The sequence below is a fragment of the Lycium barbarum genome, chromosome 12 (assembly GCF_019175385.1).
Source record: "Lycium barbarum isolate Lr01 chromosome 12, ASM1917538v2, whole genome shotgun sequence".
NCBI lineage: Eukaryota > Viridiplantae > Streptophyta > Magnoliopsida > Solanales > Solanaceae > Lycium > Lycium barbarum.
In genome coordinates this window covers 44,269,686-44,341,379 of record NC_083348.1, presented here as the reverse complement: position 1 = coordinate 44,341,379, position 71,694 = coordinate 44,269,686, and the positions used below count along the sequence as shown (strand labels likewise).

General features: G+C 38.0%; 6 protein-coding genes across 9 annotated transcripts; 2 read left to right on the top strand and 4 right to left on the bottom strand.

The window, feature by feature from the left end:
- Positions 1-12,287: 12,287 nt before the first annotated feature.
- On the bottom strand, positions 12,288-16,983 carry LOC132624240 (uncharacterized). Its single transcript, XM_060339046.1, has 4 exons — positions 16,768-16,983; positions 13,456-13,687; positions 13,235-13,308; positions 12,288-13,142 (listed from the first exon to the last, which is right to left on the bottom strand). The coding sequence occupies exons 1-4, from the start codon at positions 16,981-16,983 to the stop codon at positions 12,288-12,290; spliced, it is 1,377 nt and encodes a 458-aa protein (XP_060195029.1).
- Positions 16,984-18,186: 1,203 nt separating this feature from the next.
- Positions 18,187-68,961, bottom strand: LOC132624928 (pterin-4-alpha-carbinolamine dehydratase 2, mitochondrial). 3 transcript variants are annotated; one of them, XM_060339695.1, is made up of 7 exons: positions 68,911-68,961; positions 43,113-43,168; positions 41,714-41,817; positions 21,241-21,326; positions 21,053-21,176; positions 18,957-19,025; positions 18,187-18,541 (listed from the first exon to the last, which is right to left on the bottom strand). In XM_060339695.1, exons 1-7 carry the CDS (start codon positions 68,938-68,940, stop codon positions 18,435-18,437), a joined length of 576 nt encoding a protein of 191 aa, XP_060195678.1. In that variant the 5' UTR covers positions 68,941-68,961; the 3' UTR covers positions 18,187-18,434. The 3 variants fall into 3 exon arrangements, with proteins under 3 accessions (XP_060195678.1, XP_060195679.1, XP_060195677.1); XM_060339696.1 differs by lacking the exon at positions 68,911-68,961 and adding an exon at positions 43,509-43,703 and having other exon boundaries at positions 43,113-43,273; XM_060339694.1 differs by lacking the exons at positions 18,187-18,541; positions 18,957-19,025; positions 41,714-41,817; positions 43,113-43,168; positions 68,911-68,961 and having other exon boundaries at positions 21,113-21,176; positions 21,241-26,115.
- Positions 44,590-46,959, top strand: LOC132624959 (uncharacterized). Its single transcript, XM_060339719.1, has 4 exons — positions 44,590-44,642; positions 44,733-44,797; positions 44,879-45,090; positions 46,002-46,959. The coding sequence occupies exons 2-4, from the start codon at positions 44,761-44,763 to the stop codon at positions 46,638-46,640; spliced, it is 888 nt and encodes a 295-aa protein (XP_060195702.1). The 5' UTR covers positions 44,590-44,642; positions 44,733-44,760; the 3' UTR covers positions 46,641-46,959.
- On the top strand, positions 49,404-51,401 carry LOC132621894 (uncharacterized). The gene is made up of 4 exons (XM_060336365.1): positions 49,404-50,234; positions 50,327-50,625; positions 50,760-50,990; positions 51,179-51,401. Exons 1-4 carry the CDS (start codon positions 50,064-50,066, stop codon positions 51,399-51,401), a joined length of 924 nt encoding a protein of 307 aa, XP_060192348.1. The 5' UTR covers positions 49,404-50,063.
- On the bottom strand, positions 52,102-54,359 carry LOC132623571 (uncharacterized). Its single transcript, XM_060338351.1, has 3 exons — positions 53,825-54,359; positions 53,112-53,722; positions 52,102-52,680 (listed from the first exon to the last, which is right to left on the bottom strand). The coding sequence occupies exons 1-3, from the start codon at positions 54,303-54,305 to the stop codon at positions 52,240-52,242; spliced, it is 1,533 nt and encodes a 510-aa protein (XP_060194334.1). The 5' UTR covers positions 54,306-54,359; the 3' UTR covers positions 52,102-52,239.
- LOC132623570 (uncharacterized) lies at positions 54,424-56,678 on the bottom strand. 2 transcript variants are annotated; one of them, XM_060338350.1, is made up of 2 exons: positions 56,271-56,678; positions 54,424-55,200 (listed from the first exon to the last, which is right to left on the bottom strand). In XM_060338350.1, exon 2 carries the CDS (start codon positions 55,161-55,163, stop codon positions 54,501-54,503), a length of 663 nt encoding a protein of 220 aa, XP_060194333.1. In that variant the 5' UTR covers positions 55,164-55,200; positions 56,271-56,678; the 3' UTR covers positions 54,424-54,500. The 2 variants fall into 2 exon arrangements, with proteins under 2 accessions (XP_060194333.1, XP_060194332.1); XM_060338349.1 differs by having other exon boundaries at positions 54,424-55,168.
- Positions 68,962-71,694: the final 2,733 nt, after the last annotated feature.

Genomic DNA, 71,694 nt, shown 5'->3' with positions numbered 1-71,694 from the left:
CATGAGGAAAAGTGAAGGTGACTAGGATGACTCAGAAGTATTTTGTTCAAGTAAAGAGATTTGCAGACAAAGCATATGAACAAAGTCTGCAAACATATTCCAACATAGAGCAAGAACATAATCAGAGTCACAGAGTGAGATAAGGCTGAAGACATGATTTATTCAAGCAAGGAATAAATCTGAATGAAGTGAAAGAAGACAGACACAGAGCAACACATGATCAATGAAACAGGTCTGCCAACATGATCCATATCCATACCATAAGTAGGCTCAAGATAGAGTCGCAGGAATGAACGAGACGGCGATGATGAAACAGTTTTATAAACATGTTCCATCTCAGACAGTGCAGAGATTCAGAGGCAGATGAACCAGGTGGATCAAATAGGTTCGTGAACATGTTCCAACTCAATTCCTATAGCAACTAGGATTTTTAGTTTTATGGCAAAAACTTGGCGGTCAAGTATGCAGATTTCCTTGGCATATATGTTGGGATTAGTATGACTTCTACACGGACAAGAAGCGAACCCAATAAGGCAAAATCTAAATAAAACACAAACACTATTACATCTCATGGGCCTACTCGAAGAGCGTTTTGTGTTTGCCGACCTGCTGTGCACTCAATGTTATAAATATCCAAGTCTTACTAAGAAGAAGGTTTGCACACCCACAAAGAGAGAATTCAAAATATTGAGCGATCAAAAGATATATCAAAAATATTCAAGAATCCAGTGTGTGTCCCTAGTACAAGAAGAAGATTAAAAAAGCTGTCAAATTGTCACGGCCCAGCTAGGGGCCGCGACGGGTACCCGAGGCTGACCACCGAGCACCCCTTATTTCCTCACTTGTCATAGTCATTTACGCTTCTTTATCATTCATAATTGTACGAAAATCATTTTTGGGTGGAAAACACAATTAGTCTATATATATATATATACAAATGCCTCATTAGGCCATCAAAATAATATATATATATATATAATATACACATGCATGCTGTAATAAACTTGTGAGACCACCTAACCCACACTACACATCTACGAGCCTCTACTGACATACTATACATGTAGACGGAACAAGACTCCATCATGCCCAAAATATACATGTGTACCAAAAGGATAATCATAAGCACCTCCGGACAATGGAGTGCTTTCAATCAGCTGACAGCTCCTAAGAATCCGGATCGAGCTCACCTCCCTGTCTACATGTAGGCATGAACACAGCGTCCAAAGAAAACGGACGTCAGTACGAATGTTGTACTGAGTATGAGAGGCATGAACAAAAACAACAAATCAAGAAAGTAAAGGAGGCATCAAGTATGGAGCAACTGTACCTGACTGGAAATCATATGAAAAGTAATGCATGCTGACTAACTTTTATGCTTATCATCATCTCATGTATGCATATCATATTTATATATATCTAAACTGCCCGACCATATAGGTGCGATGTGATAATCAGTAACATTAGCCCGCATCCAGGCCTCTCGCGTCCGGGGTACCATCTTATGCCGCCCACTAGTGGTGTCTGCCCATGCCAACTGGCCATGGTGTATCGTATAGCTGCCTGCTTTCGCGGTGACTGCCCGGCCAACTATGCTCGGTGTGATGCAATAATGACATGCTCATCATAAAATACTTATAATAATTATACTTATCAAAATATACTTGTCATCGTACATGCATAAAGACTCTAGAACAACTGCACTCTATCGAGGTGACGTAAGGTCGTGAACCCTCGATTTCATTATGAACATATATGAACGTTCTGCCTCACCTTGAAGGGATTAGTATATAAAGTGAGTGTATACAAGGAACAACATCATTTACTTTATAAGAACGTCATATCATATCTCTTGACTCATATAGCTATTCATGATCTTAGGCTCTTGGCTTTACGGGTTATAGGAGAATCATGGAAAGGAAGAAGAATCATATCATGGGATTCATGCCATATAAAGAAAAGGACTAGCCTCACATACCTTTGTCGCTTAGTTAAGCTATCGTTCACTTGTTCTCCTTCAATATCACGTTGTTACCTTCACGAGAGAATACGCATTATAGATAGTCAATCAACCATAAGAACGCATCGTTATTTCTAGAGAAAATTGGGCAGCGTTTCCTTTGTTTCTACTACTTTTCTCATGTTCTATTTCAACTCCCAAACATTTACAACAACACTCACAATATCGTATCAACATTCATCACTTATCTATATTTAGCAAAATCCACCATTTTCTCCAATTTCTCCACATTTAATGGTTTTAGCTCATCATCATAATTTTGCTTACTTCACACCTATTCCATGGTCTATACGCCACTTATAACGTATTCATCATCACAACCTATCAACGTTCATGATTCCATTCAACTATCATTCAATTGTGACACTATTCACTCAGTAATGGCCCATTTTCTATGTTCTTCTACATTTCAAGAATCTTAGCTTTCCAATAACTTAAATAACATGGTAAAGTCATGAAACATACCTTAGATGATGGTGGAACAAGCCTAGAGTGGAATCACTTCTTTAGCACCAAAACCCTTCTTCACCTCTTTTGGAATTTCTTGAAGGAGATGACTTCCAATTAGGTTTCATACACTTTTTTTCATAGATTTGGTGTTGATGATCATTGATTTCCTTGGTATTCTTGTGGTTGAAGTGTTTGGAGTGTTCTAGAGATTTCTAGGGAGGAATTTCGTGAAGATGAAATGAGAAAATGAACTTGGGTCCCTCCTTTTTAATGGCTAAAATCTGATTTTTATGAACAGTGGTCGAAATGCACAGTGGTCGTAAACCCCACTTTACGGGTCGTATACTGGTTTACAGTCCGTCCTTCGCGACCGTATTTAAGCATATCAGAAACAGAAAGGTTGGTTGAAGATCTGGCAGTTTAGACTCAATTTACGGGCCATATTTCAATTTACGGTCCGTATTCCAAGTCGTTTTTAACCATTTGAAGCATTTGACAGAAAGTTAAAAAAATTTGAAATGTTGAAGGACGATGGCACTTTACGGTCCGTAAATCACTTTACGGGTCGTATTCCATTTTACGACCACTAGCTGAAATGAAATTCTACAACTTTCTTAATTCCAAAGTTCATAAATCGTCATTCCCTACTTAATAAAACGTTGCACACTCATACCCTTCGTTGGTCTATTCATTGTACATGTACGGGGACTTTTCCGAGGTGTAACACAAATAGAGTTTCTGTTTTACAGTTCTTGATTCTAGAAAACTTGTATTAGGTTGGGCTTTAGGTTGGGCTATCGAGTTGTATCTTTATCTGCTTTATTAAAAGCATTATAGTTACATACAAACATTGTAAATTCAACTTCAAGTCGGGGATTGACTTGAAGGTTGCTTACTAGTCTAGGAAGATTAGTGAGATAGGAATTAGAGGTTAGCTCCTAGGTTACAGAGTTTGTAACTTGAATTTGCAGAGGCTTACCATTGAAGTGGAGTTTGGGAAAAACCCTACAGAGGTGTAGGTCGTGACTTTTATCACCCTTTTGAGCCGAGTGGTTTCCAAGTAAAAATCATTGTGTTCTTTACTTACCTGCAATTTATATTCTGTAAGATGCTAGCATAGTACAGATAGAGTAACGTGTTCCATCCTATAGGAGGAAATTGGAGACTGCGTAGGATAGGGAGTAGGTTGTGCAACCTAATAGTTTTTGCTGTCAATGTGATATAAAATAAGATATTGCACAATTTTCATGTTAATTAAAAGTTTGAAGTCGATTATTAGTCTATAAACTTGCTTGACAGAGTCTGCTACTTCTAATCTCTTTTTCCCTCTTCTGTCATCTTCTTGTCCTTTTTTGGAATTCCCAGATCATGTATGAAGTCTTATCCTTGTTTGGCATGTTGTACCAATGGTTGCTTGAATATTTATGGACTGTTGAAATCCAGAATCCTTGCTTAAGCGTGGAATTTGTTTCAATAAGTAGTTGTGCTTCATTAAGTGCATGAGGTTGTTAAGAATGAGAATGGGATTATAGAAATCACGCTATCTTCTTGTTTGAATTAATTGCTTCTTTGGAAAATATGTGTCTTTATGAGATGGTATATTGTGTATACCCTCAGCGTATTTAGTCTTTGAAACCAATGTGCAAGTCCTTCGAAGTTATGTTTTACTTATTACAAATCTGGTGGTATTTTAGGCATGTTACCAGTCCCCGTTTTAAGTGTCTACAAATGAATCCTCTTTTTTGTATATTCCTCGTATATTCAGCACTGATTTGAGTGTATACCTGTAGTTTCCTTTTGTATATCACTGTATGCCCAACACTATTTGAGAATATTGAGCCCATATGTAAATTTCTTAACTTGTTTGAGTACAATGCTGCTATTGACATATCCTAACTCCTCTCCTATTTTTCCGTGTGCAAAATTGCATTTGGAGTCCAAAATGGACTCATCCCCTTCTGTTTGCATTCTCGTTTGGCTGGAAGCACAAGTCACCATTATATCAAGTCATCCTAGCCCAAAGGGGCCCATTTCACGAGAACAAATGAACAAAGAAGAGAAATGGGCCAACGACATAGCATTGAAGACCAACTTCTCGTCAAACGAACGGAAAAAGGTAGTATGAGCAATTGGGTTTGCTTTTCGGGCTAAAAGCCTATCCCTTTTACAGTTTTATTATATTTTTGGTTTTATACTATATAAATTGTATGTAATTAATATATGAAACCTTATTAGAAACCTTGGATAAAACTCAATTAGGAAAACGATGATGTGTCGTTAGATATCACCTTTTTTCAAATTCAAAACTGGGTCGTGTTTATTTAAGTTCAAAAATGGATTTTTCTAAAACTGGCCAAGGTATTCCCACGCAAGGGACGTAAAAGCGTTTTTTTTTCCGATGTATAAAATGGATATTTTTGCAAAAGCTAGTTCTCGGATTAAGCTTCCCTTTGTGCTAAACTTTAAAATCCGATTTCAAGTTGAATTAAAGGGAACTCATGACTGCTTACCTTAGGTTTATAAAAGACCATGATTTTAGAACATAAGCTTAAAATGTGAATTTTATTTGATAAGGGAAAGTGACCTATGTTATCAAATTAGGTCGAACCCATGTTGGATTATATCAAGGGAAACTTTGGTGGTTTTGGGCTCAATAAGATAATGTTTCACAATCCCTTTAAAAATGATTTCTTTTCAAATGCAGTTTATCAAAATGCAATGTTTTGGCAAATCAAAATGGCAAGAAATAAATCTCTTTCCAAAACCCCTTTTGATCATTGTATACGGTAAAAATCGGATAAATTTGTATCTGAGGGAAACCGGAGTAAAGTCTAGAACCGAGGGGTCACGAACATGATCAACTCTGCTTCAACACCGAGGGTATTTCACCGGACACGGTAAATTCGAGCCTAAATAGCACGCTCTGCATGGGCTCGAAAAATCTATTATGGAGCAGGCCACGCGTCGCCCAACCGTTCCGCCACTTGCGCTGACAATAGTACGGGTGTCAAACCATACGAACCAGCCTTATCCATTTTAGGATTTTACTACAAAGGCTTATTAGTATTGTACTAAGGCTCATTTATTGTTACCTATAAATAGAGGGCAACCCCTTCCTTTTTTAGGTTAGCTTTTACTATTCAACAAATGGTAATCAGCAAAGGATCATATTTATTTCTTCAAGTATTTTGGACCGGAGATAAGAAGTATCCCCAAGCCGAACCAATCCGCTTCGTTGACTAACTCTCCCTTTTCGGTTTTGATCGTTACTGTTCAATAATATTTGCTATTACTCACTAGTATGCATTATATATATATAGGATCTCATATCATTGAAGATTAAGTTCATCCACATATTCTATTCACCACTTACAAATTTAATTGTTGCTCACAATCCGGGGTAAACAGTTTGACGCCCACCGTGGGGCATAGGATAATAGTGGTGGTTTAATCTTTGCTACTTCTTTTTTCACTTGCTGTTTGAAGAATTTGCAGATTTGCACAGAAAAACTATGAAATGGCAAGCAGCGGTCACTCCGGTCATGTGAACAACAACGAGATAGTTGCTAAAAATGAGAACAACAGCGGGTTACGAAACCCACCTGCCGATCCAACCAACCCAAATGCTGTCAACTCGAGAGAAGGCCTCAACCGGCAGAATGCTGTCAATCAGGAGAATGCCGCCCTTCTAGCTACAGATCCTTTGAATACTCATAACTCAATTACTTTGTATTGGGATCAAGGCCGGAAAACATCGGATATGCAGAATGAGATTAACTTACATTTAATATTTGAAATGTTGCAGGAACAAGGGACAGCCATAGCCGAACAAGGGGTTGCCATAGCTCAGCTTCAGAGCAAAGACGACAAAGTAGCTTCGGCAAAGCCAAAAGAGGTTACCGAACCAAGGCGGGAGGAAGCACGGATAGTCGAGAGCAATGGATCCGGAGCCGGTTCGTCTACCGAGGTTTTGAAGATGCTCGAGACTTTGGCAAAACAGGTTGATTCAATGGAGAAAAGAGTAGAAACATACAACTCTAAGGTAGATCAGATCCCGGGAGCACCCCCGATCTTGAAGGGACCGAATTCAAAGAGATATATTCAAAGGCCTTTCCCTCCGAGTGCGGCCCCAAAGTTGATCCCAAAGAGGTTTAAGATGTCGGATATTCCAAAGTATGATGGGACCACAGACCCGCAAGAGCACATGACCTCGTACACTTGTGCCATAAAAGGCAATGACGTCGAGGAGGATGAAATAGAGTCGGTATTGCTGAAAAGGTTTGGTGAAACGTTGTCCAAAGGGGCATTGACTTGGTATGACCAGATACCCGAGCATTCCATCACTTCCTTCGAAATGCTCACAGATGCATTTATCAAAGCCCATATCAGAGCCAAGAAGATCCAGGCCAGAAAGGCGGATATTTTTAGGATCTCCCAAAGAGATAATGAGCTACTACGTGAATTCGTGAATCGGTTCCAAAGGGAACAGATGGAACTTCCCCCGGTCCGGAAGAATGGGCAGCACAAGCTTTCACTAAGGGGCTCAATCCCCGAAGCTCAACTGCCTCATTCAAATTAAAGGAGAACTTGTTGGAATACGAGGCAGTAACTTGGGCAGCTGTCCAAAACAGGTACGAGTCCAAGATTTGGGTAGAGGATGATCAACTTGAACTCCCCCCGGGTCCAGTAAATGGAAGCAGGAACTCTGAAAGGTCGAGAAGAAATTATGAACCGGAGACACGACCATCGAGAGAAAGATATCGACCATATTCTCAACCAGAGAAATTCAACTTTAGATCGAATAAAATAAGAAACATCCCCATCCATCTCTCGGGTAAAGGCGATAAGCGAGCCGATCGTGGGTCAAACAGCCGATGGTTGTTATTTCGAAGTAATACCGGTAGTTCGGTCAACAACGGAGATATACCGAGGTTATCAGAGTACAACTTCAACATCAACACATCAAACCTTGTCTCGGCTATTGGTCGTATCATAAAAGCTAGGTGGCCAAGACCGTTGAGATCCGACCCAGGTCAAAGGGATCCGAACGTGATGTGTGAGTATCATGAGACTCATGGTCATAGGACCAAGGACTGTCGCCAACTAAGGGAAGAGGTGGCTCGGTTGCTGAAAAATGGTCATCTTCGAGAATTCCTGGGTGAGCAAGCCAAAAGCCACTATAAAAGAAGGGAAGATCATAAAAGGGCCGAGCCCGTGGAACCATAACATGTGATCAATATGATAATCAGAGGAACGGATGCACCACGAGGACCGGTGATGAAAAGAACAAAGGTCACGATTGTACAAGATAAATGGACCCGGGATTACACGCCCGAGGGTTCCATCTCCTTCAACGACGAGGATGCAGAAGGCATCATTCAGCCGCACAATGATGCATTGGTAATTTCTATTCTTGTTTTTAAATCTCAGGTTAAATGTATTTTGATTGACCCAGGTAGTTCGGCCAACATTATCCGATGGAGAGTAGTGGAACAACTGAAATTACTGGACCAGATCGTTCCGGTATCTTGGGTGCTCAATGGATTCAATATGGCAAGTGAAACTACGAAGGGAGAAATATCTTTGCTGGTCAACATTGACGGGACTATACAGCAGACCGTGTTCTACGTCATCGAGGGGGATATGAAATACAATGCTTTACTTGGCAGACCGTGGATTCATAGCATGAGGGCAGTACCATCGACATTACACCAGTTGTTGAAGTTTCCCACCCCGGAAGGGATAAAAACTGTCCGTGGCGAACAACCCGCAGCAAGGGAAATGTTCGCGGTTGAAAAGGCTCCTTTTGTTTCAAAGAAATTGGTTCAAAGGGATAGTGAGCCAATCAAAGATAAGAATGCCAAACAGCAATTAAAGAATGCGGGCTCGAATGGGGAGCAGAAGGAAATAGACCTGGATAGTGAAGAGGATGATTTCAGTGTGCCCAGGTCGTTCATATTATCGGATGACTCGGATGCAACCAAATCTACTGTGGAAGAGTTGGAGCAGATCATCTTATTTGTGCATTTGCCGGATAGAAAGGTATACCTGGGCACGGGGTTAACCTCGGAGGAACAAGTTAATTAAATTTCTTCAAGCTAATGCCAATTGTTTTGCGTGGTCCCATATAGACATGACAGGTGTACCACCAGAAGTAACAACACATAAGATCAGCCTCAATTGAAAATTTGTTTCAGTAAAGCATAAAAGAAGACCGATAGCCGAGGCCAAACATGCCTTCGTCAAAGATGAGGTAACGAAGCTTTTGAAAATTGGTTCTATCCGAGAGGTAAAATATTCGGACTGAATAGCTAACGTCGTTGTGGTGCCGAAGAAAGGTAACAAATTTAGAATGTGCGTTGATTATAAAGATCTAAACAAAGCATGCCCGAAGGATTCGTTCCCTATGCCTCACATCGATCAAATGATTGATGCGACGGCCGGGCATGAGATGTTAAGTTTCCTCGATGCTTACTCCGGGTACAACCAGATCCGGATGAACCCGGAGGATCAAAAGAAAACTTCTTTTATTACCCGATATGGGACTTATTGTTACAATGTCATGCCATTCGGGTTAAAAAATGTCAGAGCAACTTACCAATTCCTAGTTAACCGAATATTCAAAGAACAAATACGTAAAATAATGGATGTTTTCATTAATGACATGTTAGTCAAGTCCCTAGAAACAGAGGACCATTTAAAACATTTTCAGGATACCTTCGATGTACTTCGCAAATTCAACATGAAGCTGAACCCGAAGAAATGTGCCTTCGGAGTCTGATCTGGTAAATTTTTAGGCTTTATGGTATCAAACAGGGGGATTCAAATTAACCCAGACAAAATCAAAGCCATTGAGAACATCGAAATGGTAAACAATGTTAAGGCAGTACAAAGACTGACAAGAAGGATAGTAGCGCTGAACCGGTTCATCTCGAGATCATCAGATAAAAGTCCCCGTTTCTTCTCCCTGCTAAGAAAGAAGAATGAATTTGTTTGTACACCGGAATTCCAAAAGGCCTTGCAAGAACTGAAGCGGTACTTGTCCAGCCCGCCCTTGCTACACACACCGAAGGCAAATGAACAGCTATTTCTATACTTAGTAGTATCCGAGGTGGCGGGAAGAGGAGTTATGGTCCGAGAGGAAGCAGGTACGCAATTTCAAATCTATTATGTGAGTAGGACATTAGGAGATGTGGAGACCCGTTATCCGCACCTCGAAAAGTTAGCTTTGGCATTGGTAAGTGCTTCGAGAAAGCTAAAACTTACTTTCGGTGTCATCCCATATGTGTAGTAACTACTTATCGGTTAAAAAATGTCATGCATAAATCGGAGCTATCGGGTAGGTTAACCAAATGGGTCGTAGAGATTAGCTGTTATGATATTGAGGCGGATGCATTGGCCAACTTAGGCTCCTCAGTTGAAGCGGAAGAGTTCACTTCCGGCACAGCCGTCCAATTGATGAACTCGGCAGTGGAAAATGGTCATGCCAAGATAAATGCAATGGGTCTGACATGGGATTGGCGCAACAAATACACCGACTACTTGCGCGATGGAAAACTTCCAAACGACCCAAAAGAATCGAGGTCTCTTCGAACCAAAGCGGCCCGATTCTGTTTGGTAGATGATCAGCTATATCACCGATCTTTTTTTGGACCTCTAGCTAAATGCTTGGACCCGGAGAAACGGACTATGTGATGATAGAAGTCCATGAAGGAACCTGCAGTAACTACTCCGGTGTCAAAGCCTTGGTTCGGAAGATCATCATAGCAGGGTATTATTGGAAACAGATAGAGGAGGACGCGAAAATCTTTGTCCGTAAATGTGATGGGTGCCAAAAGCATGCGCTGATGATTCACTAGCCGAGGGAGTTACTGCACCCGGTCTTGTCCCCTTGGCCATTTATGAAGTGGGGAATGGATATCGTCGGTCCTCTACCATAGGCTCCAGGTAAGGCTCGTTTTATTTTGTTCATAACTGATTACTTTTCAAAATGGGTTGAAGCGCAGGCTTTTGAGAAAATTAGAGAGAAGGAGGTTATTAACTTCATATGGGATCATGTCATTTGTCGATTCGGCATCCCGACCGAGATAAGTTGTGATAACGGTCCTCAGTTCATTGAAAATAAAGTTAGTGACTTCCTCGAAGGGTTGAAGATCAAAAAGATTATGTCAACTCCATATCACCCGAGTGCAAACAGACAGGCGGAATCCACAAACAAAACCATAATTCAAAATCTAAGGAAACGGTTAGAGACATCAAAGCACAAATGGAAGGAAGTGCTACCGGAGGTGTTATGGGCCTATAGAACGACGTCAAAGTCAAGCACGGGAGAAATGCCATTTTCATTAGTCTACGAGGCCGAGGGTCTAATCCCTGTGGAAGTTGGTGAACCGAGTCTACGGTTCCGGTACATCACCAACGGGTCAAACGAAGAGGCTATGGTCGTAAAACTTGACTTAACGGACGAACTACGCGAAAATGCAATGGTCCGTTTAGCAGCTCAAAAGCAGCGAATGGAGAAGTACTACAACCAAAGGACAAACCTTCAACATTTCCAAGTTGGGGACTTAGTACTCCGAAAAATTACCCTGCACACCAAGAACCCCGATAATGGAAAATTAGGCCCTAACTGGGAAGGATCGTATAAGGTAACTGGAATAACGGGCAAAGGGTCGTATCAATTGGAAACCGTATACGGTCAACAGCTACACAACAACTGGAACGTGGCACATTTGAAGAAGTACTATTACTGAGGTATGGTTCGTTAACCCTTGTGATTATTTTAAAAATTCTCACCTATCCTTTTATTCAGAAGTCATATCGAGAGAAATTCCGAAGGTATTAGAACTAGGTCTGAAAACACGTGTTACACTCTTTTCCTTAGCTCGGTTTTATCCCGAAGTAGGTTTTTCGACAAGGTTTTTAATGAGGCAACAAGTACAGCGTGTTACCCTATAAAGACGAGGCTAAGAGCCCGTAAGCCCAAGGCCAGATAAACACCGGGGACTGGATAGTGTTTCCCCGTTCATACTTCTCGAACAAACACTAGGGGACTACTATACCCCCACTAAGACCGAAGGAAAGCTCACCGAAGCCAAACAAGAAAAGAAGTCAAGATCCGAACAATTTTATTTTTTGTTTTTTCTAAATACCCGAACCTTTTTATATTAGGTTTCAATGTAAGGGCCAAACGATCGAACGAATCGTGCCCGGGTAGTGCTGCTACGACAAAGAGCAGAAAGGATTGGGTGAAATCCGTTGTTTTGTATGAGATAAGCATTTGAAATATGAAGATAAATACTTCCAAAAAGTATGTCCTAAATTCGTTCTTTTGATTAAATATAACCCTCGACTGGGGACTGCCGTCATAAATTGACAAAGGCACATAGGTTATGGTACCCGAACCTAACCCACTAAAAACAAACAGTCAGAAGAAGGTCAAATAATTAAAGACCTCGACTTAAATGCCCGAGGTGATTCGGAGATGTCCGAATTCACAAAGCATAAAAAGGCCCCGCGGGCAAGCCATCTATAAGTCTTTGATCAAGAGGTAAACCGAACAAAATGAAGCCCATAACCGATGAGTTAAGATTGGCTCAGTTCGGATAAAAAGGTTAGGGCCAAGTCCCGATCACTCATTTTTGAAGCAAACGTACAAAGCAAATATCATAAATTATATTCGACTCAAAGATCGAAGAAAATAACGGCAAAAGGGAAATATGCATTTCATATATGGCATAGCAAACCGAAGCTTTACACTTAGGATTTTTTACATGATCCAAAACAAAAAACAAAAAATGCTCGTGCAGACCCTATTTTACTCGGTATGAGTTGAACCCGAGTTCTCAGAAACGGTCTCTTCGGAATCATCTTCAGAGCTATCCTCAAGAGCTTTCTTAGCCTTATCCTCGATCATCCTCGCATCGAGTATGCGAAGCGGGATATCTTCCATACCCCGTTCAACTTGCTCGAGTGTAACCCTCCGGTATTTCCACCGCTCATGTTCAACTAAAAGGGTAGAATGAGCCTCAGCGGCCTCTACATCTTTACAAGCTTCCACCATATCAGCTTGAGCTTTCTTCAGTCTCTCCTCTAGCTCGGACTTCATGTCAATTAGAGTGATCCGAACCTCGTTGACGGATGCCAGTTCGGTCTGAAGAATATTATTGGCTAGAATAGCCTCCTCGAGCCGACCCTTAAGCTCATCACTGATCCGGGCACGTGTCTCGACTTTTTCTTTGAATACCCTCAACTTCTCCTTCTCGCCGACTCTCTCAGCCTCGAGCTGCCGAATCTTCTCTTCTCTTTTTTCAGCATCAACCTTGATAGAATCAAGCCCTTCCCTTAGTTGGGCGATAGTAGCTTCAAACTCACCAAGTTTGGTGACAAAATCAGCATTCTCTCGGCTGAGGTTTTTGTTATCCCCATCCAGAAGCTTGTTCTTTTCGACTGCGTCGTCGAGCTCAGCCTTTAAATGAAGGTTCTCCCTTTTTGCTGCTTCAAGCTCAGATTGAAGATTCGGGGGAGCGGTGGCCCGGCTCAGCTCATCCTTTTTTTCTCGCAAGAGAAGTTTGAACTTCTCGGTTTCTCGGCTTTGAGCATCTAGCTGGGCCTTCAAGTCATCCACCAAGTGCTGGGCTCGGACAAAGCCTTCATTCACAAGCACGACACTCTGAAAAAGGAAAGTAAATGAAGATAAAAGATCAACGAACAAAAACAAAGAATTATACGTTGGATGCTTTAAAGATACATAGGAATATTTACCCGATTACCGACATGCATGCCCTTGTTTATAAGACACTGCCACGGGAGTCCTTCCATTTTCTCCTTGTCCGAATCTGAAACAAGAGGTCTTAGATTACTAGCAACCCCAACGGGGCGAGATAAAAAACTGCAGTCCTCGGGGACGGTGACTACGGCCGACCTCGTCCTTCTCGGTTTTACACTCGGGGCCGAGAAAATATCAACAAGTTTTGATCTCGAACCTGACTCAGTAGACCGGCTGACAACCCTCGTTGCTCGAGGAATACGGAGGTGACCAAACCCCGAAGCTTCCCCCGTAGCAGGAGGAGTATTGGCAAGCATATCATCGAGGTTCTCCTGTCCCGAAGAAGGAGCAGGAGGAGAAACCGGAGCTGTGTCAGCCGTTGTCCTTTCCTCAGCCGCAGTAGTTGGTTCCACACTTGGCAGCAGGTCGATAGCCGTTGCAATCTCCACCTCATGAGTCGTTTCAACCCTTTAGGCTGTCTTGGTCCTTAAAGTTGGGCGATCCTTCTAGGCTTTTTTACCAAGGGCGCTGCCTCGGGTGAGGCATCACTTGAAATATCAATAAATTCAACGGACCTTAGTGGAATCGGAGCTTGGATATACTCGATTACTAGAGAAAAAGGAACCTAATCCTCCGCACCTGTAATCAAAGTCGAAACCTCGACCGGAGTAGTTTCGAACCCGGTAGCAGCAGCAACGGAGGGTCCTGACTCGACTCTTTGAATCATTATGGCGGGTTCGGGTTCGTCCCTCAGACCCCGAACACCATCCCTCGACCTTTTCTTCTTCTTTTGGCCCTTGGTTGAGGGTCTCCTTTTTTTCTTTTCAGCCGCAGCAATAAGCCGAGCTGACCCTGCTGTGTCAAAATCTTCACCCGGTGTTACGGGCTCGTCCGCTGGCGCCGATCATGGTTCCATAGAACCTTTGCCCAAACCTGTGTATCGGAAGGTTAAGTGAAGAAAAGACAAGACAAAAAAAATATATGACAAGGGTCAAAGGAAAGAAAAGATTACCGTGGTTTTGCGCAATCCACCGGTCACGGGACAAATCTGCCCATGTCCGTTCTTCGTGCATATATTGGCCGATGATTGCTTCAATCCATTCGGCAAAACTCGGAATAGTGGGTGGAAGCCATGCCTCGGCTGTAATATTGGAAAAGTTTAAAAAAAAAAAAGGTGAAGAAGAAATGCTCAAAGGTACATGGAGAAGGAAAATCTAAGAAACTTATGTTTGTCGTTCCACTTCTCAGGAAAAGGCATGTAGTTGGCCGGTATAATGTCTGCGGTCCTAATCCGGACAAAACGCTCAAGCCAGCCTCTATCCCTGTCCTCGTCAACACTAGAAAGAGTTGGATTTTTGCCTCGTTTGGAGACCTTTATCACACCCCCGCGAAAGATTCTCGGGCGATATAACCGAATGAAGTGTGCCAACGTGAATTCTTGGTTGACATTATTCGCCAAAAGACGAAGAGAGGCCACGACCCTCCAGATATTCCGGCCAATCTGGGCAAGGCACACATTATGTGTTTGGCACATCTCGAGAATAACCGGATCAATCGGAGGGTTGAACTTGAGAGTAAACGGATACGTATAAACGTATAGAAACCCTTCTTTGAAATCGGTGACGGATTCATCATCACCAGGAACAAAAATTTGTACGGGGTGGTTGTCCCAGCCACACTCAGCCCGAACTCGGGGAAGATGCTCTTCTGTGATTAACGAGGGGTAACGTCTTACATCGAAACCCCGATCCGAAGTCTGCACCGCTTTTTCAACAATAAATTCATGGTTGAAATTGGGCTTCGACGGTATTATGTCTTTGGCTGTCGGTTGAAAAAGTACTTTACCCCCGGGTTCGGAAGTAGGCTCGGCATTCGGGGAAGAAATCGAGGGTATGTTTTAGGAAGCAGAGTCGGTTTTCGTTGACATTTTGATCAAATAAGAAGATATGAAGACCAAGTATGCAGATTCAAATGATTTAAAATGAAGATTGGAAGGCTTGAGTTGAAGGTATGAAGATTTCGAGATGTACAAAGTAGAGTTAGCAGAAATTCAAGAAGATTTGTTGGAAAAAGAAGAAGATTGTGGGACCCCGAAGGAATTTCCCTAACAACTTCTTCAAAATACGAAGATACCGAAGAAAATAAAGTAAAGAGCAAGAACTAACTGAATGGTGAAAGGTGAAAAATAGAGAAATGACCGTAGCTCGCCTTATATAGGCAAACCTCTGCGACGGGTACTGAATCCGACCAACCGGGAAAGGACACGTGTCCGAAAATTAATGAGACGTGACTTGAAGCGACGTGACCCTAAGGCGGTTACCGAGGCTGGCCAACCGAAAGGCGACACGTGACCGAAGTTAGAAGGATGTGACATGAAGGGGCGTTTCAGTTCCCGCTTATTTTCGAGGATTGAATAAACTTACTGAGGAAATCACCGGAGGAAGTTTTTTCTTTTTTCCACTTCCCGTTACTTAAGTATAACTTTGATCCGGAAAGTGTGGGGACTATTTGTATACGGTAAAAATCGGATAAACTTGTATCCGAGGGAAACCGGAGTAAAGTCTAGAACCGAGGGGTCACGTACATGATCAACTCTGCTTCAACATCGAGGGTATTTCACCGGACATGGTAAATCCAAGCCTAAATAGCACGCTCTGCATGGGCCCGAAAAATCTGTTATGAAGCAGGCCACGCGTCGCCCAACTGTTCCGCCACTTGCGCTAAAAATAGTACGGGTGTCAAACCATACGGACCAGCCTTATACATTTTAGGGTTTTACTACAAAGGCTTTTTAGCATTGTGTTTATTGTTACCTATAAATAGAGGGCAACCCCTTTCTTTTTTAGGTTAGCTTTTACTATTCAACAAATTGTAATCAGCAAAGGATCATATTTATTTCTTCAAGTATTTTGGACCGGAGATAAGAAGTATCCCCAAGCCAGACGAATCTGCTTCGTTGACTAACTCTCCCTTTTCGGTTTTGATCGTTACTGTTCAATAATATTTGCTATTACTCACTAGTATACATTATATATATATATATATATATATATATATATATATATATATATATATATATATATATATATATATATATATATATATATATATATTCTATAGGATCTCATATCATTAAAGATATAGCTCATCCACATATTCTATGCACCACTTACAAATTTAATTGTTGCTCACAATCCGGGGTAAACAATCATGTTCAAATAAACAATGGGAAAGATTTTATTTTAATTCTTTCTTTGTGTTTTAGTCAAAACCCCTGAAGTCCTCCTTTCAACCGCAATACATCGTTTTAGCCTCAAATATTCAAACTGTCGGTCAACCGCATTTAGCGGATTTTCCAAGGTGCCTAACACCTTCCTCGGGAGATCACTAGAATCCCTACCCGTTCATTGATACTTAAAAGGTTTTCAAAATTAACCTTAAAAATGATTTCCTAATTTTGAGATAAAAATTAGTTGGTAACTTTGTCATTCGATCAATAAAGAGCCAAGTTATGTGTGTAAAAGTAAACCGTAACATCAGGGAACCAACGACTCAGCATAAGCTGAAGCCATCTTATTTTGGCTGAAATGGTGTGCCAACGAGGGATTATCCTTGATTCTAGGGGAACTGATTCAATGTTATTCACTAGATGCATCAGAGGGGACTGGAAACCACCTTGGAGAAAAAAAGACCACATACAGAAGATCCAGAAGATAGTGAAGACCAGAGAATCAGCATCAATCATTGTCAGAGAGGCTATCAAGCCATTTAGCCACTTTTAGCCAGAGAGTTGATGGGATCAAAGTCTTCAACCTCTTCTCTGACCTTCCTAATCATCTTAGGGGACTGGTTAACATGGATAAAGGAGCCTATCCTCCTTTAGAACTAAACCTACCAAAGCTCACAACATCACATATGAACCCCCATGAACATGCTATTGTTATCCCCCATTTTTTGGTTAGGACAAGTTAGGAATCTCATCTCAATGACCATGATGCTAAACTCAAAATTATAACTTTTGCACTTCAATGATTTAAGGAGACTGTTTATACACACACACACATACTTCTTTTCGTTTATTTGCGATTACCTCGTAGGTTTACCATTGAGAAATAAACGCACATCCCATTGGTTTTGGGGTAATATTTGGTTTTTGTGAGAATAGAGTTGGAAGTAGAAGAAACTGAAAAGGAACTTAACAGATGTCTGAATTTTTGTTTCTCCATAAACAACGTGGCAATCAGGGGCGGAGCCAGCCCTTCGGGTGGGGATTCGGCCGAACCCAGTAGCTTTTGTCCAAACCATATATTTGTATTAAAATTTTTGTCAAATATGTACAAATTATTAATTAAGAACCCAGTAACTTTAAAGAATTAGAACCCCGAACCCACAAGCTTCGAATCCTGGCTCCGCCTCTGGTGGCAATGCAATTGATTAGGCAAGGATTCCTCAAAGTGTTTTATCAATTCACCACCAATTTTAAACTGAAGTATTCAGATAGGATGCAAAGTGGAGAAATTGCACCGTACCCCCTTGACTACACTTGCAATACACTGTTGATTCATTAATAACTATCATACTCCTTCCCCCTAAGCTACTTCTTTTTCTATAAGACTGGTGTGTTTGAACCAGCATGTCTACACCTTAACTCTTCTACCAAACGTCTAATATCTTGCTCCAGCACAAGTACAGGGTGGCTTTAGCATCGTCAAAGCTAAGAGCCTAAGATGAATAAAAAGAAGTCACCCGGTATTATCTTCCTCCAATACTAATGGTTATACAACTAATGGGTAACTCTATTTATCAAGGCTTAAATAGAGGAAATGAGATCACCTAACAATTATTTCAGTGGCATTTGAACGACCACTACGCCGCAACTTTGGGCTTGCACAACCTGAGAAACTGTAGGTCAATTTTTGTTCAATGGTCGTGAGAGGCGGAGAGAAGCTACTGAACAGCAAACATAAATTCATTCTTTCCTTTTCAAAAGACCAGAAGCACCGTATAAATATACCACCATGTCGACAAAGAAATGGGATAGCCTTAATTGGGTAGCTTATAGTATGAACAAAATGTCCCTTGGAAAGACGAGGTCTCTAGAATTTCAATTCTTTGATAACAAAGGTTTGGCTCAAACGTCCATGATACCTAGTATGAGCGAAACTAACATCAGAATAAAACCCTAAACTTGGAAGATTAATCGCTGCTTTGTGCTGGTCTGCTAATTTTCTTGCTGAGAAGGTGCTGCACATCAAGCCCATTAATTTTGGCAGCAAGTATGAAATCATTTTCTGTGAGACCACCTGCAAGAGAATTATTAAACATTTCAAGTTTCATTTAAGCTTTCCATGAAAGGCAACTTTTCTACATTTTCAAACAGCAAATTCTCCAAAAAAATCTATTTATTTTAATACACATTTAATCATCTAAGGCAAATTTACACTGCCCATGGAATCACGTAAAGCCTGTAACTCATATGAAGTATGCAGCCCGAAGCTAGTTCAAAGCTAAGTTATCCTCCTCTCTGCATGTGAGTTCTAAAGAGTTGGCGATACAAAACAGCAAAAGGCCTTCATGAATGCATGAGCAGTATATACTTAGTTCAGTAATATGCATATCCTAAAAGTTAACAAGCTAGGGACTGAACAATAACTTGAGCTTATACATACTGAGGAGGAAAATAAATAGAGTGAGAATTGATCAAATGACAATTCCTACCCACAGAATGCGTCCATATATCAATTTTCACATTATTCCACCCAACAAGATGAAGATCCGGATGATGACCTGCATAAACATAAACAAACTTATTACTGAAAAAATCGCCATCCAACTATGTAATGAGAATAATGCGTGTAAGAACATTGACAAAGCTAACTAAAAGGTGAAATGAAGCTGCAAGTTAAACTGGGATGACAGGCCAGAATTATTGCATTCTACATACAAGATACTTTGAACTCCCAAATATAAATCCAGACTCATTTCAATAGCCTTATTCCACAACTTAGCACTACAGTGAAAAGGAAAACAGCTTCGTGCTGACCTTTGTCTTAGTGGAAATATCTATGTAGAATTCATATATCTTATAGTTGCAAGTTATTTATGTGCTTAACTTTGCAATGGTTGTGGTGTGAGAAAAGAATATTGTCTTAATGCTTTCAAGAATACAGTGAGATGGCATTTAATCAAGTGTTTCAAATTCTAAATCATAAGTTTAGTAGCCCCAAATACAGTTTTAGCATGGATTTTCAGTTTTCGCATTGATAAAAGACCAACTACTTAAAACTTCACTGAAACAAATGCTATTTGTACATATTCAGCATTTGAAACAGAGACTGAAAAAAGATTTGGGACATTGCAAGATCAAGAAGATGCTAAAAATTAACAAAATGAGAAGAACATAAAGAAGAACGCCCATTAGAAATAGAAAGGAATGATCTGAATTTTGAGAATCAATACAAGTAAAAACATAAAAAGAGCTCACCATTATACTATAGTTTGGAAGAACCAAAAAAATATTGTAAATTTATATTTGAGTGCAACTTTTGTGAAAGATGAGAAAAATTAGCGAGGCGGGTGGACGCAGGTGAAAATGCTATGCGGGGCGGGGTGGGTTGAGACAAAACCAGCACCGCACTCGCCCCATTGCCATCCCTATTTGTCTATTCAACAGTATATCCATGATCTTCTTTTAGCTGCTATACCATTATCAGCACCTTTAATTTTCGGTAAACAATGTTAACTATTGAAACCAATATATTACAGGTAATATGTGCTTATGCACCAATCAACTATCTTAAACGAGATCATTGAGGCACAATAAGTTATTAACACTGCAAAGTTAAGCTACCAAGGTTCTTTCTAGCGATTGCCTGGCAGTGCTGCGGTATGTGGAGTTACATTGGGCTTTGAAAGATTACTAGGCTGCTGCTTTTTCACATATGGGAAGGATACTGCAGGGTAATTGCTCTTTCAAGTCATTAGATCTATTGAAGTAGTAGTAAGACCAGCTACTGCAAGGGTGGTTGATGCACTTGGTAACGAGAATCCTTTATGCCTTCGTCATTCGCAAGTGCTATTCTCAATAAACTGAAGATGACGAAAACCAAAGGGCTGGTGTTATGTCAACGTGGAAAGATGCCCATTTCTTATGTTGAAATGTTATGTGCTGGCAGATTTAGGCCCAAGAGGCATTTAATGCTTCATGATAACTGGATTATTAGAGGCTTAAATAGCAAACCCAAGTCTTGAGCCGGGAAGAAGCAGAATTTGTAAAAGTCTATTCCCTGGAGATCAAGCCAAAGATCTATGAATTAGCCCATTCTTGACCTCCCAAGCAGACAAACAACCCTGCATATGTTTTACTCTCCGGACTTTTATGTGTACCAAGTACTTCACATCTATGACGAATTTTATGAAAATTGACCCACCAGTTCTTATATCAGACAAAGAAATCCTGTCTAATTCACTAATTTGTAAGGAATATACTGAAGTTTCGTACTTGTAAAGATATCCAAAGATTCATGGAACTGGCAATGTGTGTCAGAAGATAAAAGCCAACTCTTTCCTTTTTTATCACTCAATTTGTTATGAGGCAGTAACTCTACTAATAAATGCTAAGATAGACTATGAAGACTCAGAATTCCAGAATTTTACAGGGAAGGCAAGTGGCTGTCAAAAATAAAAGAAAGACATGTACAAACAATAAATTGTGCACAAAAGAAAAATTTAAAACAAATTTAACAAAAGGTAAATCCAAAGGTCACGACATACATAAAATAACCCATAAGAAGGGTAAACACTTGTGCATATACCTTCAGCTTCTGCAACATTCGCTACCTCTTGAAAGAACTCCAATCCTCTGGTGAAAGTCTTGACTTTCCAGGACCTATGCAGCTTCAGTGTGCCACCATCATTCACCAGATCCCACCCCGAAACCTGCACAAAGCAGTGTTAGTAAATTTAACGGACTGTCTACATGAAAACACGTTAAATTGCAAACCTGTGGCATCAACTGATTGGCAACTTCTTCAGTCATAGGCCTCAAATCCTTTGTGTTGCATGGTACACACTTCTTAGTTGACAAATCTGAATTGAGTATTCAACTTATCCAAAATAATCTCAAATGGACAGGTAAAATAACAGTCACTGCCGCGATCATTTCTATTCTACAGACTCATTAAGCTGAGAAAACTCCTATTCCCCCTTCCACCACCCCCCCCCCCCCCCCCCCCAAAAAAAAAAAAAAAAAACAGTCCACACGCCTAGCACCTTAACCTTTATCGTCAATCTCTTGTTTTCCATGTTTTCTTCAATCAACTTAATTAACACATAGATAAGCTTAACAACAGCAGCCATAACATAATCAAATTATTTCTCATAAATTCCAGCCACAACAACCATATACATAGCCTCAACACAGCCCACAGAAAGATAACAATTCCTTTATGCCATGTCAATAACTATCTTGTACATTTTCACTCAAACAATTCAACCAACACATGATTAACCTTAAGCACAACCAATAACATGATTTACTACCTTAGGCAGTAGATACAACTTGAAATCCCAGCTGGTGCATCTCACAACAACCCTCAATCACACCACAACACTATAGGAGTGTTATTCTCTTCTTGAATCAACTTTTGGTGTTCAAGTTGGGTGCAAACCCTTGTATTTCGCCTTGAAACTCTTATGAACTGTTGAGAGAGCTTAGGAGAGTATTAGGATTGAGTTTGGTCGAGAAATGACCAAAGCAAAGCCCCCAAACGTCTTTTAAAAGAAGCTAAGTCGGTGGCCGACTCAAGTGGGTTCCAACGGGGCTGCCTGCGCAGTCTCGCGAAAACGCGAACATCTCTTTATTCCGTCGTCGTATCAACGAACAGTTTAATGTGTTGAAAACTAGACTCGTAGATCTTCAATTTGGTTGGTGGATCACCCTGCAACTCCAAGTACATTGGGAAAAGCTATGTGACATCAGACCCTAATTTCAATTATTATTTTTTTTTGAAACTGGTAACTGGATTGTATTCCATATGAACAAAACAGTACATAGGTTGTACTGAAACCATATCTACAAAAGTACTCCAAGACTCTACTATTCTAATCCTATATTGAATCTAATACATCAATAATGGAAATAGTATCATCTGAGTAGGCCTGATTACACCAAAAATAAAGCAATAAAATACAATTCAACTTGACCTTCTGCACTCCATTCTCTATACTCTCAAAACATCTGGAGTTTCTCTCCTTCCATATTACCCACCATATGCTGGCAGGGACCATTCTCCATCTATTTCTGTTCTTTGCCTGCAATCCTGCCTCTTCCCAACTCTTTAGAGCCTCTGAAACCTTGCTAGGCATAGTCCAGGCTATACCTTTGAGATTTAAAAATATTCTCCAAAGCTGTTGTGTAAACTTACAGTGTAGAAACAGATGGTTAACTGTCTCTGCTGTTTCTCCACATAGGAAACATCTAGAGCATAAAATTATCCCCCTTTTCATCAAATTATCCTGTGTAAGAACTGCTTCTTTAGCTAAAAGCCACACAAAGCAGCTAACTTTATGTGGGATTTTGGATCTCCAAATGTGTTTCCAGGGCCAGTTGGTAATCTGTTGAATTGATTGATTCATCATCCTGTAGGCTGAACTAACTTTGAACACTCCTTTTTTATTCCCCAACCACCAAAAAACATCCTCTCCTAGCTGAAGTCCCTTAAATTGTTGCAATATGTTAAGAAAATCAGCCACTCTTTGTATCTTCCAATCATTGATTTGCCTTCTGAAAGTGAAATTCCATCCTTGAGGTGTCCACAAATCAGCCACAGTCCTTTGATGATCTAAGACAATGTTGTATATATCTGGAAATAGTGTTTCCAGATGACCAGCCTCAAGCCAATTATCCTTCCAGAATCTGGTTTTGACCCCATTCACTACTTTAATCTTGGAGTTGCACTTAACTTCATTCCATAAGGCTCTTATGGATCTCCACAGACTAACCCCATATGGTGTGGTAACCTCCTTTGTCATCCAGCTATCTTCCTCTTCATATTTTGCATTGATAACTTTCCTCCATAAAAGTTGATTTTCATTGGCATACTTCCATAGCCACTTCATTCTGAGTGCTTTGCTCTGCATTTTCATATCTTTTATTCCCAGTCCCCCACTCTTCTTGCCGGTGATCACTACTTTCCACTTCACCAAGTGAAATCCTTTTTTTTCTTTATTTCCTTGCCACAGGAATTTCCTCCTGATGCTATCCAACCTCTTGATAATCCCTGTTGGAATTGGAAACAGGGACATCATATATGTTGGTAGGGCATCAAGGACTGAGTTGATGAGTGTCACTCTACCCCCCAAGGACAAATATTGGCTTTTCCATCTGGCTAGTTTCCTCTCACATTTTTCAATCACATTGTTCCAAATCTCTGTTGAATTAGATTTGGCTCCCAGAGGCATTCCCAGATAGATAGTTGGCAGAGTACCTACTTCACCACCTAGATTTGCAGCCAACAAGTTCATGTTTGGGACTTCATTGATAGGATACAAAAAACTCTTCCTCCAATTAATGTGCAGCCCAGAGATTCCTTCAAATAGGACTAGTATCATCCTTAAAAACCTTAGTTGCTCCTCTTCAGCATCACAAAAGATCAATGTGTCATCTGCATATTGGAGATGTGTCACCTCCAGACTTTCATTACCAGTTCTAGCCACCTCAAAACCATTTATCCACCCATTCACCTTTGCTGTCTTGATCATATTGTTTAGACCTTCCATTGCAATCAAAAATAGGAAAGGTGACAAGGGGTCACCTTGCCTGAGACCTCTTTGTGCTTTAAAAAAAACTGCTGGGGAACCATTAATCAGAACTGAGAAACTAGTAGTTGATATGCAGAATTTGATCCATTGGATCCATTTCTGTCCAAAACCCATCATCTCCAAAACCTGGAGTAAGTACCTCCAGTTTACATGATCATATGCTTTTTCAATATCTAACTTGCAAAGGATTCCAGGTTTCTTCTGCTTAAACCTGGAATCTACTGCTTCATTAGCTATTAGCACAGCATCCATAATTTGTCTGCCCTTAATGAAGGCCATCTGCTGGGAGTCCACTAGTTTTGCAATGACCTCTTTCATTCTTTCAGTCAACACTTTGGAAAAGATTTTATAAATACTACCTATCAAACTGATAGGCCTGAAGTCCCTTAGTTCCTTAGCACCTTTCTTCTTAGGAATGAGAGTAATGAAAGTTGCATTAAAACTTTCCTCAAAAACTCCTTGCTCATGAAAGTTGTGAAAAGTGTTCATTATGTCATGCTTCACTACTTCCCAACATTTGATGAAGAAACCCATGGTGAATCCATCAGGGCCTGGAGCTTTGTCAACTGCACACAATTTTAGACATCTCAATACTTCATTTTCTTCAAAACTGCCTTGTAAAGACTCCTTTTCCTCCTCTGATATAGTAAGGCAATTTGTGAAGTTACAGGCGCTCCATTGTGTAGTCTCAGAATACAGCTTTTGATAGTAATCAATTATCTCTTCTTCAATTCTAGCTGGCTCCACAATTGTTTCTCCCTGAATCACAAGCTGATCAATATTGTTATATCTTCTGTGAGCATTTGCCATTTTGTGAAAGAACTTAGTGTTCTTGTCCCCTTCTTTTAACCAGAGTGATCTTGATTTCTGTCTCCAAGATATTTCTTCATTCTTGACCAACTCCTCATACTCCATAAGCAAAGTTGCCTTCTTGATTGATTCCTCTTCTGTTAGGGCTCTTTCTTCCAGCACTACGTCCATTTCAGCCATCTGTCCTAGCAAACTTCTTCTTTTAGAGCCCAAGTTTCCATCCTCACTTCTGCTCCAAGTCTTGAGATTAGACTTTAGAGCTTTTAATTTACAAGCAAGTATGTAGTCTGGTTTGCCTGTGAAGTTGAAAGAATTCCACCAACCCCTAACTCTATCCACAAAACCCTCGGAGCCTAGCCACCAGTTTTCAAATTTAAAATAACTTTTACTCCTATTCCATGAACCACCTTGTAAAGCAACAGGAATATGGTCTGAAACCAGTCTTTGAAGAGGAATCTGTTTCAAATTGTTGAAACTATCATCAAACTCTTTTGAGATTAATACCCTGTCAATTCTAGAAGCTATCTCTAAATTGTCACCTTTGAACCGAGTATAAGTAGCATCCTCAAGCTGTAGGTCAATTAGGTTCATGTCTTCAATGAAATCAGAAAATTCCTTCATCCCCCTGGTTCTTTGAGTACAGTTTTTCTTCTCTGAGATAAACCTAGTGACATTATAATCTCCACAAACAGCCCATGGCCCTTCCATTAAGCCCCTCACAGAACCTAATTCTTCCCACACCAGTCTCCTTTCTTTATAAGAGTTTGGAGCATACACTCCTGTGATATGGCATGAGAAGTTTTGTAATTGTGCTTCAAACTTGCAGGTTAGAGTGTAAGCACCTATTTCAAGAACATCCCCCCTCCATACTCTTTTATCCCACATCAACAGAATCCCCCATCTTGTTCCACTAGCTTCCAAACAAGCAAAATTAATCCATCTTCCCCCCCAGATTTGTTTCACCAGTTCTGTAATGTCACCCTCAATTTTAGTTTCCTGAAAACAGATGATATCTGCTCTCCAGTCAAAAACTAAACTGCTCACCAGTCTCCTTTTGTCCCTATTGTTTAATCCCCTAACATTCCATGTTACTAGTTTGAACTGCATTAAGAAACAGGGATGATACTTCTCCCCTTGTACCTATTCCCATTGCTCTTGTATTTAACATCAAAAGAAACAAGACCTTTCAGCTCTTGTGCACCCTTAAACCTTGTTTTTCTGCATTCAGAATCCTGCACCATTCTTCTTGCTTGTCTACTGCTGTCAATTTGCAGTAATAGTTCCATAGCCTCTTCCTCGTGCCCCTGGAAATCTACCCCAAAAATTTTGTTGAATTTGCTCATATTTTGTTGTACCCATACCGAAGCTTCTTGCTCTTTATCCATGATTGTTTGCTGTTGCTGAATTTGGATAGGCTCTGCCTCCTCAACTTCCCAGTTTTCAATAGCATTGAAAGGATTCAGATCTGCTATCTCAGATAGGTCCTCTGCCACCCTCTTTCCACCACTTTCCCCAGCCACCATCTGCCAATCATCTTTTCCCACCCCTTTTGAAGTTTCCCCAATCACCTCCCTAGACAAGTTCATCACCACTTCTGCAAAAGTGTTCACATCCTTTGCAGTTTGTGTGCATGCATGCTTTTCTTTTTGTTTTGAGAGCTCAGCCATGGTCATGCAGTGCCAATTGTTGTTGTACAATGTTGAGGGCAAGTAATAATCACAAGTTAAGTCATTAAAGATAACTTGTCCAGCAAAATCAGGCCCATTTATCACTTTCAGAGGTTTCTGAGGTGTGGGCTCACATACCCGGCCCAATCCTGAAATTTCATTTAAACTGTTCACTTGCCCATCACATGATACCTCTGATGGGAAGTCAACTATTGTATCTGACAGTCCCATGTGATGCATATCTCTAGAATCCCTAGGAGGATGGGATTCTTGTACTTCTTTGCAGAGGTCATCTCCTTTTACCCAGCATGCAATAGCTTTACCTGGATCTTTCACAGCATCATCTACAGCAGCATCTCTGATGGTTCTTCCTTCCTTTTCCGGTGTGATTTCGAATCTCGTTTTACTTTCCACCCAGATTGGGAAGTAATACGTGATTCCATTACGATTGATCGACACCTCCCTTGGAATAAATCTACCATCATTGGACACCAAGATTCTTGCCCATTTCATATGGTTCTTGAGTTCTGTCTCCTCCTCTGTAGCCACCCATCCCCCACAGATTTCACCTATTTCTTGGAAAATTTTCTGTGACCACAAATGCAGTGGAATGCCCACTGCTCTGATCCAAGTCTCCTTTACTTCAATGGAGTTTGAGACACTTCCTGATAATGGGCTCCACCATTCGAGGTTAAAACAGATGTTCTTCCACCTCCATTGTCCTTGGAGAGTTTGTTCAGCCATATGTCTATTTGGGAATTCAAATAGGAACATATCATTGTAAAGCTCATAGATGTTTAACCCAATAGCCTTTTTCCAGTTGGATGAAGACCATCTCCTTATATCTGCTAGGGTAGGTTTTTCCTTTGACTTTTCTCCACAACATCCAACTAAACATCTCTTCAAGAGCCCATTTTCCTGATTTGCAGATGATTCTGATATTTCAATGCTTCCCTTCTTGCTTTTAACCTCTGCTGTACGGAGATTTCTCGACTGCCATTTACTCTCTTGTACTACCTTTGAGAAAGGGTAGTTGGTTTCATTAATTCTAGGAGGGGCTGCTTGTTCCTGCTTTGAGTGGCACTTAATGAATCTTTCAATCTTAAATGCTAAGTCAACCCATCCAGCATTCAATACAGGCTCCGGAATAATGAGGACTGATCTGCCACTACCATTTAAAGATAGGATGCTCATATATCTCCCATGCTCATTGTGTTTCCTGGTGCAAAAGTGCTCTGCTTCTTGTTCAGAAGTTTTCCATCTCCTCACCACCTTCTTCTGATCTGTTGAGGCTTCTTTCAAAGTGAAAATGATCCACTCCATGATTTTTCTACTTATGGATGTCCTCCTCATCATCTTTCTACTTCTTTCTACCCATTCATACCAGTCAGAGTTTCCAGAAGACCATCTAGTAATGTCAAAGGATTTAAACCCTGCATTGAAGTAAATTCTATTGTCACCCATGTTTGAGAAGAGAATCTAAGTTGTCGAACTGAAAGAGAAGGATAAGATATCACAGAAGGTAATAACTTGAGAATAGATGGGAGAGATAGAAAGAAATTCCGGTAGAAAGTCACCGGAAAAGGGTTAGTTCCCCTCCTAAGAAGTAGGAGAGAGAACTTTCTTGGGGAGAGTGCCTGGGAGCATTTCTATATTTTAAATATTTTTTTCAGTTTCTATCCCTAATTTCAGTTAATTTATGAACGTAACTTGCGACAACTTTTGCCGACTTTTGTTTTACAACTCGCTTGACTTCAAAACTTAACATATGACCATTAAACAATTCAAACACCTTAAAACACGAACTCCTTAGCCTATTAAGCACTCCTAATTTTACCCCGAAAATATGGGTTATAACATCTTCGATTCGTTTAACCTCCAACCCTCACAATACTTCCTTAACACTGTTTTAACACTTAAATACCTTCCATTAAGACCACGTCGTCAACTGCTCCACATCAACTTCTTAAGACATATTCTAATACGAAAATGTGGGTTGTAACATCCTCCCCCCTAAGAACATTCGTCCTCGAATGTAAAAGTCTCCGGGGAGACTAACTCATTAAGGATTTTTATAAGAATTTTGGTATAGTTTCCCTGCAAAATGGATACTATCCAAACTTGCAACAGTCCATAACAACCTACAAGCCTCACGAGGTTACACAAGCATCGTACCCATATATCGGATTTCACATAGTCGTTGTGTGAAGAATCCTCATCAGCCGTCGTTTTACTTTATAGGGCTAATTCTGCGGTCGTTATTTCTCGTGGTATCTTAGTTCGCTCGGTATCTTAGCTTCTTTTAAAAGACATTTGGGGACTTTTCTTTGGTCATTTCTCGACCAAACTCGATCCTCATACTCTCCTAAGCTCTCTCAACAGTTCATAAGAGTTTCAAGGCGAAATACAAGGGTTTACACCCAACTTGAACACCAAAAGTTGATTCAAGAAGAGAATAACACTCCTATAGTGTTGTGGTGTGACTAAGGGTTGTTGTGAGTTGCACCAGCTAGGATTTCAAGTTGTATCTACTGCTTAAGGTAAGTAAATCATGTTATTGGTTGTGCTTAAGGTTAATCATGTGTTGGTTGAATTGTATGAGTGAAAATCTACAGGATAGTAATTGACATGGCATAAGGAATTGTTTATCTTTTTGTGGGTTGTGTTGAGGCTATATATATGGTTTGTTGTGGCTGGAAATTATGAGAAATAATTTGATTATGTTATGGTTGTTGTTGTTATGCTTATCTATGTGTTAATTAAGTTGACTGAAGAAGAAAATATGGAAAACAAGAGATTGACGATAAAGGTTAAGGTGCTAGGCGTGTGTACTGTTTTTTAAGATTATTCTTATGATGTTTTGGGCTGAAAATAATATGGTAAGAATAAGTATGATGTTAGTAGGCAGATTCATGGAAAAGGAAATGGATTCAAATTATATTTTGCTAATCGTAAATCGAGTTTTCCACTTAAAATGGTTGTTAAAGTAATCGGAAAGCTTATTGTGAATTGTATTGTTGTCGTTTGAGCTGTTTGGTGACTTTCAGTAACTTATGGGATGTGGTATAAACAGGGAGGTGCTGTCCGTTTTCTTGTAGTATATTGTTGTCGAAATATGAGAGTTACGACGCTTATATGATGACGACAAAGTCGTTTTACTCATTGTAGATGTAAGAACATCATATTGAGCTTGGTTAACGATTGGAGAGAAGATTGCAAAGGTATTTAAGGCACCTGCTTTCATTCTTTTGGCATGATCCTAATGAACAAACGTAAACGAACGATATTCATATTGATGTTCTACTCTTAGTAGCTATAAAGGTTTATGCCTATCCTTCATGATGCAATTCTGATCCGCATGCTTCATGGCTCATGTTTGTCCCTTATCGGGAGTACTTTCGTGTCATACAAGCTATATCTCATGTTAGGAGTCTCTCAATCAACAACAAAAAAAAAAAAAAGGAAATAGACCAAGAATAGGGATGGCAATGCGTAAAGCCCCTGAATTCTTAAATATTCATTTGGACTAACTACGGCTGTAATGAATGGATTAAGGTGTCGGCAAATGCCACAAGATGGAGATGGTATGCTTGGAATCATGAAGATGTGTGTCTTGAAGAAGGAGTTATGTTAAGTTCATGCCATTACGTTACTCTAAAGACATAATTTAGAGTCGCATGCCAAGTTCATGCCTTAGCATGGAAGGTCCAGAACCTCATGCTAAGTTCATGCTCTAGCATGACCAACTTCAGAACCCTGCGCTAAGTTCATGCCATGGCATGACCGCCAGACCTATATATAAGTGCAAAAACGGGATTTTTTATCCTAAACAAGAACAATAAGGCTATGGTTCGGTTTTTTGGGGAGATTCCCAACCAAGAGAAATAATTTATCACACAAGGTAAGATCCTAACATACTTTACGTTAAATCATTACTTCTAATCGCTAGTAATAACCAGTGTTATCAGTAGCGAAAAGTGCAAAAAAAAAAAAGCTCTAAGGTCCTCTGAGGCTTTAAGCACAAAGCGCAATAAAGTGTGAGCTTTAATGAAAAAAGGAGCAAATGGAAAAAAAATATAAAGATGTATGTGTAGTCCAAGATTAATAATCACAAACATGAATAACAAATAAATGGACAAAGAAATTGAAAAATAAAATGATACAGTGAAGTATCAATTGTTTAGTGTCTCATCTTCAAAATTACACTCATTGGCAATAAAAAGTATGTCTTAGAGCTTTGATGATGACACTGAAGCGCCCATAAAGCGAGGTGAAGCGCTAAACATGTTTTGCGCCTCGCTTCAAGGCCTTAGCGCGCTTTAAGCGCGCCTTTGACGACACTAGTAATAACAAGAATTCGTCTCGAAATCATTAGATTTCCATCAAGGATTATGTTGATGTACGCGCAAGTTATGCAGATGAGAAGGCTACAGGCTAGATCATTCCTAATTCCCTCACGCCAGCCGTTATTTGGTGAGCTCCGCTTTTGGTTTGTGGAGTTTCATTAGTTTCAGTCACTCATTTAATTATTCTTTTATTTGTTTTGAGGATTAACCTAGGAACCCTTGGCCTAACTAATCCATCCCTTTATTCCTTTCTTTTATAAGGGTAAGATTAAATCCATCCCTTTATTCTGTTATTAGAGGCTTCATAGACATAGTAAAGTTGAGTATTGGATTTCACTTTGCTTTTCTAATTCTGCAGCTTTCAGATATTTTATCGAAGAATGATTTGATTTTAGAATATTATTTGAATAATGTTATCGACAATAGGTACCGTGCCTTTTTAACAAATGTCGATTTGCATAACATACTAGATTCATAATAGAACAGAATAATGAAGAAGGTTCTCTCGGTCAAGTTAAGGTACCCAAGTGCCGACCACGACTCCACCAAAAATCGGGCGTGACAATCGTATAGGAAGAAGTTGTCTTGAGATCTACAATCTCAGACCTAGCGGAAGATAGTACATAATGGAAGAAAAAGACCTATACATGCGATACTAATTACTTAGTATTAAGGTTTAGTCATGTTAATTCGTTTTTAGAGTCTGTTAGAATCTGTGAAGATTCTAGCATATATGTAATATAGTAGATAGAATATTATGTAATTAGAATAGAATATTATGTAATTAGGAATTGATTTGTATTGATTTCCTTTCCTTTTTAGGACATGTAAACTTAGCTATTTAAACCCAATAGCTTTAGGGAATAATCAAGCTGAGTTCCTCTCATTTTCTCTTCCATTTCACATGGTATCAGAGCCTGGTTAAGGCAAAAGACATAGGAAGAGAAAACTTCAAACTCAGAAAAATTTTCCGGCAACCTTTCTTGGCTGTCCGACAAGATTCTTCGTTTTCGTAGGTGTTGTGACCAAACCGACACCACCACGAAAAGCGGAAAAGTGGCGCGAGCCAACCCCAGCAAGCTCTGCCGCCGTCTGACGCACCACCACGCGGTAACCAGATCTGTTCACGCGCCGGCGCGTGAGTCATTTTCCAACCACTTTTCCGGTAGCTTTTTTTTCAGTAGGGTCGCCCCATCATTCCGACCCTACCCATATACTTTCTTCCGGTGTCCAAGCATTTTCCGGCGACTAGATCTACTTTTACGGCAAGGCAGTGTGTTTTCCGGCGAGACAGTCAATTTTCCAGTAATTTGCTTCTCTGGTAACTATAACTTAAAATTGATTCGAAGTTATCTCGACTATTATTTGAGAAAAATGTCACTCAGATCAGATATTTTTTCTAAATCTATGGTTTCCAGCAATCCGAACCATTCCATCACCACTGAACCCTTGATTGGTAGTGCAAACTACTTATCTTGGTCTTCCTCTGTTCAGTTATGGTGCAAGGGACAAGGTGTTATGGACCACTTGGTTAAACAAGCTAAGGATATTACTGAAAAAGATAGGGGTGAATGGGAAATGATTGATTCTCAGTTGTGTAGTCTTTTGTCAAAATCTATTGACTCAAAGTTGATGCCATTGTTCCAACCGTTCCAAACTTGCTTCTTAGTTTGGGAAAAAGCCCAACATCTCCCGTTTTTATAATGTGATTTCTCGATTGAGTAACCTTAAAAAGCAAGATTCGGATATGTCTACCTATCTTGGACAGGTTCAAGCGGTTATGGAAGAATTTAATGAGTTGCTGCCTGCTACTCCCAAGTGTTGAAAAACAATTGGAGCAATGTCACAAGATGTTTTTGGTTGTCACACTTGTTGGACTTCCATCTGATCTTGACTCTGTGCGTGATCAAATTTTGGCTAGTCCCACTGTTCCTGCTATGGATGACCTGTTCGCGCGATTATTACGACTGTATGCACCACCTATGTCGTTTAGTAGTCCAGTCCGGTGACACCTGCAGACTCTTCCATTCTAGCATCTCAGACTGGAAATCGACATAGAGGCCACTCTGGCAAGTCTCAGTCAAGGTGCGGGTATTGTAACAAATGGGTCCATACTCAAGATGTGTGTCGTGCCCTCCATGGTAATCTAAAGAATGCTCATGCTGGTCAGACTGAATCCACTTGTAATCCGACCAATCAATTGTTCTCTTTACCTGAGGCAGAATACAATGACTATCTTCAATATTAGGCGAGTAAACAGGCATCATCTCCATCAATAGCTTATGTTGCTCAGAATGGTAATCATGTTGCTTGTATCTCACAGTCCACCACACTTGGCCCTTAGGTCATGAACTCAGGCACTTCTGACCACATTGCTAGTAACAAATCCTTATTGTCTAATATTACTTTTTCTCGGTCCCTTCCTAGTGTTACCTTAGCTAATGGTTCTCAGACCATGGCAACTGGAGTCGGTCAAGCCAATCCTTTACCTTCTTTGACCTTGAATAATGTTCTTTTTGTCCCTGGTTGTCCCTTCAGTCTTCTGTCAATCAGTCGTTTGGCTAAGGCTTTAAATTGTTTCATCTCATTCTTTAGTGACTTCTTTGTTATCAGGACCGCAGTACGGGAAGGATGATTGGTGAAGGGCGTGAGTTAGATGGACTTTATTATCTCAATTCTCCCAGCTCCACTACAGTTTGCTCGGTCTCCGACTCTCCAAATTTAATACACAGACGATTGGGACCAGTGTTTAAAAAGGCAGAGGCGTAAGGCGGGGCGTTTTACATATGCCTTGGTGAGGCGTAAGCCCCGAGGCACGGGGCGTAAGCCCCATGGGTATTTAATTTTTTGTATTTCATAAAATAATATAATTATAATAAATATTTTTAAATAGGTAAATTACATAAAAAAATAAAAGAAAAGTATATATATATATATATATATATATATATATATATATATATATATATATATATAACCTTACAAGTATAAACAATACAATGAAATAAAAGCTATTATGAAATGCAAATCAACTCTAACATCTTAACTTTCAAACAATGAAAAAATCACAATTTGTTAAAACAATATTACTATCATACTATTCATTGTATCTCCCTATAAACAACTTTATCAGTATTATAATTGAAACGTAACTCCTTTATGAATAAAAATAAAATTACTTTCAAATAGAGAAATAATAAAATATGATAATTTTGATACATAGGACAAAAGACCAATGACAAGTGAAAATTCACAATTCGGTTAGGTATTCTTAAAAGAAATATTAAGTGATATTCACCCTCACGATGTTCTCATATAGTAAATATGCAATATTACGACTTGTTATTTGAGTTATACCCAATCTTCTTATTTCAGTAAATGAAAAATTATTAAGTATCAATCATTTGTTATAGAATTATGAGGGTCAACGGTTTTAATTAAGGAATTTAACATATAATTGTGAAAGAACTGTTAGGCGAGCCCCGAGCGTTGGGCGTTAGGCGTGTTTGGGGCGTACAATCGGGCGCTTAGGGCGTAAGCCTCGCAGGAATTAAGCCCTGCACGTGAGCCCTGGGGCATTTTGCTAGTGCCCCGCCCCGGGGCGAGCCCCAAGTCGAGTCCCAGAACTGCCTTTTAAAACACTGATTGGGACACCCTAGTTTATCCAAACTTCAAAAAATGGTACCTAGCTTGTCCAAATTGTCTAATTTAGATTATGAGTCGTGTCCGAGCTACTTTTCCACGTAGTCCTAATAATCGTGCAGAGTCTCTTTTTCATTTAGTTCATTATGATATTTGGGGTCCTAGTAGAGTTAGTTCTACATTGGGTTTTAAGTATTTTAATACTTTCATTGATGATTTCTCAAGGTGTACTTGGATTTTCTTAATGAAAGATCGTTCTGAATTATTTTCCATATTTCAAACCTTTTTTGCTAAAATACAAAATCAGTTTGGTGTTTCTATTCGCACTTTTCGTAGTAATAATGCACGTGAATATTTATCATCTCAATTTCAACAATTTATGTCTTCCCATGGGATTCTTCATCACACATCTTGTCCTTACACTTCACAACAAAATCGGGCGCAGAGAGAAAAAATAGGCATATTGTTCAGACTGCACGCACCCTTTTTTTTTTTCTTTTTTGATAATTAGGGAACCCGCAGCCGCTATCCTTTGGGTGAGCACAGGGTAAACCCTGCTCCTGTGCAATACTGCACGCACCCTTCTCATACAAGCAAATGTTCCATTGCGTTTTTAGGGGGATACAGTGCTCACCTCTTGTTATCTGATTAATCATATGCCTTCCTCTGCTATTCAAAATCAGGTTCCGCACTAGATTTTGTTTCCCCAATCAACCCTATTTTCTCTTCCACCACGGGTCTTTGGGAGCACATGCTTTGTCCACATTCTCACTCCAGGAAAAGACAAATTGGCTTCTCGTGCTCTTAAATGTGTCTTTCTCGGTTATTTAAGGGTACAGAAGGGATATCGATGTTTCTCACCTGACCTCCAGCGATACCGTATGTCCGCTGATGTTACTTTCTTTGAAGGTCAGCCCTACTTTGCATCCTCTTCTGTTGAACAGTTAGACATTTCTGAGGTCCTACCGGTTCCATCTTTTGGGGATCCCGCCGTAGTCTGCCCTTCCACATCACCTCCTACAGCTCCATCTTCCTCAACTGCACCTCCACTACTATTGACTTATCATTGTTGTCAGCGTCCAGATGATTCATGCCTGCCACCGGAATCCTTACCTACTGAGGACTTGTCTACACCGAGTCCTCCCATTGCCAATCGAAAAGGTAATCGCTCTACTCGTAACCCTCACCCTATCTATACTTGTTTGAGCTATCATCGTTTGTCACCAACCCATTTTGACTTTGTATCATCACAATCATTTGTGTCTATTCCTAAGAATACAGGTGAAGCTTTTTCTCATCGAGGCTGGCAACAAGCTATGATTGAGGATATGTCTGCCTTACACTCTAGCGGTACTTGGAAGCTCGTTCGTCTATCTCCAGGTAAGTCTACGGTTGGTTGTCGTTGGGTATATACAGTGAAGGTTGGCCCCGATGGACAGATTGATCGTCTGAAAGCTCAACTAGTTGCCAAGGGTTATACATAGATTTTTGGTCTTAACTATGGTGATACATTTTCTCCTGTGGCTAAGATTACTTCAGCCCGTATCTTTTTATCTATGGTTGTTGTTCGTCATTGGCCTCTCTACCAGTTGGATATCAAAAATGCCTTTCTTCATGGGGATCTCGACGATGAGGTATATATGGAGCAACCACCTAGTTTTAATTGCTCAGGGAGAGTCTAGTACCATGGTGTGCAGATTACATCGAGCACTTTATGGCCTGAAGCAGTCTCCTCGAGCATGGTTTGGGAAGTTTAGCATGGTTATTCAGGAGTTTGGCATGATACGAAGTGAAGCTGACCATTCTGTGTTTTATCGTCACTCTGCTCCAAATTTGTGCATGTATTTGGTGGTGTACGTTGATGACATAGTCATCACAGGTAATGATGATGAGGGAATTACCAAACTGAAACATCACCTTTTTCAGCACTTTCAGACTAAGGATCTTGGTCGATTGAGGTACTTCTTGGGCATTGAGGTTGCTCAATCCTAAACAAGAATTGTCATTTCACAGAGGAAGTATGCACTTGATATTCTTGAGGAAAGAGGGATGACAAATTGTAAGCCTATTGATTCTCCAATGGATCCAAATGTTAAGCTCCTACCAGGTCAGGGGGAGCCTCTTAGCGATCCTGGAAGATATAGAAGGCTGGTAGGAAAGTTGAATTATCTCACAATGACTCGACCTGATATTACCTTCCCGATTAGTGTTGTAAGTCAGTTCTTAAATTCTCCCTGTGACAGTCATTGGAATGCAGTTATTCGCATCCTTCGAAACATAAATTCTGCTCCAGGAAAAGGACTACTCTATGAAGATCGAGGACATGAGAAAATTGTTGGCTATTCGGATGCAGACTACGCAGGGTCACCCTCTGATAGACGATCCACTTCTGGATATTTTGTTTTAGTTGGGGGAAGTTTGGTGTCTTGGAAAAGTAAAAAACAACATGTGGTTGCTATGCCTAGTGCAGAAGCAGAATATCGGGCTATGGCAGTAGCAGCATGTGAACTCATATGGATCAAACAACTACTGAAGGAGTTGAAATTTGGAGAGATCAAAGAAATGGAACTTGTGTGCGATGATGAAGCTTCACTTCACATTGCATTGAATCCAGTGTTTCACGAGAGGACCAAACGCATAGAGATAGATTGTCATTTTGTCAAAGAGAAGGTATTCTCAGGAGACATCATCACGAGATCCATGCGGTCAAATGATCAGCTTGCAGACATATTCATCAAGTCCCTAGTCGGTCCCGGAACGAATTACTTATGTAGCAAGCTTGGTACATATAATTTGTATGCACCAGCTTGAGGGGGAGTGCTAAAATCTGTGAAGATTCTAGCATATATGTAATATAGTAGATAGAATGTTATGTAATTAGGATAGAATATTATGTAATTAGGAATTGATTTGTATTGATTTCTTTTCCTTTTTAGGACATGTAAACTTAGCTATTTAAACACAATAGCTTGAGGGAATAATCAAGCTTCCTCTCATTTTCTCTTCCATTTCACAGAGTCCAATGTCTGTTATTAGTCTTTGTCTTGTTAAAGATTTATATTCGAGTAGAAAATGTAGGAAACTTCCAGTGCTAGAAAAAACTATTTTTTTATAATATTGGAGAGGGGTTTATATGGATGGATAGAGAGAACTCATATAGCCAATGCCAACTCGCTTGCAATTGAGGTGCAATTGTTATTTTTGAAAAGTTATAACCATGCCTTGTATGTGGGTAATGCTTAAATGGATTCCAAAAGGGTAAACCTTTTGAAAGCTCTACACAATGTTTCTGAAAATGAAAAAAAATAAAAGAAATCAAAGTCGAAGCAGCTTGAAGCAAAAAGCATAAACTGAAATGCATGCTCCTGCGAGGTTAAGTGCACATTTTGCGAAAAAATTAAAAATTACAAAATCTATATGAATTAAGCATCTTAATAATCAGATTGCGACTAAAATGATTAACTTCATCACCAAATATACAATATTGTCTACATTTTCAAAAAAAAAATATACAATATTGTCCATATTACTCTGATTCCTCAAAGATGAGATCCACTTCACTTTTGGTGCCGCATCCGTGTCGACACGACAGGGGTGTGGGTGTGGGTGTGGGTGTGGGATCCGTACCCGATCTGGTCAACCGATTTGGATACTTTTACCAAAATCGACGTAGAAATTCTAGACAAATTCAATGATTTCTTTAGTCAAAACTAAAGTTAAGGTGAAATTGAAGAAAATGGAAAACCTTGTATATAAAAATTTCTATGTCACTCTGTTTCATTTGATCTCTGTTTCCTTTGATCTCCTTTGGGGATTCCTCCTCTTGATCAATATTTTTTCGGCAAAGGGTCATATATACCCCTGTAGTATCCCCAAATAGTTGTGCGTATCCCCTGTTTGCTTTTTCGATGATATATACCCCTGTCGTTAGGGTTTTGGTTATATATACCCCCCCCCCCCCCCCCCCCGTCTAACGGCTCCGTTTAACAGGGACACGTGGCACGATCGCAACAGATCCAACCATTTTCTTTTTTATTTAATCTAATTTATCATTAAAAAATTATTTTAAACCAGAAAGGGGCTATTTCTAAAATTCAAAATGTGGGGTTTCTTCTTCTTCGCCAACTAATTTGCAACTGAAATTCACCCAAAAACCCACTGAATTCTTCAACAAATTATCCCAAATTTCAGATATCAACTCTTCAAGATTTAACCGATCTTTTTCAATAACATTCACTCGAAACAAAGCTCGTTTGAAGAAACCCAAAACATGAACTTGAAGCTTCAAGTTTCATTAATGGTTGTCCATGGAGTTTCTGTTTTTTCTTCACGTTCCAGCTTCTCAAGACAAGCTTTAATTACAATTTTTAGATTCAATTATCAATACACGATTTATTCCAACAAATTTTTCACCATTTTGAATTTTTTTTTAGCCACCATTTTCGTATGCAAGAATCTAATTGTAGAGTTCATGAACCTTATGGGCAGATTTCAAAGTGAGTTTAATTTTGGATCCATGAATATACCGTTGCAGTCGTCGAATGCCGGTGGTGGAGCTTTGCCGGAGATTAGACTTTCTAATTTTCAATTTTTTATTTTGTTTTGTGTTTTTTAATGATAAATTAGATTAAATAAAAAAGAAAATGGTTGGAGCCGTGAGATAGTGCCACGTGTCCCTGTTAAACGGAACTATTAGACACGGGGCTATATATGACCAAAACGCTAACGGCAGGGGTATATATCATCGAAAAAGCAAACGGGGGATACACACACTATGTTGCTTGGACCCTTCACTTTTGCCGCCGCTCGGACCCTTCACTTTTGCCGCCGTACCCGTGTCCGACACGACACGACACGGGTTTGGGTACGGAATTCGTGTCGGATCCGGTCAATAGAGATCGGATACTTTGACCGAAATTCATGACCAAATTAAAGAAAAATTTTGAGATTATGATTTCTCAAGATAACAAAAAGTAGAGATTTGAAGACATGAGATGGCATACCTTCAATATTATGTAGAAAATTTAACTAGTTTCTCGGAGCACGCAGTCTAGCACCTAGTAGAATGGAAGATTGAATCACATGTCTGGTACAAACTACATGTAGGTGTTTCCACAAAAAGCTCTCATAATCTAGGCATATTCTTGTAGCTATATTATTAGAATTTTGAATTATTTTTGCCGAATCCCCGCACCCGTATCCGTACCCGGATCCGTACCCACGAATCTTAAAATTTAGATCATGCCGAGTCCGACCTCTAGATCCATACCCGTATCCGACACCCGCACCCGAGTCCGAGCAACATAGTACACACAACTATTTTGGGATAGTACAGGGGTATATATGACCCTTTGCCGATATTTTTCTCTCAAGTTTTCCACATATATTCCATAATTTAGGTTTTATAACTCGATTTTTTGATAGTTGAATTTTTTTAACCGAATCCCCGCACCCTTATCCATATCTGGATCTGTATCCCCGAATCTTAAAATTTAGATCATGAAGGGTCCGACATCTAGATCCGCACCCGTATCGGACACCCACACCCGAGTCCGAGTAACTTAGCTTCTCATTGGGGTTATTTTGTAGATCATTGTTTGAAGCACACACTTCTTTTAAGCACAATGGTTTCATCCACGAAGCAATGATCCCTCACTTTGCATCGCTTTATGGCTTCAAGCGACAAAGCCAAATGGCTTGTATTCACACTGATTGTAGGTGGTGCTTTTTCAGGAAACCTCTGAGGGGAAAGGTGTCGATGTTTGCCAAAACAGCTTAGATGTTTTTATTTCCATTTATTTCTTAAAATTGTTTACAATGTATATTCTATATTCTAATTGCATGATCAATGAAATCGTACAAAATGGTGTTCATATGTCTAGGCAAACACTGTTAGATTACAAAGAGGTTCTTTTTCAGGATATTGACTTTAACATGAAGCTGCTGCAGAATAGTTTTTTTTATAATCAAGAAATCCCCAAACTCTTGGCGCACGGTTTGAAACTCAGTGGGTGATGGATCCCCCGTCAATCCTTCTCCACTTAAATACCAGGCTTCTGTCTGAGGTAGATCTCAAACCTGTGATGTGCACCTAACCTACATATCACAACGCTCTGACCAAAGCTCTGAGGTCAGCTATTGCAAAATATTTTACTGCAAATGAGATGGGTCTCTATAAAGTGAAGAATTTTTTGTGCATTAATTTAATGGGAATGCAAGGGACGTACTCTTTAAAAGAGTATTTACTGTAAAGTAGTCCATGTCCCCTGATTTTTAAGTTGCTAAATTAATTCCAACGACACGAAAAGGAAGATGGGTTAGTCCACTAAGAGGGAAAAAAGGACTACAGTTTGTTTACATTGAGTAGTTAATATTACAAAAGAACGATCACAAAATAATTGAAAACTAATAAATTAGAAAATAACAGAGATTGAGGATGATGTCAAAGGGATAAAAGGAAAGAAAGATCTAATTTTTTATAACAGAAATTAAGAAAAATGTAAATAGAGATATAAGAAAGGCAGGGCAAGGCCAGGTCTAAATGGGGAAAACATAAATGGATAAAAGGCAGGGAAAGACTTTACTCGCCCGTACTGCTTCCATCTCTAACCCAGTGCATTTCTGGGGAGATAGCAGCACCGATGTTAGACAATTATAGATAAATGACAAGTTATTAGAAGTGTTAACAATTATTAGCTCATCCAGAAAGTTGTAGAGCAGTATAGATTCTCAAACTTGGTAAGGTTTACATTATCTGCTGATAGATTTGAAGTGTAATGCACACACATTAAAAGTGTAATGCATCTTAAGTGTAATGCAGTGAAATTAAGTACAACACAGAAACTAAAAGCTAAACCTAATATCCTAACCTGTTAAAAGTATTTCTAGTGTATCTATCATCTTAAAAGGCACAAGCACGCATTTTACTTAGATTTTTATAATGATGTTTAATGAATGGTCAATACCCTCCTTTCCTTTTAAGCCTGTTCATATTGCTCTATCATTGTTCATTTATATGTGATGACCTTCAACCTTTGACCCAAAACTTGTTTCCTCTATTGTTTTAATGGCCATGATTTGTGCGCTTGACAACTGTCTATACTGCATTGTTAAAATGGACCCTAATTGAACTTCACAGATTTCACTAGGAAAGGTACAAAATAGTTGCTGATGAGATCCAATGACACACCTGCGGCTGAACACACAGTCCTAAGCCCGTTATGAGTGTTAGTATTTGCTGACACTGGAAGATGACTGCACACTATCCCAGTTCCAGCTACATGCGTATTTGAGCTGTATATGTATATAAAATTATGCACAGGAATAATTCTCTCTCAAATTGGGTGCAGTGGTGTGGATTGGGAGAGAGGGAGCATGTATAGAACTATAACGAGGGCAAGAGAAAGGTAATAATTCATATTGGAACTATAGTGAAAAAAGAAAAATGGAAGATCTTCACGCGGCCTTTCATGGAATAGGGACAGAAGTGATGTAGCATAATGTAAGGAATTTTAATAACACATATTATGGACCTGAGCAAATCATTCCTACCATAAATTGAGCAGTTTGTCACAAATTTGACTTTTCGAACCAATTTTATCTCCTACTCTCCACTCAAAAACCTATAAATTCCGGCCTTTTGTTTACATGAGATTACTAACAGTACATTTTTCTCGTTCAATGGGATAAAGTCTACAATCAAACTCAAATCAGGCAATGCCATTAATTAGATAGTGATAAACATAGAAGATCAATAAAAAATGTGGACCGAGTTGATAAGTGTATTTTAGATAGTAAATTTGTGGCACTATGGCCCTTTCTGTAAATCTGTAAAGCATCATATAATTGGTCTCTTTTATAAAATCGCAATAGACGGCTTGTTAGCCCTTTTTCAAATCATAATTTGTGGCTCAATAGCCTAAAATATACGTATCATCATCTGAAAAACTTTTAACATAAGTAAGAAAACATTTTAGGAACATCTTGTGGACCTTTTAAAAGGAACTTGAACTTAGTCGATGTCTAGACTTAAACCTGTAAAATATCATAAGGAATTTCACAGAACTTAGGAAACATATATACAAGTAGGTGATGAAGTCATAGAAAGACTCTCATTGAGGAGTTGACATAAACGTAAGAGGAGTCTAGAGGAGTTGTCTGAATTGAAAGGCCACAAGAAGCTCGTATCACTTATTGATCTTTCTTTAAGAACTTGAAGTATCTTTCGATAGAGGAGAGACATATAAGAAAACTTATTCAAGCTTAAGGAAACCAACACTTAACCCCATAAGAACCGGAAATCTTGTAAAAGACATGACTGGCAATGCGCGGTTTCTCAATTTTAAACCTAACAAGTAATTAAACCTAACATACAGTATGAGCAATCAAAATCAGAAATTAATTTAACAGAGTCAATAAAGAACGACAGAGCCCGTGATTCAATTATTCTAAACACCCGTAATACAAATTGATTACCCACACAAACAATTTATAAAGCTTGGGATAAATTGAGTAACATATGGACACAAACATATACAAAATGAGTAAAAGAAAGAAGCAAAATAAAAGAAATGAATTAGAGTAATTACCGTCCATGGTATGTGGAGAAGCTACCGGAGAGTGATGTGAAGGATATCCGAAGAAACTGAAAACAATCACACCTCACTCTGTTTGGAACGTTGTTACCCATTGTTTCGTAATGTAATGTGCTGTTTTGTAGATACAATGTTTGGATAGAATGTATGGTTTGCTGTGTAATAACATATTTTTTGTTTGGATTGAATGTATCGTACAGTATTTTAATTGGTAAGTTTACTAAAATACCCTAAACTATAAATTAAGTGCGTGTAAATTGTGCAATAGCATAATATCAGACCATTAACAAAAAGCAAATTAATGAAATTATGGCAGAGTCCTGAACAAAAAGCAAACATATGGCAGAATGGAATAAGCAGAATGGAATAAGTAGAATGGAATTAGCTTACCTGTAACTTTGAAACTATGGAAGAGTCCTGAGCAAAAAGCAAACATATAAAATTAAAAGAAGGAAAAAGAAGTAGGGAGCAGGACAAAAAAAAAAAAAAACGTAGAAGGAGATAAAAGAAGGAAGAAGAAGGAGCAGATAAACAGAAGGAAGAAGACGTAAAAGAAAAAGAAAAACCTAGAAGACGTAGAAAAAGAAAAAGAAAAAGAAGTAGGGAGCCAAACCTAGAAGGAGACAGAGTTATGTAGAAGACGAAGGGTATAGGATTTTTGGGTGGAGTTAAATAATATAAGATAAAGGGTAAAATAGGATTATGAAATATTAAGTAAGGACATAATTGGAAAAAGAAATTAGGTAATAATGGGATAACACCAAATCGGTTGTTACATAAAATGGGTTTTTCATTGTTACGTAACGACGGAATTTAACAATACGATACAATACATTTTAAATAACAATCAAAACAAACATTGTTTTTGTGGTAACAATACAATACAATACAATACAATGGGTAACAATGTTCCAAACAGAGTGTAAGTGCAGAGAGACAGAGAGAAGAGAGAGAGAGAGTTACCGGGGCTTTTAATTATAGGTGACAAATGGGTTTTAAAATTGAGTTGGGGCTCTAGTTTTTTTAATGGAATTTTTACTGGTTGTAGCTTCTCTTAAGACATATTTATTAATAATAACTACCCTTTAAATTATTTATAAATAGTAACTAAAGTACTTTTTAAAATTACTGCACATAGCTATATCAGCAACTTCTAGTTACTATGCCAAATACACACGTAAAACACTCCCCCCCCCCCCCCATTCCCAAATTCCACGTTTAACGGTTATTCAATTAATTAGTCTGATTCTCTCTCCAGCCACTTTAATCCTTGCCGTTTTTTTCTCACCTAGCTTCCTTCACGTTTCACCACGTTCTAACCACTGTTGCGAAATTTGGGGTAGTTGTATTTGGATAGATTTTTACATTCTATTAGTGTATTTTTGTTCAGAATAATTTCATATTTTCAAAGATTGTGAACCGTATTCAACTTCCAATCCTTTCCTTTTTCTTCTCCAATACCTTCCTTCAAGATTTTTCAGCTTCAAATCGGCTTATGCGAAAATTGGGGAAAGTTATATTGGGGTAAGTATTTTACATTCTATTAGTGTATTTTGCTCATGACTACTTCATATTTTTCAGATTTTGAAGTGTATTCAACTTCTATTTGTTTAGGTTTTCGAGCAATTAAACTCACCTGTTAATGGCAGACGGAGCAACACCTAATAGGGTTACTCGAGGTATACCATTTACAGTTCAAAATATAGTTTTTCCTTCGTTTGATTTAGGGATTTCTCAACAACAACATAATGTTGTTGCAGCCTCTGCCGATAAAATGGCTACTGAAAGGCGTTCCAAGAATATACATGATCCTCGCAGAATTCCAAATCCACCAATTGCTAAATCGTCAAACAAAATAGATGCGGCTACAGTGACGAAGAGGAAAAAAACTACTGATGTTGTTCCGGCCAGCAAGGGGAAACAAGTCGTAGAGGCTGAAGCAGAAGAAGATCAATTACCTGTGAAGAAACAGGTATTTCTTTTAATATATATGTTTTTTTGGTTAAAATGTATGTGTAGCTAGAATGTACATCAATCTCTGCTATTACTGATGTTCAGTTCCTGGGGCTTTGATATTTTTTTATCAAATCATGTGTTTTGGCACGTATAAATGTGTTCTTCAACAAGCGAGGAACGACAATCATGTATTTTGAACAAGTGTTAAATGTATTTTTGTTATAAATTTGCATGTTCTGTTGCACCATAAATGTGTATTTGAAGGAATGAGTAACTTAATATCATGTATTTGAACATATGAATTATATGCATTTGCACAGACTAGCATGTTCATGGTAAAGGTAACTGTGTATTTGAACAAATGAAGAACTGATTTTCATGTATTTTTTCACTTTTTTTTGTATGTTTTGTTACACCTAACTGACAATCATGTATTTGAACACGTGTCATATGTATTTTTTATAAACATTTATATGTTCTGTTACACCTAAATGTGTTTTTGAGCAAATGATTAACTAAATATCATGTATTTGAACATATGAATTATATGTATTTGCACAGATTTGTACGTTCATGATACCTGTAACTATGTATTTGACTAAAAAGAAGAACTGTTTTTCATGTATTGTTACACTTTTTTTTAATGTTTTGTTACACATATTTTTGCACAGAATTGTACGTTCATGCTACCTGTAACTGTGTATTTGAACAAATGAATAACTGATTATCATGTATTTGAACTATTTTTTTTGCATGTTTTGTTACAACTAATTGTGTATTTGAACGACTGAAAAACTGATTATCATGTATCTGAGCCAATTCGAGCATAAAATACACAAAAACTTGATTACATATACATTGCCGTAATGTTGTTGTTTTTTTCCTATATTACATACTCATTTTTATCTACATATGACTTTTTTTCAGGACCCTAAATTCCTTGTTAAATTTCCTCCAACTCATCCTATACGATATTCTTCGTACATGAACTACAATATAAAAAAGGACTTGGAGGACAAACTTACAGAAAGACAGCAGCAGCTATTTTCTAAAACTATATTTGGAAAATACTTGCAGATGCAACATTGTGAAATCCAAGGGCAGCTGTTCCGGTGTTTAATGGTCAGAGAGCTGAAGAAAAGCACACCTGATGCTTTTGTTATTAACATTAATGGGACTGAATTGACATTTTCTCTATTTGAATTTGCATTAATGTCCGGGTTAAAGTGTTATGGTGAAGAAATCGTTTTTAACGAGGGTAAAAATGGACTGTTGGAAAAATACTTTGGTGGTTCCAAAAAAAGCGTTAAAAAGATGGAGCTAAATGAGTGCTTCAATGACAAGAATTGGGGTGTAGATGATGATGCAGATCAAGACGCTTTAAAGATTGCGGTGCTGTATTTCATTCATAACTACATACTTTCAGGTGAGAAGAGGAGCGTCGTAATTCCAAGACTTCATTTTGACCTGGTAGACAGTGGACGGTACAAGGACTACACATGGGGCAAGGAAGCATTTGTTGATTTGATTAAAAGCATTCACAATAAGATGGACAAGCCGAAATAATATTACTGTCTTCGGGGTTTTCCATTTGCTATTCAAGCATGGTTATATGAGTGTTGTTCCAATGTGGACCCAGATTTAGCCGTAAGAAATGGAGACCGATTCCCCAGGATCTTAAATTGGAAGACAGTAGACCCAACACCATCATTTAACCACCTGATGACTGGGATGTTCAAGGATGACGTATCTGAGGTAGGTCTCTATCCTAACTGAAGTGGCTTTATACATTAGCAAACATGTGTTTTTTGAACTGTATTATCATAGGTGTTCCTTTTTATCACAAATACACAGTCTTTGTTCCTTTTTATCACAAATACACAGTCTTTGAACCATTTATTATCATGTATTTGTATATATATTTTTTATGTATTTGTACATATGATCATTATCATGTATTTGAACATATGAGTTATAAGTATTTTGTTATGTTCAAATACATGCAAAATCAGTTTCACTGTCACATTCATGAAAGTACTAGTTTCAATAATATTTTAACTAAAGCATGTATTTGTACACAAAATATATGTAACGGTCAACTCACATATGTTCATTTTTGCAGGACCATGTTACATATAATAATATTGTGCCGATCATTTCTGAGGTTGAGACTCTTGGACTACGTCCATATCTCAGCAACAGAACTGCAGCAACCACCAACACACGTGAGGTTGCAGATGATTATGATGATTTCAGTTCCACACCACCCCACTTGGCTGCTGCAAAACAACCTCAAAAGAAGGATGCATCAAAATCTGCACCACACAAGAAGCCGAAACAGATGCGAACTGTACCACAGACAGTGGACAATACAGCAACTCCAATCCCAAGTACTGTTACTCATTCTAGGGGTGGACGATCTACCAGACGTCCTATTTTGGCATCAAACAAGTCTGTTGCAACAAAGGAAAAGGAAAAGTCATGTCCAAGCGCCCCCCGTCTCCATTCCGACCGTGTTTCTGATGATGCTCCAAATACCAGCAAATCAGATGACATCAAAACTTTGAGGCAGGAACTTAACGAGTTTAAGAACAATGTAAGTATTTTTATGATGTTACTTATGTTATTTTAGTTATGTATTAATAAGCAATGCATTTTAACGATTTTTTTTTATGAAAAAAATAGGTTTATGCTGAATTAAAGGATCTTCGCAAAGCCATGGATGCAAAATTCGACAGGGTTTTTGACCTTATCAAAGGGCATCAAACTTCTGAAAAGGTCTGAAAAAAAAATCAACACGTCGACAATTGTTTTTTTAGTATATCCGCACAATTCATGAATATATTTATCAAATACACCTTTTTGTTCTTAGGGTGCTGACAGCGAGGCTCCGGTTCATCTTCCCGATGCTGACATACATCAGCCAGCGGACGACTACATGGACCATGGGGATGACATTCAAATGGAGACGGATACAGGCCATGTAGATTCAGCAATTGTAAGTCTTATGTATCTGCAGATAAATTATAACGTGCACCAGTATATTGTAAGGAACAATATACATGTGCAGTTGATATGGGTAGAAAATAGAAATCAAAGCATATAATTGGTCTGTCAAATACATAAAATTGTAGTTGCTTGATTTTTAAATACATAGTTAGGTGTAACAAACCATACAAAAAAAGTGTTCAGATACATGATAATCAGTTTTTCAGTTGTTCAAATACACAGTTAGTTGTAACAAAACATGCAAAAAAAGAGTTCAAATACATAACAATCAGTTATTCATTTGTTCAAATACAAAGTTACGGGTAGCATGAACGTACAATTCTGTGCAAAATATGTGTAACAAAACATTAAAAAAAAAGTGTAACAATACATGAAAATCAGTTCTTCATTTTTGGTCAAATACATAGTTACAAGTATCATGAACGTACACAGTTACGATTAAATATCGGTGAGCATGTATTTATAGAATTTTTGTTTTTAATTGGGTTACTGTTTATTTGGGCACATAACTTGTTATACTATTTTTTTATTGTGATGTATTTTGGTATATTTCAGTTACAATGTTCGGGTTTTATCGATTCATTTGGTTTTATTTGAATTAACTGATTCATGTATTTTATCTTTTTTATAAAATATCTTTAAGGGAGTGGAGACAGGACAGGGAGATGTGCCAGATATTGGAGTCGGTCATTGCAACGAGAGTGGGGATACACTAAAAGCTTCGACTGAAGAGATTAATGACGGAGGTGATCTTTCAGGAGAACCTAAGAGCTCATCCCAGTTCCCTTGTGATGTATCACAGAAAGATAAAGATGAAGGAAACCATGAATCTGATGCCACTCGACAAGATGATTCATCGAACAATAGTGAGGTACGTTATATGGATTTTATCAAATGTTTTAGTGTACGAAAAATACAAGCGACTTTAAAAAATGTACCTTTTTGTTCAATCAGGGCATGATAGCACAGGTCCTAGCTGATATAGCTGCCTCAGACATAGCTACACAATCAGTTAAAGAACAAGATGTCGGGGAACACATTGATCATATTGTATCTGAGAAGCCCTATATTGCAGTTACGGACGCAAAACCTCTATCTCAGTGGTTGTTGCCTGACGAGTTTTTACCAAGCCAGACTCCTGGAAAACAAGTGATTTTGCATCCATCAATGTCTCGAGCCACTCGTCCCAGTAGATACAAGAGTTCACCATACATGACAGATTTTGGTTCAGCTTCAGGTATGTATTTTATTCACATTTATTAACGTTTTTCACGTATTTATGTAAACATATGTTATTTCTTCATTATGCATTACACAGGAAGCAGTTCGTCGAAGATCCATGTGTCTATTTTTGACAAAAAATTCCCATTTGAGCAAGATCCCATTACCGGTCCACTTGATGTACAACTTCTTGATCAATACCGTGTGTGGCTTCGTCACGGATTACTTGTTAGGCACGATAACAAGTATGTGTTTTTATCCACAAGTACAGATTTTGTTTTTTTGGTCATTTTGTTCTTTTTATCAATACCGGTCATCTTGTTTTTGTTTTTGCTATACACACCCCTTTCTTTGTCTCTGTGTATGTGTATGTGTTTTCGAGATATCATAACATAAGTTTTCTTTGTTTTTTTTGGTCATCTTGTTCTTTGTAAGACTTACTAGTATATCTTTTTTGACCTGTTCTATTTTTTTTTTTTTTTTTTTTGCATTCATGTTCAACTTGATTTTTTGTTTGGCATACATACTGATTTTTTTTGGCATACATACTGCTTTATTTTTGTCTCGCTCTATGTGTATGTATCTTTCTGTATGTGTGTTATACTGTCATATTTATTATTTTTTCACACATACCATTTTCATTTGTCTCTGTATGTGTATGTGTTTTTGAGATGAAAACAATTTTTGAGGATTTTGTTTTTTCAAACAGTTTTTCATATTGCACAGAAGCTACAACAAGATACTCCCAAAACATAATGGATGATGAGTATTTATGTATTTTTCTTTTATAGAAACTATAAGGAAGACCATTACAAAAAGAAGATGGCAGTTTTTGAGCATGGGGTCGAGTACAATTTTGGCATCACAACTGTCACCGATAAAAATTGGTTCTACCTTTTATCAATGCCTTGCCAACTATGGAATGATGAGGTGCAATATAGCTGAACTATACACTTAGTTATTTTTAAATAGTTCATGTATTTTTTTTTGTGTTTTTAACTACTGTATTTTTATGATTGTAGCACATTGACGTCATTTTCTACTACTTTCGAAAGAAAGGCAAGTATGACAATAGGATCAATTACAAATTCACCACGGTGGACTGTGTATTCAGGCAGAAGGTTGATGTTGTCTATAGCGCCTATCACAATCTTGAAACTCAAACCAATGTGGCCAACGAAGAGCAAGTGTTATGCGAGTACGTGAAGGGGCACAGGATTCTTGCAAATGTCCCGTGGCATACGGTTGACAATGTGTTGATTTCAATCAACATACAAGAACAAAATCACTGGATATTGGTTGTGCTTTCATTCAAGGACAGGTAATTTAATATAATATATATATATATATATTTTGTTAAGATAAGTGTTCGCTGTATTTTGAAGGAATATTTTGATACCTTTTTTCTAAGCACGTATTTTTGTGTCTTTGGGTATCCTTATTTTTTATGGACAGGCGTCTTTACGTGTATGACTCGTATCAAGCAGCAGGGCATAATGCAGTTGTTAGGGATGAAGTACAGAAACTTGCTACACTTCTACCACATTTCCTACATATTGGTGGATTCTTCGTAGACCAAAAAAGCATAGATTTGGTCAAAAACCCGGCTTATGCGGATAAGGCACAAAATGATAGTCTTGAAGTAGTCTATGCGGAAAATCTGCCTCAGCAGGCCAGTGGCAGCATGTAAGTTGTTCATGTATTTTTTTTTTAAAGTATTTATGTATTTTCTAACAATTGATAAACTAAAAATCAAGCTCAAACACTTTTCAAATACATATGTGCACATATGTATTTGTACTTATTAATAAATATTTTTTTACCTCATCAAAGTGTACAGTATTCTTAATTTTTCTCATACATCCTTTTTCCAGGGATTGTGGTGTTTACGTGGAATTATTTGCTGAGTATTTGAGCTCGGGTGGAGTGGTTCCAGCTACAATTGATGCAAACATGATGCGTATTAGATATGGTGCACTCCTATGGGACTACGCAGAACGAAAGGTAGTGGACGACGCTGAGAGCGATAATGAGGTGCCACCAAGACCAATTAGGCCAGCCATAGATTACACATCTGTTGATGCAATCGATGTTTGATTAGTACTGATTTATAACTTTAGATCAATACCGGATTTGTGATTAGTTTTAAGTGAACCTAGTTTGGCACACATTTTTTGGTTTTAGAAGTATTTTACAATTTGGTGTCACTCAATTTTTAATTTACCAATATTCAGCTATTATGACTGCATTTAAAATACATCAAGTTGAGTAATTTGAGTATATTTGTCTATTTTCAAATACACAGCTGACCAAACACACAATATATGTTTTGCAGTTTTATCTATGTTGGATTATGAACTTACCAAGTTGTTACTGCATTCAAATATATACAAATACACAACATACATGTGCAGTTTATCATACGTTGGATTACCAACTAACAATCTAGTGGGATTCAAGTTTGTAATTAACACATTTTGTTATATCATTCACACTGTGTATTACATCAAGTTGAGATTTTTTAAATATATTTTAAGTATATCCAAATACACTCAAGTTTCAAATTACCACATTTTGTTATATCATTCACACTATGTATTCCATCAAGTTGAGCATTTTTTAATATATTTTAAGTTTATCCAAATACACAGTTTTCCAACATAGATAAATACATGTGCAGTTTTTTCTTATGAACATATCAAGATGTTATTGCATTTAAATATATAACAATACACGAGATATATGTGTATTTTTATATCTTATGTTGGATTATGAACATATGTCATCATTCACAGTGTGTATTTCATGTAAGTTATATTATTCGGAACTAAGTAATCTATTTAAACTAACTACCTTTATTCGAATATCGCAAAAAAACAACAACGTATTTTTAATAACAAATGCAAATGGCTATAAATAAATAATAAAAAAAAAATCACTTCTTCCGAGGCTCAAAACTACATGAACGTCTATTGTGTCCCAGCTGTCCACAAGTGCTGCAAGCATGTCTTTTTTTACCAATAAGCAATTCCCTTAACGGCTTATCACGCTTCAACTTCGGCCTACCGGGCGGTCTCTTGTATCTTGGTGGCAAAACTACATCCTCCAAGATGTATGTGGGAATCTTCCATTCACGCTCGTCAGGGAGAGGATCCACAGGTATATCATATGTTTTCACCACAGTCTCCGGTTTGAACAATTCTGAGCAATAATCATCAGCTTTTAGATTTTTCTTTTTTAATACAGCCCAAGCATGTGGGCAAGGAATTTCATCTATTTGAAACATACGACAACTGCAAGTTTTGTTTTTCAAGCAAACAACAAAACACCTTCCTCCATCATGGACTGTGTACACATATTCGATTGATGGTTCCACCTACAAAAGTCATTAGTTGTATTTGTTGAGTATGCAGTAAAATAAATACAAATACATCAATATGCTTTTACACAAATACATACAAATACATCCTCAAACATGCTTGAACTTTAAAAATAACAAAGACAAATCAACCTTAAGATTTCAACATTTGATGCAGGCTACATTAACATTGTATTTAAAGTATAGGATGTGTAATAAATTAAAGAAAAAAAATAAAGAATAGCTTGCACACATATACAAATAGAACCTGACTAATACAGCCAAAACATATCAAATACATGACAAACCTGCAACCGACAATTACAGAATAATAGAACAGATACGATGAAAAAATTTGAGCATCCAAATACAGCCAAATAAATCACACGCAGCTAACGATAACTGCAGGTCATTAAAGTATATTTTAAATGAATTTAATTTAAACGTACCGTCATACGTAAACATAGATACTCATTTATTGATAGCTTCTCCTGGAACTTCTTAGAGAGTGTTGTGAACGTGTATGTACCGCTCCTCCGGTTAGTGTAATTCCATCTACCATACATCTTCCTAACTTCTTCAAGAAAATCAAATATAGGCAGTTCTCTTGCCGCTACAAGGTGACGATTGATACACTCTGCTATGTTCGAAGTCATGGTCCACCCTCGGTTAACAGATGCATACACTCTAGCCCACTTTTCTCTTCCAGCTAAATCCAAATACTCTGCCACCCGAATATCTGCCTTAACAACCTTCGCCATCAACTCATCAAATTCATCCTGTGTGTATGCCTTTGCCATTGCATAAAACACTGGACTCAATACATCTTTACTCTTCTTGTAATTCTTACATACGTTACCCCACAAATTCCATATGCACGCGTAATGCGGAACATTTGGATAAGTTAGACATACAGCTTTGTTTATGCTTTCATGCCTATCGGATACGATACACATATTCTCTCTAACTCCATAGGCTTCTCTGAACCGCTCAAAGAACCACGTCCAAGACTTGTCATTCTCAGAATCTATCACACCATATGCTAAGGGAAGTATATTGCCTGCACATTCAGTTGCGTTTAAACAAAAGAAATTAGTATGTATTTATAAATTTAATAAATACAATATTTCATTTTCATAATATATATGTGTTTTTGGCTTACCTGCACCGTCTAGTGTGCTTGCTGAAACGAATGTGCCGTTGTATGCTGTTTTAAGGTGGCTCCCGTCTACTACCACAATGGGTCTACAACACTCAAAGCCCTTGATAAATGCATATAATGCTATAAAAACATAAAGGAACTCGTTGTCATGGGACTTGCGCATTCGTATATGCGACCCAGGATATGTTTTATCCATGATATATAGATATCTGGGTAACTTATTGTATGATTCTGCTGGCTCACCCATTAAGTCCTTCATAGCCCTCTCTTTAGCCCGCCAAGCGACCATGTAAGACACATCCATGCCAAAGTCCTTCAATACATCATCCGCTATGTCATTAGGTGTGTATTTCCTCTTATGGTTGGCTACTTTGGGTTTAACAATCCCTCCTATTAACCAACTTGTGGCATGCCGTTGCGAATACACTTTATCCTTTAGCGGACATGTATGCTTGTCACGGAACTCCCTGACTAAGAACATTTCTGATTTCCCAACACTTGATGCCCTGAATTTCCAATTACATTCTTCGGACACACGCACAAGTGTGTAGCTACAAATACACAGATCAACATAAATAAATTAAGTAAAAAAACATCAGTCAATAAAAGGCATATAATATGATAGAACAGTTAAATACATAGCACAATTTCGGATAAAACAAAATATTTGAATAAATCAACTTATACAATATAAATACATAACATTATACACACTATAAGACCTTTTACCGTACCTTATTGCATTAGACCTCTCCGTACGAAAATTAAACCTATGTGAAATTGCATAATTTGCCATCACAGCCTTTAATGTATTTTTGTCCTTGTAGACTTGATCAACAACAACCTCTTTTTGGTTTTTGTCTTCGATAATTAGATTGGTGTCTTTTTCAAATATAGCAACATCCTTGATATAACTTGAAGACGCAAAGTCTACACACCCGACTGTTTTCATATAATCGAACTGACTTGTGTATCCAAGTTGCAAAATCTCCCCTTGAATACAACTTTCATCAGATACACAGTTGTCAAGGCGTTTATCATTACAAGTTATGCACAAAGGATACATTGCTAACTGTTTATTCTCTTTCTTCAAATCCACGTAAACTCTGACACCCATATCATTGTGTATTTCCATCGGCATATTACTACCCTCCACCATGTATTTGATGTATATTTCTGTTCTGGACGTGTCTAACTTCAACTGTGTTGCAATTGTCTGTAACAAATCCATATATGTTGAATACTCCTTGAAAACAACAGCATCGATTTTAAAATTCACATAACAGTTCTCATTATTCCAAGTACCACAGTGTCTAATTAACGAAGAGATATACGACATTTTTCCTGCAACCGAATTCAATATGCTTGGTAAATTCCTGAAATACATTATGAAATAAAATATGGGATTATTCTAGAAAACAACTAACAATGGATAAAATCAACACATACAAAATATATACAAAGTATGACACAAAGATTTGAATATATGCGTATTATTGGACACGCAGTTCATTGGTGCTTCAAATACATTAACACATATGTCAGGACAATACACATACACTCAAATCTTTATATGTATTTACTTGTATGTAGTTAGGTGTAACAAAACATACCAAAAAGGTGTTCAAAATACACAGTTAGTTAGGTGTAACAAAACATATAAAACCAGTGTTCAGATACATGAAAACCAGTTCATCATTTGTTCAAAATACACAGTTAGTTGTAAAAAAACATACAAAACCAGTGTTCAGATACATGAAAATCAGTTCTTCCTTTGTTCAAATACACACCTAGGTGTAACAGCACATACCCAAAAGTGATCAAATACATGAAAATCAGTTCTTCATTTGTTCAAATACAATCTCACAAAACATTCAAACAAAGCTGTAACAGTTGTTCCTTTGTTCAAATAGACACCTAGGTGTAACAGCACATACCCAAAAGTATTCAAATTCAAATAAATCAGTTATTCATTTGTTCAAATACACAGTTAGTTGTAACAAAAAATACAAAACCAGTGTTCAGAAACGTCAAAATCAGTTCTTCCTTTGTTCAAATACACACCTGGGTGTAACAGCACATACCCAAAATTGTTCAAATACCTGAAAATCAGTTCTTCATTTGTTCAAATACACATTAATGATAATCAGCTCTTCATTTGTTAAAAAACACAGAAATGATAATCAGTTTTCATTTGTTCAAATACAAGCTGACAAAACATTTAAAAAAAGTTGTAACAAAACATTCAAACAAATATGTAGATCATCTCCGATTCACAAAAAAAAAAATACACGAAGTCGTCTGTCTGTGTATTTTTTTTTCACATTGATGAACTGACGGCACTACATATAGAGATGAACAAATCACTGCCTAAAATATAAAAACATAACAATAGAGATAATAAAACATAAAAACGAAAATCAAATTCCACAAAACCATAACTCACCAAAAGCGGTACTTCAACAGTTTGTACAGTGAGTTTGATTTGTAAAATATTTTCTCCAAATTTGCTTTTGTGTCATCAAAACCTCTGTTTTTTGAGTTCCCTGTGTTTTGAATTTTTTTGAAGATTGATTTTACGTTACTAAGAAGAATAAGGAGAGAGAGAAGGAGAAACGTGTGATTAATGGGATTCTAATTTGCTGGAAGAGATTGTAAAATATTTAATTTCACCTTTCCATATTAAACGCATGACTAGTGCCTAATATCCAGGGATTTGTTTTTATCATACACGTTACATGCCACATATCCGTGTATTTGAAGAATTCCAAATACACCAAAATTAATATGTTTTTTGCCATAATATTAGCTACGAGCTGTAATATTGGAATGGTAGCTATATTTGGTTACATCAAATCTTATGGTAGCTATTCCTGTAAGATTGTCTTTTTTAATTGAGTAAAGGTGATAAACTTTGGATTAGTGATTAGAGAGTTTTGACTCACCCCAAAGTTATATTTTTAACACTTTGACCTCAAGCTTTAGTTTTTACACTTTGGCCTCAAGTTTTATTTTTAACACTTTGATCCAACCCATAAAAATCCTACAGAGCCAAAAAAACGCGCCAAATTTTCTGTTTGTCTGCGCCGTTTCCACCATTTTTGGCTCTTTTGTTTTGCTTCGTTTCTTCTTCTTCTTGCTGCTTCTTCTTGCTTCTTCTTCTTATTCTGCTGCTCATTTCTTCTTCTTCTTCTTCTTCTTCTTCTTCTTCTTCTTCTTCTTGACTGGATTTTGCTCAAGAAAGAAAAAAACAAGACCACCTGATTTTGCAATTTTTTTTACTGGATTTCATTCGTGTAGCACTGGGAATTACTTCATAACTCATTCCATTGTTTTGCTTCCTTCTTCTTCTTCTTCTTTGTCCGCCATTGTTGCTCAAGAAAGAAAAAACTGTGACCACCCGATTTTGCAAATTTTTGACTGGATTTTGTTGGTGTAGCACTGGCAATTACTTCATAAGTGTTTTCCGCTCATTTGGTAAGTACAACAATGCTGTTTTATTTCAATTTTCACCTGGGTATAAATTTACCGATTTTCCAACAACTTACAGTAGTTGTTGTAGTTGTTGCAACATATAATGTGGTTGTTGCAACTTCTACAACAGATTATGAAGTTGTTGTAATTGTTAAATAAATAACCTGCAACAACTGCGTGAGTTGTTGCAACAGGTATTCCACTTGTTGCAACAACTCAACGATCTGTTGGAGTCAGCTTCAGTTTTTGTCTGAAACAGAACCCAAAAAACTGAAGCCGCTTCCAACAGATTATTGACTTGCTGCAACAAGTTGTATAGTTGTTGCAACAGGTGTTCCACTTGTTGCAACAACTCAACTATCTGTTGGAGTCAGCTTCAGTTTTTGTCTGAAACAGAACCCAAAAAACTGAAGCCGTTTCCAACAGATTATTGACTTGCTGCAACAAGTTGTATAGTTGTTGCAACAGGTGTTCCACTTGTTGCAACAACTCAACTATCTGTTGGAGTGAGCTTCAATTTTTGTCTGAAACGTAACCTAAAAAACTAAAGCTACTTCCAACAGATTATTGACTTGCTGCAACAAGTTGTATAGTTGTTGCAACAGGTGTTCCACTTGTTGCAACAACTCAACTATCTTTTGGAGTCAACTTCAATTTTTGTCTGAAACGTAACCTAAAAAACTGAAGCTACTTCCAACAGATTATTGACTTGCTGCAACAAGTTGTATAGTTGTTGCAACAGGTGTTCCGCTTGTTGCAACAATTCAACTATCTGTTGGAGTCAGCTTCAGTTTTTGTCTGAAATAGAACCCAAAAAGCTGAAGCTGCTTCCAACAGATTATTGACTTGCTGCAACAAGTTGTATAGTTGTTGCAACAGGTGTTCTGCTTGTTGCAACAACTCAACTATCTGTTGGAGTCAGCTTCAGTTTTTGTCTGAAACAGAACCCAAAAAACTGAAGCTGACTCCAACAGATTAGTGACTTGTTGCAACAATTTTATTACTTGTTGCAACAAGTAGTTTACTTGTTCCAACAAGTCAATAATCTGTTGGAACAACTGCTGCAGCTGTTTCATTTTGTTATAGATTGGTATGTACTCTCATGACCAATTTTTTGTTAAACAAAATATCTTCAGGTACCTCGAACACCACTAATGGGGGACTCAATAACAATAGGGGTTGATTGCCGTGGTGAATGGATCGAGAAGACCAATCGATATATTTGGCAATGGAAGGGTAGTGACACATTAGAGACGATAGCGATGACTGTTCAAAGAGATGTTATGTTTGATGATTTTGTGAACCTAATCATCACCTATTGCGAATTAACTTGTGAACCAAAAGATCTTGCCATCACTTACATGCACGGCTTTTTTGAAAATCAGAGGGTCCTGCCATTTAAGATAACTGATCAGGCTCGTTTGCGTGCTTATTTGAATGATGTAGCTAGGCCCATTTTAAGGGTATACGTTGTTGGAAGCCCGGTAGAGAACCACAATTTATCTCAAGACCAACAAGATGTGTTAAATGATGAATTAGATGGGGTGGATGTGGATATCCCAGATAATGGAAGTGGGGCTGACCCAATTCCTATACCCGAAGTTGCGAGCAATACATTGGGCACTACACAATCAATACAATCTAGCCATGTTCAAGATGATGAAACAGGTTTTTACAAAGGAATTTCATTCAAGAACAAGGAAGAACTAGCCACTTGGTTGAAACTTGCTTGCTTGAAGAAAGATTTTAGAATCAAGAAGGTGATTAATTCGCGTACGGTGTATTGCTTCAGATGTGTTCATCCGGAGTGCAAGTGGTGGCTTAGGGCTGTAAAGCTTTTAAGTTCTGACAGATTTTGCATCAGAACTTACATAAAGCATCACACATGTGGTTCTGAGCACATTACGAGCCATAATCCACACGCTACTGCGAAAGTCATTGGTGAATACTTCAAAGATATGTTCCCTTACGGTAAAGGCCCATCTACAAAAGATATGAGTCAATCAATCCATACAGATTTGGGGACACATGAGCACGGGTATGCGGTGCTTGATGCGTACCGTTATATGCTTCGTTCTGCAAATCCAGGAAGTAAGACAGCATTGAAGGTTGATGAAAATGGAAAGTTCAAGTACTTTTTTGTAGCCTATAAGGCTTGGATGCTTGGTTTTGCGCAAATGAAAAAAGTCATAGCTGTCGATGGGACATTCTTGAGGAGCAAGTACGAAGGAGTGTTGTTGTCAGCAGTTGCACAAGATGCGGAGAATCATATTTTTCTAGTGGCATTTTGTGTGGTGGACAAGGAGTGTGATGCTTCGTACAAATATTGTTTTGAACAAATGAGAAGCTATATAGAGGATACCCCTGAGTTGTGCATAATTTCTGATAGACATCCAAGTATCAAAAAGGCAGTTTCAATTGTCTTCCGTACATGTCATTATGGTTTTTGCATGAGGCACCTAGGGGAAAATCTGAGAACCACCTTTCACAATGGGGCGGTCGTATCTCAATTTTATAAAGCAGCAAAAGCGTACAATATTGATGTCTTCAATGACCATTTCAATCAAATTAGAGATTTGGTTCCTGGGGCCGCCAAACATCTTGAACGTGCTGGATTCCACAGATGGAGCAGGGCATTCTGCCCCGGAAATAGGTATTTTCACATTTATGTTTCCAACAAGTTACGTATCTGCTGCAACTAATAGGTAACTTGTTGTGGCAGATATTGTACTTGTTGTGATTTTTGACACAGCTGAGCCTCAGCCACATGTTCCAACACTAATATGTTTGTTTTGTCAGGTATGATTTTATGATGACAAACGTTGTTGAGTCGGTGAACTCAATGTTCAATGTTGAAAGAGAATTTCCCATTACTGCTCTATTTGATTCCATAAAAAGGAGGTTTACTGAGAAATTTCATGAGAGGCGTATGGAGTTCATCGACTCACCAACCATCTTTGTTCCCTTAATGGAAAAAAAAATATCAAAATTTGTCAACTTGGGTAATAAGTTATTGGCCCATCAAATTGCCAACTACAAGTTCAGCGTCATCGGCCACGGTTCAGTTGCAACAGTCGATCTGCAAAGAAGATCTTGTACTTGTAGAGTTTTTGACCTGGACAAAATACCTTGCCCACATGCTATGGCAGCGCTTCGAGTCCAATATGGTGAAGACTTTAGAAGGCGGATTTATGACTACTCATCTCCATATTACAGGGTGGAGAATTACATAATTGCATACTGTAAAGAAATGAATCCTGTGCCTTCTGAAGAATCTTGGGAAGTTCCTATGGAGATTTTAGAGAGAGAAATACCTCCTCCACATGTTGATCCGAGCAAACCGGGAAGAAGACGGACAAAGAGGAGGCGTGGAATCGGGGAATCACTTGCAACGAGGAAAAACAAATGCTCCATATGCAAAACAACTGGCCATAAAAAAACTACATGACCAAACCGAATTGTTCCCTAGTTGTTAAATTTGCAATGTCTTGTAATAATAATTACTATTGTTTGTGTTTGTGAAATTGGACTTTATGACATTTTTATGCTATTTTTGTTAGTAAAATTAGTTTAAATGATATGTTGATCTTGTTCAAATCACCAATGTATGTTTTGTGGTTTTGCAATTTTTGAACAGTTTTCACCAAGTAAAAATTCTGTTGCAACAGCTGTGTAACTTGTTGGGATTTTGCCAACCAGATTATGTACTTGTTGCAGCAACTAACTTGGTTTTCCAACAAGTGACATGACTTGTTACAGTAAGTTCCTATAGTGTTTTGAGTTTTTAGAACAAATGGAATGAGTTGTTGCAGAAAGTCCTTATCTTGTTTCATCCAACAAATAGAATGAGTTGTTTCATCCAACAAGTGATATGACTTGTTCAACGGCTATGTTACCTGCTGCAACAGATTATTTACTTGTTGCAACAGGTTAAACAACTGCTGCAACAGATAATGTACTTGTTGCAACAAGTTATGCAACTGCTGCAATAGATTATGCAATTGTTGCAGCAGATTATGTAATTGCTGCAACAGATTATGCAATTGCTGCAGCAGATTATGTAATTGCTACAACAGATCATGAAATTGCTGCAACAACTAGGATATAAGTCACATATGTTTAGTTATTAACAGAGGGAACCAATGATATTTAGTGTCAAACAAAGGGATTCAATGATATTTAGTGATCAATATATTTATCTACTAACATCCTTAATGGATTAGACGGTAATTTCATTGATTTGATGGGAAATTCTAAGCGTATACTTCCCAAATCGAGCGATTGTTGGTGTAATTTGATGAGAACCACTTGATTCACCCTTATTTAGGTGTAAACAACGAAAACCAATGATATTTATTGTTTACTAAATGTTCCTAACCAATTTGATGGTATTATGAGTCAGGACATATGATCAACTAAGCGTATACTTCCCAAATCGAGCAATCGTTGGTGTAATTTGATGAGAACTACTTGATTCACCCATATTTAGGTATAAACAACGAAAACCAATGATATTTATTGTTTACTAAATGTTCCTAACCAATTTGATGGTATCCTGAGTTAGGACATATGATCAACTAAGCGTATACTTCCCAAATCGAGCGATCGTTGGTGTAATTTGATGAGAACTACTTGATTTACCCATATTTAGGTGTGAACAACGAAAATCCAATGATATTTATTGTTTATTAAATGTTCCTAACCAATTTGATGGTATTCTGAGTCAGGACATATGATCAACTAAGCGTATACTTCCCAAATCGAGCGATCGTTGGTGTAATTTGATGAGAACTACTTGATTTACCCATATTTAGGTGTAAACAACGAAAATCCAATGATATTTATTGTTTACTAAATGTTCCTAACCAATTTGATGGTATTCTGAGTCAGGACATATGATCAACTAAGCGTATACTTCCCAAATCGAGCTATCGTTGGTATAATTTGATGAGAACTAATTGATTCACCCATATTTAGGTGTAAACAACGAAAACCAATGATACTTATTGTTTACTAAATGTGAAGCTTTTAAACTGGTTACTCATCCGTTACAACAGATAATGCACTTGTTGCAACATATTAGTAACTTGTTGCAACAACTAACCCATCTGTTGCAACGGATTACAAACTTGTTGCAACAGATGGGTTAGTTGTTGCAATTTCTTCAACAATTGAAAGATTTGTTACAACAACTTTGTTGCAACAGATCACAAACTTGTTGCAACAGATTATCAACTTGTTGCAACTTCTAAAACAACAGTTAGATTTATCGCAACAACTAACCCATATGTTGCAACAACTGAACCATCTGTTGCAACAAATTTACATCTTGTTGCAACAACTGACGCATTTGTTGCAACAAATCACAAACTTGTTGCAACAGATTATCAACTTGTTGCAACTTCTTCAACATCAGTTAGATTTGTCGCAACAACTGACCCATATGTTGCAACAACCGAACCATCTGTTGCAACAAATTTACATCTTGTTGCAACAACTGACTCATCTGTTGCAACAGATCACAAACTTGTTGCAACAGATTATCAACTTGTTGCAACTTCTTCAACATTAGTTAGATTTGTCGCAACAACTGACCCATATGTTGCAACAACTGAACCATCTGTTGCAACAAATTACAAACTTGTTGCAACAACTTACTCATCCGTTGCAACATATTAAAAACTTGTTACAACAGATGGGTCAGTTGTTGCAACTTCTTCAACAGCTATTAGATTTTGTGACTTGTTTAAAACTACTGAAACCACTGAACATAATGTATTGAACATAACTTAAATAATGAACACCTAATATATACTTAACAAAATGCCTTAGAAAAGTACTGAACACCTAATATATACTTAAATTACATAATGTCATAAGAAAAACTCCTAATATATACTTAAATTGTTCAACAGGCCACATTTTGGCTCCAAAAAACGCAAAATCAATGAACTGTTTATCAACCTATCTTAGGGCTCCAACACCTTTTCAATGACACCTAATGCCCATCTCCATTGCATCCTCCCTACAGAGTTGTCGCTGATTAGACTTTCGAGTTTTGTCACAGTTGTGCCGGTAAGCAAAGCCTCCATAAAAGAAATTGACCACGAACCACATGCCTTACCAGTGACATTGCGGGGGAGATTCTGTAGCCTATTGAATTCCCACGATTCATTGAGTAACTTTGCGGGCAAGTGTGCGAACATTCCACTCTGTTGCAATAACTTGGGCCACAATTCCATTACCGGCTCCATGAAACAAAAGAAATCAGATTCTTCATAGACAGGAACGTTGCAGTCATACACATTTACCACTCCCTCTTCAATCATGAACTCGAGAGTGACAAAATGTGTGGCATTAATATTCATCACTGTTAAAACCCTCTTTGCACCAGCCCACGAGCAGCCTCCCGGGTAGGGTCTGACACCCCTACAATAATCGACCATATCATCATCCCACTTGAATTCAGCAAGTCTAACCTTCAGAGACACGACATTTGGAAATGTACTCTCTTTTGTCAATTCTGCGTATCTCTTGGACATGTTGTTGTAAAAGTTAAGGTCCAGGATTATGTCAGTGGAATCATAGTACTCGGGGAAATTGATTTGCCTCATACGCATTAGAAGCAGGACTTCATATACATACTAAAGTAAAAGTAGTAAAACAGTTAGTTACTTGGTGCAACAGAATCAACAGATTATCTACTTGTTGCAACAACTAGTTAACTTGGTGCAGCAGATTCAACAAAATAAAGGAACTGTTGCAACAGCTAGTTAACTTGTTGCAACAAATTATCTACTTGTTGCAACAGCTAGTTGACTTGTTGCAACAGATTATCTACTTATTGCAACAGCTCGTTAACTTGTTGCAACAGATTATCTACTTGTTGCAACAGCTAGTTAACTTTTTGCAACAGATTATCTACTTGTTGCAACAGCTAGTTAACTTGTTGCAACAGATTATCTACTTGTTGCAACAACATACTGAATTAGATATATATATATATATATATATATATATATATATATATATACAAGTGTTGAAACTTACCCAATCCTCCCACCAAATTTCCATGCTTGTCAGAGCCTTGAAGTCTGCTGCTCCAAATTCATGCATTGAGTACATGGTTCTCCCACTATTTTTGGACTTGATTGCAGTCTCAACCTTTTTCTTTCTTTGAGCATGTACAGGCTTGAAAATGTCCACCTTTTTTAGCATTTTTGGCCCAACATCAAGAAGAGGAGTCTCAATTGACCTACTAGGAGTAGCAACAGATCTTCTTGATCTAACTGATGCAAGTGCCTTGGCAATTGCTTTGCCCCTCCTCCGAGCATGAACAGGAGTATAAGGCGAGGAAAGATTATTTGATGGTTTGATACCCCTCTTGGATATCAACCTCTGCATAGAAGTGTTTGTGGCTTCTTGGACCTGCACCAATTCCTCCACCTTTCTAATCAAATTATCCATTTTGTCCTTACAAGTGGTGCACTCACAAGCACATGAGGGCACCTTAGAAGTACCGGCACCAACATCAACAAATCTTCTACCACTCAATCCACCACTACTAAAATTACCACCAAATCCGGAAAAATCACTCAATCCAGGAACTGGGGTAAATCCACCAATATTAGCATCATCATCTCTTAATTTTTCCCCAGCAATACTTGCTGGGACATCATCACCACCACCACCAACAATAACATCAACAGGCTGAACACCACCACCAACAGCATCAGCACCACCAATAGCATCAACAACAATATCACCACCAGCACCAACAACAACATGACCACCACCACCAGCTACAACATCATCAACCCTAGTGATGGCTGTCATTCCAGCCAATTCCCCTTTGAACCCATCAATCAGTCTGTCAGGCACAGATTCTATGGGCACAAAGGTGACAAGGCATGGCATCTCCAACTCTCTTATTATTGGGACAAGCCATGGGTTCGCAACCTACAACAAAAAAGTAGATATATCATAATGGTGCTAAATTATAAAAAGCAAAACCTATTTAAAACAAGTTAACAGGTTGTTGCAAAAGGTTACACATCTGTTGGGCAATGTCCAACAGATAGGTAACTTGTTGCAGCAGGTATCTCATCTGTTGGAAAATTTCCAACAGATGGGTAACTTGTTGCAGCAGGTTGCTCATCTGTTGGATATTGTACAACAAATTATTGTACTTGTTGTAAAAACTTATTGTAACAGATTTAGAAGTTATCAAATTAGTAAATAAAGTGATATGTTGCAACAGCTGTGGTACTTGTTGGAAATTGTCCAACAGATTGTCAACTTGTTGCAGCAGGTTTATCATCTGTTGGACATTTTCCAACAGATGGGTAACTTGTTTCAGCAAGTTACTCATCTGTTGTAAAAAACTAGTTGCATGTTATAACAGATTCATCTGTTGGGTAACTTGTTGCAACAGGTTAATTATCTGTTGGACATTGTCCAACAGATGCATAACTTGTTGCAACAGATGAATGTGTTGTTGTAGCAGATTATAAAAGCTGTTGCAACACCTAGTCATTTGTTGTGTTCTAATGCTTAATGCTTCCTTAGGGGGGTTGAAAAGGTTAACACTCAATTTTGTGTTGTTCCTGGCAGTGAGCCATCTAAGAATTCTTGGATAGGAAACTTCTTTGGAGTATTCCTTGACTTGATGCCTGAGGTGAGGAATGGCTTCAAATGCCCAAGCCTAGAAAAAAAAGATGCCATCAAAAATCAAAATAGTGATTGAAATAAATAAAAAAAAGGGTAAAACATTAAAGAAAATTTACCATGAAAGCCCAAGGGAAGCCATATAGGTTTTGTGTCTTCCCCGTTGGCTTCAAATCCTTCATCAAATATTCAATAGTCAAGCTAAAGCTTTGAAAACCCCAGGCATAGTTGTTGAAGGCATCATAGTCCTCAACAAGTTTAATCAATCCAAGTGGTATGTTGTAGTTTACGTCTCTTGCCCAAAGAACACTATGCACAAACCAAACTAAGCACAGTGCCTCCTTGTGATTTTTTGAGAAAATGTTGGACTCCAAGTCTTGCAATAATTTCTTTTGAGTGTAGCTTTTTCCCACTAAGTTTACCAAAGAGACATTATTCTTAGCTTTGGAACCCTTTGCTTTCTTGTCTGCCTTGGGCGTCCGGGCTGGCTTGGTTAATACAACAGTAGGAAGAGGCTCACAAGGATAACATCTCAATCCGGTAACTATGGCAAACTCCTTCATGCCAAAGAAAACCGGCATGCCACAGTAATTGATCCAAATCTCATCCTTTCTATCACAAATAATCTTACGCTTCAAAAGCTCAGAAACCATTGTCATTTGAAATCGGGCACTGGTATCTTCAGGCAAATCTAAATAGAGCCCAAAGCAGCTAGCCCTAAAGAAATTCTCCAACCCCTGCTGCCGGAGAATGCCCCTGAAGGTGTCAAAGCCCTTGCCCATGGTTGATCTAACCACAAAATCACCAGACAAATCCTTATTTCCATTCAGCGGCATCGTCACGCCGTACTTTTCAATACTGAAACTCTTGACGACCTCCTCAATCGAAGGTCTATTGGGATCTGTGGCAATACTAGAAGACTCAACAAGATTGGCATCCACATTATGTTTCCTTTTTCTTCTTAACTCAGCCAAGATCTGATCTGTTGATTCTTCTTCTTCTTCTTCTTCTTCTTCTTCTTCTTCTTCTTCTTCTTCTTCTTCTTCTTCTTCTTCTTCTTCTTCTTCTTCTTCTTCTTCTTCTTCTTCTTCTTCTTCATTACCATTTTCAGTTTCTGCATCTTCTTCACCTCCTTCATCCCCTTCAGCTCCTTCGTCCCCTTCATCTCCTTCTTCTTCACTTACTTCTTTTTCATCTCCTTCTTCTTCATCTCCTTCAGCATTTTCTTCATTTTCTTCATCTCCTTCAGTAGATTTTTCATCATCTTTTTCACTTTCTTCTCTAGTTTCTTCACTTTGTTCTTTTTTATCACTTTCTTCTTCACGCCCAACAGAGGTTTCCTGGGTTTCCTCTCTTTCTGAAGCCCCAGTTTCACTAACTCTTTCCTCATTTGTTGATTGACAAATAGTAGTCACAAGTTTATCTAATGGTGTTTGCACCTTAGCTCTTTTACTACTTTCTCCCTTAGTTGGTTTCTCTCCTTTTCTTTTAACTGGAGCCATTTTATCTACACACAGGAGATAGAAAAACAGTTTTAATTGGTTAGTGCAACATTCAAAGTAAAAAGGGAAAAAGAATATGTTGCAACAAGTAATCAGTTGTTGCAACAGATTAATAATATGTTGCAACAAAATACGAAGCTGTTGCAACAACTTATTACTTGTTGCAGCAAAATCTTAATCTGTTGGAAATAGAAAAACAGTTGTAACAGCTTAGCAACTGTTTTGATTTTTTACAACAGCTTGTTAATATGCTACAACAACTGCTTCAGTTGCTGCAAAAACCTCAACAATTGTTTTGATTTTATCCAGCAGCTGTTGGATAAAATCAAAAATTTTCCTAAACCATAGCATGACAGCAACAACAACAGCAAAAACATCTAAATTTAACTACAAAACATCTATATTTCACTACAAACACACAACCATCACAAATCTCACTCACAACTTAAACAAAATACACCAAATAGGATTTTTTTAACCATGCAACCTCAGCAGATGTTTGCAACTGTCAAAGAAGTGCTGAATTTGCTGCAACAGCAACAACAATAGCAAAAACATCTAAATTTAACCCCAAAACATCTATATTTCACTACAAATACACAACCATCACAAATCTCACTCACAACTTAAACAAAATACACCAAAACAATGCAACCTCAGCAGATGTTTGCAACTGTCAGACAAGTGCTGAATTTGCTGCAACAGGTAACCTCAGTTGTTGGAAAACATCAACAAAATTGCAAGCCTTTTTTTTTCGAAATAACAAGGAGAAAAAAAATAAAAACAGCACCAAAAATCATAATTTCACAACCACAACCACTATTTACAAACTCACAAACCCCAACAAGTGCAACAAATACACGAAACTACAACAAAACAAACAACATTCAAGAAAAACCCATGCTCTTCTTCATCTTCTCTAACCAAAATCATCATTTTCACACTCTGATTTCAAAACCCTAACTTTTGAACTAAGTGAAAAAAAAAGTTTACCTGAGAATGAATAAATAAGCAACAACAATGGAGAGAGAGAAAAATGAGCAGCAACAGCAGCAATGGACAGAGAGGAACGAGCAACAACAATGGTGGTCACCGGTCGCTGTTTTTTTACAGCAGCAACGGAGAGAGAGAGAGAGATAGAGATGAACTGAAGAGAAGAACTGTTTTTTTTTGTTTTTGAAATAAAATGAAGTAGTTGGGGTCGTGGGGGAAGTGGGTTGGAAGGAGTTTTTGTATAATGTGTGTGGGTTGGAAGAAGTTTTTGTATAATGTGTATGGGTTTTTGTGTATTTTGTAAAAGATTATAAGTTTTAAATATTATAATTCAGTCCCAATTTTAGTTAATCACATTTTTAAGACAAGTTTGAACTTGGCTGGTCAAACTTGTCACCATTTCTAATTATGAGACTTTTTTGTCACCATAAGTTAAATCTTCTGAGTTACTGAGAGACGAGATTGAAGCGTCCGAATCATCGACACGTCCTGCTCAACTGGGAAACCCCGAAGAATTAACTCTAGGTGACTAAAAAGTCTTGAAATTACTAAAGGTGACGTGTAGGGCCCACCCCATATCAAAACCCAATTAAATTTGGGATTAAGAAGATTGGGGTCCAAAATGTAATTTTTAAAACTTCTTAATCTTTTACAAACTATAAAAAAACCAAAAACACCCACCCATTATACTAAAACACCCACCCAATAATCAAAACTTCCCAAACCGTTCCTCTCCACAACTCCCTCGCACTTCGTTCATATTTCAAAATCAAAACTCCCAAGCAAACAGTTAATCTCCTTCACTTGGACGTCTCTCATCTCTCCTCTTTTCTTGTCATCTTCTTCTTCACCCTCGTCTATAGGTGCCGCTGTTGCTGCTTCTTCTTTTATCTAGGTAAAGTTTTTGTTTCACTTGTTCCAAAAGTTATTTCGTAGAAATTGATGATTTTGGTTGTAGAAAAAGAAGAAGAAGAACATGGGTTTGTCTTCAATGTTTTTTATTTTGTTGTTCCTTGTTCGAGAAACCCTTATTTAGGGTATTTGTTTGACTTGTTGGGGTTTTTGCGTTTGTAAATAGCGTACATTATTCTCAAATTATGATTTTTTGTGATGTTTTTGTTGTTGTTCTCCTTAAGATTTCGAAAAAATGGCTTGCAATCTTGTTGACTTTTTCGAACAGATGGGTAAGTTGCTGCAGCAACTTCAGCACTTGTTTGACAGTTACAGACAGTTGCTGAGGTTGCTTGCTTTAAAAACCTCTATTTAGTGTATTTGTAGTGAAATACTGTTGTTGGTGTTGGTGTTAGTGTTGGTGTTGGTGTTGGTGTTGCTGTTGATGTTGGTGTTGATGTTGGTGTTGGTGTTGGTGTTGTCCTGTTATGGTATGGTTTAGGAAAAGAAAGGATAAACAATTATTGCACATACATTTGGTGTATTTTGTTTAAATTGTATGATTGTGTAGACGATTTGGCTGTTGTCTTGGAAGTAGATGCTTGTTGTTTTGGTTTGGTTAGGTGTTTAGGAAAAGCTTGGATAAAATCCATCTTGTTGTTGTTATTGTTGTTATTGTTGTTTTTGTTGTTGTTGTTGTTGTTGTTGTTGTTGTGTGTTTATAGTGAAATAAATAGTTTTTTTCTGTTGTTGTCCTGGTATGGTTCAGGGTTTAGGAGTGGATATCCAATAGATAGTTTTTTTGTTCTTGTCCTAGTATTTATCTGGTTCTGTTTATGGAAGCTATGTCCAACAAATTTTTAGTAATTGCAACGATTTCTACACTTGTGCCAACAAGTAGATAATATGTTACAACAACTACAAATCTGTTGGACATAGCTTCAGTTTTTTGGTTCTGTTTGTAGAAGATATCCAACAGATTTTTAGTTGTTGCAACAAGTTATACACTTGTTGCAACAAGTATACAATATGTGGCAACAACTACAAATGTGTTGGACAAAGCTTCAGTTTTTTGGTTCTGTTTTGTAGAAGATATCCAACAGATTTATAGTTGTTGCAACAAGTTATACACTTGTTTCAACAAGTATACAATATGTTGCAACAACTACAAATGTGTTGGACATAGCTTCAGTCTTTGGTTCTGTTTGTAGAAGATGTCCAACAGATTTATAGTTGTTGCAACAAGTTATACACTTGTTGCAACAAGTATACCATATGTTGCAACAACTACAAATCTGTTGGACTTAGCTTCAGTCCTTTGGTTCTGTTTGTAGAAGATGTCCAACAAATTTATAGTTGTTGCAACAAGTTATACACTTGTTGCAACAAGTATACCATATGTTGCAACAACTACAAATCTGTTGGACTTAGCTTCAGTCCTTTGGTTTTGTTTGTAGAAGATGTCCAACAGATTTATAGTTGTTGCAACATATTGTATAGTTGTTGCAACAAGTGTATAACTTGTTGCAACAACTACAAATCTGTTGCAACAACCTATTCACTTGTTGCAACAGTTACATCATTTGTTGCAACAAATTCTTCAATTGTTGGGGAATTCTGTTACTTGTTGTATTTTGTTTGATCAAATGTTGCACTTGTTATTATCTGTTTACTTTGAATGATGCACTAATCAGTTGAATCTTCTTTTTTTTCTCCTGTGTGTAGATAAAATGTCTCCAGCCAAAAGAAAAGTTGAGAAATCAACTGAGGGTCATAAAGATAATAAAAAAGCTAGAGTGTAATCATCATTAGAGAATCTTGCTGATTTAGCAAAATCTATTGTTGAATCAGCAAATATAGAGGACAGAGACAGCCAAACTGACAATCAATCCTCAGAAAGAGAGGAAGTACAGAGCCAAGAAACAGTAGATACAAATGAACAAAGTGAAGAAGAATTAGAAGCTGAAGAAACTGCTGATGGAGTAGATGGATTGGATGAAGATGATGAAAAGGGCAATGCTTCCGAAAATACAGTTCAATTGTCGATGTTCATAGATGAATTAAGAACAAAGAAGAGAAATAGTGTGAATGCCAATTTAATTGCAGAATCTTCTAGTAGATTGGACATAGATCATAACAGACCTTCCATTGCTGAGGTCGTCAAGGTTTTCAGTATTGACAAGTATGCCGTGAGGATGCCATTGAATGAAAATAATGATTTGACCGTTGATCTTACGGTCAAATCAGGCATGGGCAAGAACTTTGATATGTTTAGGCTAATTCTTAAAAAGCAGGGGTTGGAGGATTTCTTTAGGAAAAGCTGTTTTGGGGTGTATTTGGATC

Excerpts from the sequence above, each read along its gene's own strand:
- LOC132624240 (XM_060339046.1), bottom strand. The coding sequence starts at position 16,983 with ATGATTGATGCTGATTCTCTGGTCTTCACTATCTTCTGGATCTTCTGT. Across the intron at positions 13,688-16,767 it reads GTTGGTTCCCTGATGTTACG|GTGGAGATTGCAACGGCTAT; the intron begins GTTTACTTTTAC and ends ACGACTCATGAG. Across the intron at positions 13,143-13,234 it reads GCATGCATGTCGGTAATCGG|AGTGTCGTGCTTGTGAATGA; the intron begins GTAAATATTCCT and ends TTCCTTTTTCAG.
- LOC132624928 (XM_060339694.1), bottom strand. The coding sequence starts at position 25,976 with ATGCAGTTCAAACTAGTAACATGGAATGTTAGGGGATTAAACAATAGG.
- LOC132624959 (XM_060339719.1), top strand. The coding sequence starts at position 44,761 with ATGGCAGACGGAGCAACACCTAATAGGGTTACTCGAG. Across the intron at positions 44,798-44,878 it reads ACCTAATAGGGTTACTCGAG|CCTCTGCCGATAAAATGGCT; the intron begins GTATACCATTTA and ends ATGTTGTTGCAG. Across the intron at positions 45,091-46,001 it reads AATTACCTGTGAAGAAACAG|GACCCTAAATTCCTTGTTAA; the intron begins GTATTTCTTTTA and ends ACTTTTTTTCAG.
- LOC132621894 (XM_060336365.1), top strand. The coding sequence starts at position 50,064 with ATGATGAGTATTTATGTATTTTTCTTTTATAGAAACTATAAGGAAGAC. Across the intron at positions 50,626-50,759 it reads GTGCTTTCATTCAAGGACAG|GCGTCTTTACGTGTATGACT; the intron begins GTAATTTAATAT and ends TTTTATGGACAG. Across the intron at positions 50,991-51,178 it reads CAGCAGGCCAGTGGCAGCAT|GGATTGTGGTGTTTACGTGG; the intron begins GTAAGTTGTTCA and ends TCCTTTTTCCAG.
- LOC132623571 (XM_060338351.1), bottom strand. The coding sequence starts at position 54,305 with ATGTTCTTAGTCAGGGAGTTCCGTGACAAGCATACATGTCCGCTAAAG. Across the intron at positions 53,723-53,824 it reads AAGCACACTAGACGGTGCAG|GCAATATACTTCCCTTAGCA; the intron begins GTAAGCCAAAAA and ends CTGAATGTGCAG. Across the intron at positions 52,681-53,111 it reads ATCTATGTTTACGTATGACG|GTGGAACCATCAATCGAATA; the intron begins GTACGTTTAAAT and ends TGACTTTTGTAG.
- LOC132623570 (XM_060338350.1), bottom strand. The coding sequence starts at position 55,163 with ATGTCGTATATCTCTTCGTTAATTAGACACTGTGGTACTTGGAATAAT.